Source organism: Equus quagga, chromosome 6 (genome assembly GCF_021613505.1).
Source record: "Equus quagga isolate Etosha38 chromosome 6, UCLA_HA_Equagga_1.0, whole genome shotgun sequence".
NCBI classification, from domain to species: domain Eukaryota; kingdom Metazoa; phylum Chordata; class Mammalia; order Perissodactyla; family Equidae; genus Equus; species Equus quagga.
The window spans coordinates 128637144-128709232 of NC_060272.1; positions in this window are offsets into that span (position 1 = coordinate 128637144).

Below are 72089 nucleotides of genomic sequence, written 5' to 3' on the forward strand. Positions count from 1 at the left end.
TTTAAGTACTAGGCCATAGGGCCAGCCCCCAAAGACTGAATATGCTTATTTATAAAATAGGAATAATAATAGTACCTAGTTATTCAGCTCTTATAATATGACGTACATCAAACGTATCATAGTGTCTGGCATATAGTAATTTCTCAATAAATATTTACCACCGTTTTTAGCAGGAACATTGGGTTATAGTAATGATGATGCTGTTGTTCTCCTCATGTTATGATGTGGGTGAGCACAAAAAATATATAAGACATTTAATTGTTTCTGGAAATTCATGTTTTCATGTTAGGGCACTATTATACTCAGATTGAAAATATTTTCTACTTAGATTGAGAAAACAAATTATGCGTGACTGTTTTAATATAAGCATTCATAAATAAACTTCAGCAAAAGGATGGGCAAATGAAATAGGCCTTGTTATAATATAGAGGGATTTATTGGAAATCTTTCAGCTCAACTGGGATTTGAAAGGGATGACAATTCTGAGAAAGAATCTAAGGCAGGATTGACCCTGATGAGTTTATGAGGGAAATGTAGACTCTATCATTGCTCAAAAGAGACTAATCAGTCAAAGTAATTTTCAAGGGAATGTTTTGAAGGGAGAGAACGTGAAATGAGGAAGGCGAGGTACACGATTATAATAATTTAGGCAAGATCTGGTAAGCATTAATAATGGTGTTTTGTCGAAGGCAGGCAATAGTTAAAAGAGCCATTTTTTGTGAAGTTTAGACAGGATTTCACATTTTGAACCAGTGCCATATGGTGCTAAGAAGGTTAATATCCCAAATATATCAACCAAAACACTTTATTCACATAATTGATGACTACATGCACTTGATTTAGTGCTAAAATGCCAAACTGGAACTTAAGAAAAATAACTTAATGTCAGAGTTGCAAGAGGCTTTAATTGGAAATAATGATCCTATTCAACTCATAATTATTGAAATAAAGAAAATGAAGACATAAAATATGCAATTACATGAACATATGCTCTGTCCCAGGATTCGAAAACCATAAGTTGCTGAAGGAGGGGTAGAAAATTATCTGGTGCCACATACCCAGGGAAAAATCCACTTTCAGAGGGATAGGCAGGAGAAAACACATCAGTCTTTAGAGAAGCTCAAGAAACCCCACGTTACCCTCCCTTCCTCTGGCCCAGGGCCCAGGCATAGGATCACTGCTTCTAGAGGGAGATATGGAAGCAAAATACTTCTGTACCATCTGAGGGACAGGAAATATTTGTGGGCCTGGGATCCTGATCTAATGAATGCAGAGACCTGCTACTGCTGTGCAGAGCAGAGGAATCTCCAGCCAGTGGTCTCAGGCAAAGGTATACTGCTCCTAGAAGGAGTAGAATTTTTTGCCCCATGTGTGGGGTAGAAAATGTGCAATGATGCAAAGCAGAGGCTTGTTACCACTGAGAAGGAAGGAGGGGCAAGAAATTATTCCTTGCAAAAACCCAATATAGATAATAGGCAGAGTTTGGCTCCCATGGGAGTGAAAGTTAGGAAGTGCTGAGAATGCCCCACCCCTGAGTCTGACTCTGAAGCTGGCTCAGAAGTGCCATGAATCATTCTCCTGCCTCCAACATGAGGTTTGGTGTTCATGGCTGGAGGAGGAGTAAGAATGTGGAGAGAGACCCCCTCTGTGACATAGGTGCGCCAAGACTGTTGAAAGGGAAAGGTGCAACAGGAGCACTGACACACACCCTCCAGACTTCAGGCCCCTCACTAGGCACAAGATAGTAGCAGCTTACTGTTGGAGGAATTTTAATGATGTGATTCACTGAGTGTTACAATGACCACAGCAAAACCCAACCCAAGTCAACCATGAATATATTAACTCAACCTTTGCCCCTGCCCACACTAGCAGCTAATAATAATAATAACAACAATAAAGAAAAACTCTGGGCATAAATAATTATCTCATGATCTACTATTGTTACACCTATGTTTTGCATTCTTTTAGAAATTAGGAGAATCACATAAATACAAGAAAAGATAAAAGAAAGCAAGCATTTTCAAGAAATAAATCAACAAAAGTGACTCAGAGATAACCCGGATGTTAGAATTCACATGCTAAAACTTTAAAATAATATGATTAAAATGTTAAAGAATCTAGTGAAAAAAGTAGACACCTTGTATGCATAAATGGGAAAATTCCACAGAGATGGAAAAAATAAATGTCAAAGGCAAACACTAAAAATAAACAAAAACGTGACAGCAGAGATAAAGAATTATCAGCAAGCTCATTAGAAAACTAGTCAGAGCTGAGGAAAGATTCAGTAAATTTTATACTAAGTCAATACAAATTATTGAAACTGACACATACAGCAGGGAAAAAAGCAACACAAAACAAACACCCCCAGAGAATTTAAGAAGTGAGCGATAATATAGAAGGGACTAACACACATTTAGTTGGAATCCCAGAAGGAGAAAACAGAGGGAATGGGACAAAAAAAAATATTTGAAGAGGTACCTGAGAATTTTAACATTATTGAAAGACAATAAATCACAGATCCGAAAAACTCAGGGAAACCCCATGAACGATTAATACAAAAATTAAGTTAAACACACTGAGAATGATCATAGTTAAACTGCTGAAAACCAAAGATAAAGAAAATATCTTGAATTCAGCCATAGCCAAAAAGGAACAGTACCTAGAGGGAAACAAAAACAAACATCAAAATGACCTGCTTCTCAACAACTATGCAAGCCAGAAGTCTATGATATAAAATCTTAAAAGAACTGAAAGAAAAAAAGTCAACCCAGAATTCTATACCCATGGAATATTTAGCTGAAAAATAACAATGAAATAAAGACATTTTCAGAGAAATAAATGCTGAGAGTTCATTGCCAACCAGTTTGCACTAAAATAAAGGAATTTCTTAAGGCAAAAGGAGTATGAAAACAGATGGAAACTGAAACTACATAAGGAGATAAAAAGCATAAGAAAAGATAAAAATAAGGATAGAAAGACAATTCTTTTTCATTGTTCTCAAGATAATTGATTGTAATAGTAACTCTGTAATGTAGAGGTTGTAATATTTGACAGTATAATACATCTCAAAAATAGTAGAGAATATGAGGGAAGAAATAAAAATTATGTTTGAAAGCCTTTTACACTATATAGGAGTTGGAATGATATAAATTTTAGGCCACTATAATAAGGTAAAATATACAGTGAAATCCCTAGAGAAACCACATAAACTTTTAAAAAGTGGTATATGTAATAATTTTTCTATAGAATTTCCAATTTTTGTTTTCAAAAGTAGTTGTTTGCTTTTATATATATAGTGAGACAATTTCTTAAATATCAATATTTTGAGAATTTATGACAACGACAAATTGATTTCTTTCATCTAAATAATAATTTTAATAATGTATATTAAAGTAAATATTTAAAAATCCTATCCCAACATCAAAACAGTATGTTAGAAGTAATAATTTAAGAGTGGTATAGATTGTATTAAAGTTTTATCTTATTCTATTAGGTCATTTCAATTAACTTCAGTCTTGCACATAACAAATTTGGGGTCACATGAAGATCTTATAAAACAGGGCCCAACATGGGCACTCTCAGAAGCACCCTTGAACAGAAGAGTTCCTTAGAACCTGTGCCATTAATTAAATCCTGCTGCAATCTCCGAAAAGTGTCACATTATTTTCTCCTCCAAAGATGAATTCCATGGGACTTGGAGAAAGTCCTTATATTTGGATCTTTCTCTCCTTTATAATATTCACGAGTATTTGAAACAAAGGCTGTAGATTCAGCAGCTTCAAAATTTAAGATAACTTCCTGAGTTTCTGAATGTGGTTCCTGTTCTATGTTTTTTGCCAGTCTATTTTATTTTTATTTCACATCACACCAAATTTTTCCCTTTTCAGCTTCCTGGTACAATAACTTTCCTAGAATTTTTATCATGCTGAATCCCTCAACGTGATCAGTTCTCTCACCCCTTAGAGATTCCTCCCAAATTATTATTCTTGGAAAAACAAGGTGTGATAAAGATATTGTATTAGTCAGGGTTCTCCAGAGTAACAGAACCAATAGGATATATACATAGATAGATAGATATGAGGAGATTTATTATAGGAATTGGCCCATGTAATTATGGAAGCCAAGAAGTCCCATGATCTGCCCTCTGTAAGCTGGAGAACCAAGAAAGCTGGAGGTGTAATTCAGTCTGAGTCTGAAGGCCAGAGAATCAGGTGAGCTGATGGTGTAAGTCCCAGACTGAGTCCAAAAGCCCCAAGAACCAGAAGTACAGATGTCTGAGGGCAAGATGTTTCAATGCAAGCAAGAGGCAAATTCCCTTTTCTTCAGCACTTTTGGTCTATTTAGACCCTTGACAATTGGATGATGCCCACCCTCATTGGTGAGAGTAATCTTCTTTACTCAGCCTACTGATTCAAATGCTTAACTCTTCTAGAAAACCTCTCACAGACACAGTCAGAAATAATGTTTCACTAGCTATCTGGGCATTCCTTAGCCCAGTCAAGCTGACATATAAAATTAGCCATCACAGATGTGTACACTAGAATAAAAAGAAAGTCTGGCTAGAATACTAGTCCACTCTGTAAACTGCTTTCCTACTATAGGTGTCATTTTCAAAGCTTACTGAAACTAATCGACGTGAGGCTTCTGCTTCAAATCATGGTGGAATAACAGAGACAAGATTTATCATTACACATGAAACACCTAAAATAATAGACAAAATATATGAAACAACAGTTTGCAAAATATTGGACATCAGGCAACAAAGCATAGTAATCCAGAAATATGACCAACAAACAAGGTGAGCTCTACAATTACCCTAACTCACTGCCTAGAGAGAGTTTCCAGGCTGCCATGAAGGGCTTTGGTGGTGTGGGGGCTAATGGAGCCTGGTGTTCTCTCTGAGTTAAGGAGACAAAACTGATAATCTGGTGAGACAAGTGGGTAGAGATCAGATAGCAGAGTAAAAACAGAGTACAGAGGTGCACAGGGTGAGAACTCTGAAAATCTGCACAGGGAACCCCTCAAGTATTCAACAGAATAGTGATCAACATCTACATGTGGGTTAACTAGCAGTGGCTGGGGAATCAAACATCTCAAAGGATTAGAGATATGAGATGGTTAGAGCAAACTGTCCCCAGTGCTCATGCAGTACTGGGAATAGCATCTCTCTCCACGAGCCAGAATGGAATTGTTCATAATCCACAAGACTCACAATGGTCTTGTTTTAGTAGTGGGAAATTATTAGCCCTAAACAAAACACCACTTTGTTCACACCCAACAAAGTTTAAAAGCCAGACCTGAAAACATTAAACTTTTCCTAAGTAACTTAACTGCCTTATGGAATAGAGCTCAAGAATATTTATGGGGAGAAAAAAATACGCAACACTCCGATACTGTGAAATTCACAGTATCTGAAATCCAATAAAATACTACCAAATTTGCAATGAGGTCCTTAACAAGGAGAAAAATTAATCCACCAAAACCAAATTAAAAGTAACACAGGATTTAGAAATATCAGACTAGGTCTGTGATGTCATTAGAATAGATATTATAACTGTATTCCAATTGTTCAAAAAGCTAGAGTAAAGATAGAACATATTAAGTAGAGAAAGGAACTGTATATTAAAAAATAACCAAATCAGAGCTCTAGAGATGAAAACTACAGTGTCTGGGATGAACAATACAATATTGGGAAACAGCAGATTAGACATTACAAAAGAAAATATTAGGCAACTTGACTAAATAGCAAGAAAAACGATCAAAAGTGAAATAAAGACAGAAAGAACACCCTCCTGCAAGGGATAAAAAAAGAGAAAGATTCAGTTAACTGTAGTAAAATTTCAAGTTGCAAAATATACATGTAATTGGAGTCTCCTAAGAGAATAGAGAGAGATGGGAGAGAAAAACCTCTAACCATAAGATGCATAAGTGATACTACACCAAGACACATCAGAATCAAATTGGCCAAAACCAGGGATAAAGAGACAATCTTAAAGGTAGCCAGAGAGAAATGGCATAGTATGTACAGAGGAACAAAGATAAAGATGAGAGTGGATTTCTCGTTAAAACAGTGGAAGTGAAAAGACAATAGAACAATATCTTTAAAATACTTAAAGGAAAAATCACTGTCAATTTAGTATTCCATACACAATAAAAATACATTTTTAAAATGAAGGCAAAATGAAGACTATTTCAGGTATACGAAAACTGAAAAAAATTCATCACCATTACAAGAAATACTGAAGTAGTCTTCACGCAGAAGAAACTTGATACCAGATGGATATATGGATATGAACAAAGAAACAAACATCACAAGACATAGTATATACATGGGTAAATATATGATTATTTTTCATATCATTTAAAAGTCTTTAGAATATAATTATTTCAACAAAAATAAAAGCAATGTGAGCCAGGCCTGATGATCTAGGAGTTAAACTTTGGTGTGCTCCACTTCAGCAGCCTGGGTTCAGTTCCCAGGTGCAGAACCATACCACTCATCTGTCAGTAGCCATGCTGTGGTGGCCACTCACACAGAAGAACTAGAAGGACTTACAACTAAAATATACAATTATGCACTGGGTCTTTGGGAAGAAAAAATAGAAAGATGAAGATTGGCAACAGATGTTAGTTGAGGGTGAATCTTTCCCAGCAAAAAATAAATAAATACAGGGGCCGGCCCAGTGGTGTAGTGGTTAAGTGTGCACATTCTGCTTCAGTGGCCCCGGGTTCGCCAGTTTGGATCCAGGGTGTAGACATGGCGCTGCTGGGCACGCCATGCTGTGGTAGGCATCTCACATATAAAGTAGAGGAAGATGGGCACGATGTTAGCTCAGGGCCAGTCTTCCTCAGCAAAAAAAGGAGGGTTGGCAGCAGTTAGCTCAGGTTTAATCTTCCTCAAAAAATAAATAACTAAAAATTAAAAAAAAATAAAAACAATATAATATGTGGTTTGTAATTACACATAGAAGTAAAGCATATGACAACAGTAACAAAAAGGTGAGGAGGGGAGAAACGGAAATATATTGTTGTAACGTTGTTATATTATATGTAGAATGGTTTACTATCACTTAAGGTTAAACTGTGATAAGTTAAAGCTGTATACTGAAACCCTAAAGCAACTACTAAATATTTTTAAAAAGTTATATCTAACAAGCCAACAAAGGTGGTAAAATTGAATCATAAAAAAATACTCAATCAACCAAAGAACTTATGGGATAGATAGGAAACAAATAGTAGAATAGGTAGAATTAAACCAAATCATATCAAAAGCTACATTAAAGGTAAATGATCTAAGTGCCCAATTAAAAGGAAGAGACTGTCAGATTGAATAAAAAAGCAAGAATTGACTATATGTTGCCAAAAGAAATTCACTTTAAATAGAAAAACAAAATTAGGTTACATGCAAAAATATGAAAAAACATACCATGTTAGGTGTGGTCACAAGAGAGCTGGAGTAAGTATGTTAATATCACAGTAATTTTCAGATCAAAGAATATTTCCAAAGATAAAGGTTGGCTCATAATATTTAAAAGGTCAATTCAGCAAACCGACAAAGCAATCCTAAGCATTTATGCATTCAGTAACAAATCTTCAAAATGTATGTACCAAAATGGATAGTCTTTTCAACAAACGCTTCTGGAACAATAGAATATTGCAAAAAGATGAACTTCAATCTAGACACGACATCCTATACACAAAAGAATTCAAAGTGGATGATGCAACTAAATATAAAGTCTAAAAATATAAAATTTCCGTAAGCAAAGTTAGGATACAATCTTTGTGATCTTGGGGTTACGGAAAGTTTTCTTAGATTTGATGTCAAAAACACAGTCAATAAAATACAACATGATAAAATGAAGTTCATCAAAATTAGTAGCTTCTGCTCTTTGAAAGAAAATGTTAAGAGAATTAAAGGTCAAGCCATAGACTGGAGAAGCATTTGCAAATCACATATAGATGAAGTACTTGTATCAAGGATATATAGGGAACTCTCAGAATATAGTAAAAATGGGTAAAAATATATGGATGACAAATAAGTACATGGCAAAATGCTTAATATCATTAGTCCTTAGAGAAATACAAGTTAAAACCACAATAAATAACCAGTATACCACCTCCAAAGGCCAAAATTAAAGATTGACCATATCAATTATCAGTGAGGATGTGGAGGGATTGGAACTCTTATACACTGATGGTGTGAATGTAAAATATATAAACACTTTGGAAAACAGTTTGTCAGTTTATTCATTTTTTGTTTAAACACATTCCTACCATTTATCAAGCCATTTCACTCCTAGTGAAAATGAAGGCACGAAAGTATATATCCATTCAAAGGCTTCCATATGAATGTGCAAAGCAGATTTATTTGTAGTAGCCCAAAACTGGAAACAACCCATATGTCCGTTGACAGAGGAATATGCTGTTGATAAACACACTGCAGTAAATGCATATAATGGAACAGTACTTGATATTAAGAATAGACATACTGATACATCTAGCAACATGGCTGAATCTCAAAATAATTATACTGAGTGATCAAAACCAGCCAAAAAAGCATGAACACTGTATGATTCCATTTATATGGAAATGTAAACACTTGTATAGTGACTGAAGGTGGATCAGTGGTTGCCTGATGACGGGGTGAAGCTGGGCAGAAGGAAGGTAATAGAAAGGAAAAGACGAAACTTGATAGGCTAAACATAAGCTCATCCATTGTGTATACTCTCCTTTCTGTTTCAAATAATAATACATTGTGCTAATGGCAGTTACATAGAATATTGCCACATTTGTGTTAGCTGTAATTAACCCAGATCTTACACTAACTGGACATCTTAAATCAATTGTGACTTTGTAAAAAAGCGAGGCACTGTGAAACAAGTTCAATTAGGCATCGGACTTATAAGAAATAATGTAGAAGGTTTTTGATATAAGAACTAACGGCACTTATTTTTTCTTATTACCTTTAACTATTGTGAAATCTGTTATAGTCTTTATAATTTGCCCTGTTTGAAAATAAAATAAAAAACAGTACTATTTAAAACTGAATAAATGCACTAACAGAAACTATTTTGCATAAGAGATAATGGGTATTGTTACTATGTCTTCTTAACTATTGAGATAGCATTTCTATGTTAGAAATTAGCTGTGATAGAGAATTGAATTGTTTTCAACTGCATTTTTATTATTTATTAAACGTTTCAAATTACCATTTCTTTAAAAGTAGTCTTTAAAATATTACCAATCTGTTTTAAACTGCACACGCCAAATCACTTGAAGTAAACTATTTATTTATTCTTTAAAAGAGGTTATTTATTTAATCATATAATTCCCAATTTCCTCTTCAAGCAATTAGTACTATCAAGTTGTAGTCAATAGCAATAATACAATTAATACTAGCAAGTTGTAGGTAGTACAGTTAACTACCAAGAAATACTATCAGTCCTTTAAAGAAGGCTTTACAAGCCACAAACATTGCAGGGTCTTGTGTATCACTGACTCTGCATCTTGGGTAACTGATCTTCCATGTTGTCAGTAAACCTATTTCACAAGAGCTGTGTGAATTTAATATGTACTTTTTAGAGTAACCTTTCCTTTGTGCTCCTTAGTTTAATTCAGATTGGCTGACTTCTATGTCAGCAGAAGTTGCCAAAATTACGTCACTGTGCTTTGAACCTAGTCTCAGTCTTGCAAACACTTATGTGGTATTAAGAAGTTCAGAAAGAACCTCCTGTTTTCTTTCTGGGTCATCTTTTTCATGCCCCTCTCCATCTGCATCACTATCTGCACTGAGCAAATTGCCTAGGATCTCCCACTACCTTTAAAATGTGAAAACAAAATTGACTGAGGGAGGCAAGCGAGGGAAAGTCTGCTTTGATTGACCTATGCCCATGGTCAACAACAATCACCACAGATTGCAGCTTTCTGTATTCTGGTAAAACATAGTAGCATGCACTCATTCTTCCTGGGACTAAAAACCTTTCAAAAAATTGAAGAGATCAGTTGGTATTACTAAATTGAAATAATTTGGATAAAATATTTGGTATTGATATGTTAAAATAATATGGATAAAAAATTAAAAATAAATCTTATCAGGTAATCAGAAAACAGAGCAATAAAACACCTAGATATATATTCACAATTCTCTCTCAACAGAAGTAGTATTTAGTATAAATTTTGCAAGTAAATTGCAATTATGCATATTAAGCTCGAATTTTCTATTCATATTTATGTATAAACAAAAGAGACGCTACTTTGGAAAAAGCACTTCGATTTTGGTTAATTCTGTAGATTAGGCAAAATGAGGGAAGTTGGTTTACTTCTGTCCCTTCGTGCACATGAGCAATGAGGAGTGGGTTTAATTACGTTTGGAATAAAACTGATATGTAAGAATTAGATGAATGGGTATAAAATGTGTTGGACAATTACTACTTGGGATTTGTCATTAAAACCAGACCTAGGAGGACCTATTTGTCTGCATTACGTCTTTTAATCCCTGAGCATTTCGGCATTTATGAGTTCAGTCCCAAAGAACCAACCATGCGCGTGCGCTCAGTCTCCATAGGAAGCGAAGGTTTTCCTGTCCTGGGTCACATTGTTTGAGCTGATGAGCCCCTTTGTTCTTAATGAATGTAAGAATTTTGTTCTGGATGTGGCAATGTTCTCCACGGGTTTAGCAATTCAGAAATGAAACATTTTGACCTTAAAAATTGTTCAGCAAGAAGCCTGGCAGGAGGGAGACCGCTAGAAGCCACCTGAAGCTGCTCAGGGAAAAAGCTTAGCTGTTCTTCGGGGAGAAAACTTAGCTGCTGCAATATTGGCAAAAATTCTGAATTACCACTTTACAACCTCAGTTTAATGCCCTGAGAGAGTTCCAGAAAGATTTTTGGAATAACTAGTATTTTTGGCAGCTCTTCTTATATTTAGTGTTCACTGAGTCTTAAAATGCATATATGGCAATTAAATTTATTCCAGAAATGACTGCCCTTTGCATTTAACATGAACCACTTATTTCAGACAAAATTCAACTAAAAGTAGGAAAATAAGTTACTATTACCTTGTGAGATGGTATCTGAGGACAGGAAAATGGGAGGAATCTCAAGTCTTTGAACATTCTGGGAGATGTCATGGACCATGACAGTCATTCTTGAACTTACATACAACGACCTTTGTTATTTTCACATTATCCAAAGGCTGTTTGCCTTAAAATTCCCAGGAGTCCCTCCACGAGAGCACTTCACTAATTATGTAGAAAGCATGGGCATGTATGCAGAACAAATTCTGATCCTGAGCCTGAAGTAAATTCTCACTGAGGCACTTACAAAGACAAGCAGCTTGTGGGAACGCCAACAACATTTCAATCGAGGGCAAATATTACTTACCCTGTCCGAATGCTTTGGAGAGTAATCGTGTTCAGAATATTTTATTTCTTCCATGCTGTCTCAGCTGCAAAAAGAAAATACAATTCCCAATATAGATCTCTTAAATTTATATGTGTTAAATAGCACAAAAGAAAAGAAAGGAAATACATTATTGTTGCATGAAAACAATAAAAAAAAAAAAAGAGTCAAACCCTACCTAAAGAGAAGAAATTCGTCATGCTTATTGTGGGGGAAGTTGTGCCAATTTAATGTTGACAAATATTCTAACAAAATTCCCTCTAATTTCTAAAGTCTTGTTCTTTAAGTTTGAAGACTCATTTAATAGACAAACAGTACTAGTGGAAAAGAAAAATGGATACTTTAAAAAGAGACTTTGGATGAGATGGAATTTAAAATTAAACCAACCAGATATATTTATTCCTATCCTTTACAGAAATGACTTTTAGCTACTGTATGAGAGATTTACACTAAAAATACAGTCCTAAAAATAAGGATTGTCTCAAATAGATTAGTAGGATTTTTTAGAGAAAGGCAGTAATAGGGTGATGACCTTTAAAACAATAATAAATTCTAAATTGTTATAAAATAATTAACACAGTGTTAATAATAATAAATGTAATGAGACTGCAATATCAAATAAACAATATACACATTTTCTCTTTTTTTTTTTTTTGAGGAAGATTAGCCCTGAGCTAACATCTCCTGTCAAACCTCCTCTTTTTGCTGAGGAAAACTGGCCCTGAGCTAACATCCATGCCCATCTTCCTCCACTTTATATGTGGGACGCCTGCCACAGCATGGCTTGCCAAGTGGTGCCATGTCCACACCCGGCATCTGAACCGGTGAAACCCAGGCCACCAATCGGAACGTGGGAACTTAACCACTGCGCCACTGGGCCGGCCCCACATTTTCTCCTTTTACCAGGTGATTTTTTTCCTTTTTGTGCCACTTGGCATGATGCCTTCTTTACCCCAAAAGTTAATAATTAGAGAAGAATCAGAAAAAAAAATAAGTATCAAATAGTAGATGTTAGTTTAAAAAATAATTTTCTAATTATAAAATAGATACATTAAGGAGAAAACTAAGTAATTTATCCTGATCCCCTTCCCTTCAGCTATGGAATAATGTATTTCTCTGGGCTATTGGGGAAATTAAAAACCAAAGCAGAGAAATAACAGACTTACTGGTATCAGGATTTTAAAGGAAGGACCTGCATTTTCTCCCCCGGGGAGTTAGTGTGAATGGGCATGGTGAGGGAACTCCCAACGGAGGAATGTACACAAGCCGACCTGCTTCTGAGTCCCATGTGGACCCTGGGAGATGGAAGCTTACTAGAATTGTGAGAGCCACCAGGGCTTGTGCTCAGCAGAGCATGGCATGATACAATGACCGAGTCAGAGGCAAAGAGAACCGAGGACAACACTGTCATTTTTGCTGCAGCCCCAGATTGGCAAGGGGTTAGAACTAACATGCTATACCCCAAGGGTGTAAATGTATAAGACGAGAAAGAGAGAGAGAGAATTTGAAAATAGCATGGTGGTGAAGGCAGATACAATGGGGTACGGCAGCCTGTAAATCAAGGGACCAACTGGGACTGAGAATAGCAGCCTGGAGGGATGGCGTGTCTGAGGATGATCTTACTCAGCCACGCGCCCACCTCCTCAGGATAAAGAGTGGGTAAGCAGAGTTTTAAACAGACGAAGTTTATTTTTAAGTTGACTAAGAAAATCCTGATGTTATTAAATTTATCATTATATGGAAAGGTAAAGTGTTCTATTTTTGCACAAAATATGGGCTTGACATTTTAAAAGGATGAAAGCTCTATTTCTACATAATTGAATTTGTGATCTAAGAAATCTATCAGCAAAATATAATGATAACTAACACTTATTAAATAATATAACAGAATATTTACAGAATGTGCCAAGTTCTAAAGTATTAATTTATAGGCTTTTCAAAATAAACCTTGAGACAAGTAGTGTGATTACATCCATTCTACTGATGGGGAAACATTCTCAGAGAGAGCAAGCAACCATGTCAGGCTAGTAGAAAAACACGGTTTTCAACTCAGGCAGTCTACAGACTCTGGATTCCTAAGTACCATGTGCTGTACTATTACAAATGAACTGATGTATTATGAACTAAAAATTAAATAAGATAAAATAACGAATGTAGTTGGGTAACACAGATGTAAAATAGGTAGTGTTAATATATTACATACAGGCATTTATAATAAGCCACAATATTTTGAAACTCTGTCTAATTTGGGTTTTATTCTTAATGTATCTGGAGCCTTAGAAACAGAAGAGGTGTCCTCTCCTGAATTCTCAGGCTCCTCGTTGATTCCGTTTTTGTTTCTGCAATTTCATGAAAGCAAGACCTTGAAATCACCTGGGTATGGATGAGTGATTGGGATGAGAAAGCTATGGATAAATCCTAGTTTAGTTGTTTATTTCAGATCAAGAAACTATTAAATATTAATTCTATTTACTGAGGTAACGAACTAAGAAAAAGTGATAGCTTTGGGTAAAAGATCTTGCTTCTCATTTTAGAAAACTAACATTTGAGGTAGCTATGATGTATCTAAGTGGAGTTATTCAGTCACAAAGGAATGTAAAGTTTCCAGTTCAGGAGAGCAAGGCATAGAGTTGAAAGTGGACAAGGCTGTTCAGAGAAAAACATAGAGTGTGTCAAGCTGAGGGGTTAGGGCAAAGTCCTCAGGAATCTGTACTGCAGGAGTGGTCAAGTGAGGAGAAGCTCATAAAAGAGACTTAGAAGTGGGAAACAGGGGCCCGCGTGGTGGTACAGAGGTTAAGTTCACACATTCTGCTTTGGCGGCCTGGGGTTTGCTGGTTCAGATCCCGGGTGTGGACCAACTACTGCTTGCCAAACCATGCTGTGGCAGGCATCCCACATATGAAGTAGAGGAAGTTGGGAATGGATGTTAGCTCAGGGCCAGTCTTCCTCGGCAAAAAGAGGAGGATTGGTGGCAGATGTTAGCTCAGGGCTAATCTTCCTCAAAAAAAAAAAAAAAAGAAGAAGAAGTGGGAAACAAGAGGGAGACCAGGAGAGAACGGAAGTCAAGAGATGAGAAAGTCTCAAGGACAGGGTAGTCTGTTTAGTCCACAGTCCCTGAGAATTTGATCACAGTAAGCCTAGAGTGTTGTCATTATTGACATGTAGATCGGTGGCAATTTTGTAGAATAACTTCAATTAACTTATGGGTGCTAAAGAGAATTGACTATATGGGCCATTGAGTAGGAAATTAAGAAATAAATATAGAAATTTAGACAAAAATCAAACTATTATATAAAAACTGCCACATTAACCGTTTTGTGTATTATCCTGATCCTAAAGTTTGAACTCTGACCATCAGAAAACAAATTCACTTCCCAATGCTCCATGAGATTTCTGTTATCCCTACTATTTGAAAAGAGGGTGAGGTATTGTATTTATAACATCGTGTCCAGTTTTCCTTCAAGCTTAGTGAAGAGCATGACAGACACAGGATGTGACAGCGGACTGGTTATCTGGTGAGTCTCAGAGGCACTCTTCAGCTAGAGATAACTATGGTAGTAAATCATTAGCATTAATAAAGAAAAATATTTGACTTTTTAAATTAAACCCACCATTTCTCAAAAGTTTCCAAGTCTAAATAGCTTATTATCATTTGATTAGTGTGCAGGAGTGATATTAGGTAGATTTTTAACAATTGCATTTCATCTTCTAAGCTTTGAGCCCTTCAATCGTGAGTATCTTCAACTGCCTATGAAGACTTAACAGAGATTCTTACAAAATTTGGGGGGAAATGAAATAGAAATAAATTCTGGGGATAAGACCGTTCTTGGCATATGATGCGTTCTACCATAGAAAAAAATAAATGTGATATAAAATAAAATTCACTGGACCTCTTTTCTGATCCTTGTTTTTCTTACAATTCATTGAGAAACAAATACATTCACTCCTGTGCAGCATACTTATCCCTCTTCCTACCTTCATTCTTTGGAAACCATTACATGGCTAAGGTGCCCATAATTATAAAAATAATTTTATTTTTCATCCTCTTTGGTGTTAATATACTGATAAATCTTTAATTTTAATTCAAATTTCTTCATTTTCTCTAGTAATAGTACCTCCAGAAATGGCAATGCATTCAGTTAAAATAGGATGATAACACATTTTATAAAATAGTTCTCTCTTTTCTACTTAATTTTTGTAGGTTTTTGTTTCTGTCATTTTAGGATTTTGTGGACTTGGAAAACCCCTTTTTTCTTTCACAGGCTTTGAGAACACACATTGAGGAGGTTAAAGGGTACATCTGCCCCGGAACACTGTTCCTCCAACAGAACGTTTCTTTGAGTGTTTGCAGACTTCACAGTATGTCACTTACGGCTTCAGAGACTCACTTTGTTGAACTATTTGAAGATTCACTTTCACATGTTCTTGTTTCTTTGTTCTAAAACTAATTCATTCTCTAAGAGTATGTTGGTCAGTGTGAGACCTGTAGCGAAGCTTTTCTTTTTCTGCGTGCTTTATATACATCTGCTCTCCTCCTTATATACTATTACTATCAATTCACTTTTTCTTGAGGAAATATCTTTTCCCTTTTCTAGGTGATTCTGCCTTTGGTATCAAGCATAAGGCCCCATCCCACTAACTAAGTCCACCAGAGAACCTTGACTCCAGCCTGGGTACTCATATTACCTCCTATGTTTGGTATAATGGTTGGTCCTGGGGTAGCCACATGGCTCAAGGAGGATCAACACAAACTTCTTCTTTTCACTGGGATTAATATACATTTGTTGAAAGAGAAGCTCTTTTCCCCCTACTCCCCCAACTGTAAATGCTCACTGGAATGATACAGGGTTGGAGCATTTGGTTACAATATTCCCTACATTTTGGAAAATAGTTTGCTAAAGTAGGAAAAATGAGGCAAGAACAGTCCAGAGAAAAGCAGTCCATAAATATCAAATAAAAGAGAAAGAGCTTCCATCAAATCATTAGAGTGTCTTATTACTGAGTCATTGGTCATTAAAACCAGTTTGGTGTACATAGAACACTCTCTCCCCACTTAGTCCTTCAGTGGGTTTGAGATGTATTTACTTATTTATTTTTTTGAGGAAGATTAGCCCTGAGCTAACATTTGCCACCAATCCTCCTCTTTTTGCTGAGGAAGACTGGCACTGAGCTCACATCTGTGGCCATCTTCCTCTACTTTATATGTGGGACACTTGCCACAGCACGGCTTGCTGCACCCAGCATCTGAACCGGTGGACCCCGGGCGGCCAAAGCAGAGCATGTGAACTTAACTGCTGTGCCACCAGGCCAGCCCCCAAGATGTATTTATTTTTAACTTGTAAATAGAAGGTTCTTCACCAATTTAGAACACCCAGCTCCCTTGTCTCTAAGATCAACATTTTCTGCTTTATACCTCTCACTATTAGAACAATAGTTATTTGCTATATTTGCATATACTCCCTCCTTGACCTTATTTCCCTATTCTAATATTTTGAAGTTACATTCAGGCATTCACATCTTTGTATGCAGGAGCAGCGATATGCATTTTTTTTTTTACTTTAGAAAAAGTTATCTGAGTATTTTTTGTCTCATCATTTGATTATAAACTATCTCAAGGATCATTATTTTTTCATTGTTCAAACTGCAATATTCTAACTTAAAGTTTGTGGAGTGGACATACGTCTTTTTCCTAATTCTGTGCTTCAATTTACATTTTAAATATAATTTTAAAAATTATACATATTGAACTTCTGCATCATATACCCCATGCCTAAACATCTCTTCCTATGGAAATATGTCTTTATTTTCCTAATTTTTTATAGATTTCAATTGTGAACTACACACACGAGAAGTTTTTGTCGATATATTTTAACATGCCAGAGTTTAACTACCTAGGCAAAGAATTGCCTCGTAATGATTCATGACATGAGGCTTTCAGTCTAGTCCCAATCTTTCTAAGTGATCATCATCCCTGTAGAAAAGTAATGAAATATGAAGTGAACATTTCATTTTGATTTATCTCTATAACTCAGCAGACAAATTATAGCTTGTGACACCAACGTATAAAAATAAATCAAAGTTACTTCCTTAACACATCTTTGAATATTAATACAAGTATAATCAGAAAAGCACTTATTTTTATGAAGGTCATCTACAAAATGTAGACGCTAACTTGAAAAATGGACTTACACTCTATCTGGCCAAATTAAATATCCATGTTTGAGGGGGAAGAAAACAAAATTATAAGAAACTTTACCAGTTAAAATTTTTCATTGCTTTAAAGAAAGTAAAAACAACCTAATCTATATAACCTTAAATGAAAGAATATTTATTGGCTTATGGAACTTAAAAAATCCAAGAATGTGCTGACATTAGTTTTGTCTTAACTCATGGCAAAAACGATATCATCAACTGGCTGGCCTGGTGCATAATAGTTAAGCTCCACTTAGGTGGCCCAGAGTTTGCCGGTTCATATCCTGGGTGCTGACATGGAACCGCTTGGCAAAAGCCACGCTGTGGCAGGCGTCCCACATATAAAGTAGAGGAAGATGGGCACCGATGTTAGCTCAGGGCCAGTCTTCCTCAGCAAAAAGAGGAGGATTGGTGGCAGATTTTAGCTCAGGACTAATCTCTCTAAAAAAAGATATCATCAAAGCCCTGTTTTGCTTGTTTGTTTGTTTGTTTCCATTTCTTGTTTCTCACTAACGCTGTGCCGGAGTTGGTTCAGTCTTTGTGTGCTGAAATATCGGCAGCTTCTCTACACCTCTATTCCTTCAAGGGGAAAATGTGAAATGAGTTAGAGGCTCTACACCAGCTTTACGATAAAGTCTAGTTTCCTCTTCTTGGGTGCCTATCTGTGACGCAATCACCATGGCCTGGAGAACTCAGGCTGCTTGGGTTTGATTCAAATTCTCCTCCAGACTTTGGCAGAAATCTAATTGAACAGAAAAAGTCGTTCTGAGAAGAAGAAATAGGATGGTTTCCCAGATGGATATCAGATCCTAACGACCCAAAGGACAGTGACTGTATGAACAGCCCAAAGTACATATGTCCACTACGAAAAAGCACAAGAGACTTCTGGTTAAATCCAAGGCATCTCTGTTCTCTTCTCCTCGGTTAATAGATTGCACAAAAATCCTGCCTTGGGCCTGCCCTTAGGGAAATCTTCAAAAACCACATGTATGTTCAACTGACACAGAGTTCATGGTGAAAACTATTATTTTTACTAACTCAACGCCAATACCTATGAGACAGGCATATTGTGCTACCTCTCCCCAATTCCCTAACACTAGGAGCATGTAGACATGTGGCCTCATTGCACGGGAATGTGACTCCATGTGAGAAATACTTCACAGTGTTCTTGGGCCTGAAATCACAGTACTGGATCACATATAATACAAAGGGCTGTGCATTTCAAGAAATGGTATATTCCAAGCCCTTATTTTAAAAGAAATTGACTTTGCCTATCTCAAAGTTGCTCCAAATATCTTACATATGCCTTTATATAATCTACCCTTTATAAACAAACTTGTACATAGTACCCTTAAAAATATCCCAGTATTTCTCTATTTCAGAGCGTTGATGTAATTACTAGACCATTGAACTAAATTTCTGAAATAAAAGGTATTCATACTTTCCAATTTTAGAAAAAAAAAAAAAGCATAGGCTGCAAGTCATTTTCCCAAATAGAAGCATGTGAAATCTTTATCCAGTCATAATAAAATTGTTCCCACTTGCTGTTAATACCACACAGATTTATAAGGTCAGTAAAAAGAGATCATTCCACAATAAAACCTGATGGCCAAAAGTATCTATCTTAGTTAAACTAACACAATACCTGTTAAGCACGAATTTCCTATAAAAAACAACTCACAGACTTCCCTCAGAGATTTCTTTAAACCAAGATATAATGCATAATGTTTTGCATGTTTATAATTAGACATCAACTCCATCAGTTGCAACACATCTATTGCTATTTTTCAGCTAATAAACCTGGGTTTTTATCACTGCCCTTCCTTCCTCTTAGTCTAGTTTCTTATTCAAAATAAAATAACCTAATGATGCAAATCGGATATCTTAGTATCCTTTTCATGAAACCGTCTCAAGTGCATTTAACATTGTTAATTAAACAATGTCTAAACTTTCCACATTAATCATTTTAAATTGCACTCTCTCAAAACAAACTCCATACTTTTACTAGGAAAAATGCTGTTAATTTCTGCACTATCACCGGGGCTAGCCGAGAGTCAATCAAAGATGTTATTAATGGATGCGCTTATTTATTCTTTTCTCCACAGTTTAAGAATTACAAACCTAGTAAATTTGGCAACATTATAATTGCAAAGCCTCTCCTTATCGTGAGCCACACAATGGATCCAGAGCATGATTCCTAAGCTAGTTAACATAAAGAAGACGAGTCAATATTATGAAGTAGTATTTGCAAAAAAAAATCATGATTCAAGTTAAAAAGTATACATATTTATGATTTCTATATTATATATATACTTATATAATATATATATCACACAAATGAAACATGATATTCAGGGAGGATATTATATTGTGTTATGCAGGAATAAAAGGATCAAAAGATATTTATATATGATTTAAATGATTCGAAAATGACTTTATTTGGATAGCATTGTTATAGAAATGCTAGTGCAAATGCTGACAAAATGAACATCTCATTTCCTGAAGTCAAATTAAACATCATGTATTCCCTCACAGTGTAAATACTGAAAAATGTATCACACCTGGTTCAAGAAAGAAGGCAGAAACTATTCTAAATATTTTAATTAAATAAATTTAAATTAAATTAAAATATTAATTAAATATCTAAATATTTCATTATGAGGAAACTTCATACAAACATAGGTTTCACGTGCTAGTACTTAAAGGGGACCCAGAGATTAGCAACAGCAGGGAGCTTCTATCATCCTAAGAGCTGGAGGGAGGAACAGCAAAAGTTACTAGAACATGAAAGTAGGGCCATACAATGAGAACTGGGGCCATGGCATGAGTGACTGTGACCCTGTCCTAAGAGGCCACAATGAGTGGAGACAGGTAACAGAGGACCTTGGTTTCTTCTCTCCCCTTCTCCTCTTAACTTCCACCCATGCCTTCTACTGGCCACATCTATCCAGCAAACAGAGTGCACTGGAGACCTGAAGGGGATGTTATCATGATAGGCAGCAGAGCAGGAGAGGCTCAGGTGCAGAGCAAACAAACACAATAAATGTCCTATTTTAGGGGAAAGAAAAAAAGAATGATGAGCCATTTCTAGATATTGAAGAAAATCTGAGATTTGGACAAGACAATGAATAAAGCCCATTTTGAAGTGTTTTAAGACCCAAGTAATTCACATTCCTTTTCATAGCAATTTACTACCTAGTTGACTTTGTTAGGTGGTAGCGTACTGCGGGTGAGAGGAGTACCAAACTGTCATAACAAAATTCTTGACTCGGGGGCCAGCCCAGTGGCAAAGTGGTTAAGTTCGAGTGCTCCACCTCGGTGGCCCAGGGTTCGCTGGTTTGGATCCCGGGTGCAGACATACACACTGCTTATCAAGCCATGCTGTGGCAGGCATCCCACATACAAAGTAGAGGAAGATGGCACAGATGTTAGCTCAGGGCCAATCTTCCTCAGCAAAAAGAAGAGGATTGGCAGAGGATGTTAGCCAGGGCTAATCTTTGGGTGAGCCCTGAGGCCTAGTGGTTATGTACACTCTGCTTTGGCAGCCCAGCCCAGATTCAGTTCCTGGGCACGGGGACCTATACCACTCGGTTGCGGCCACGCTGTGGCAGCATCCCACATACAAAATAGAGGAAGATTGACACAGATGTTTGCTCAGGGCAAATATTCCTCAAGCAAAAAACAAAAATCTTGATTGAATGCTCAATTCCAAAAGTATTTCCATTTTGAAAACACAATGTACTTATGACCAGATTCCAATTAAAACATTGATTTTTCCACTTTTTTTCTTAAAGAAGAGTGAAAAATTTCTCCTCTCCATTTCTATATATTACAACATAATACATAAATTATTCAATTGCAATGAAAGGGCATGTTGAGAAGGTAAGAATTATACTGTCTACTACATTGATACATTTTGAAAACTTTAGAAAATAAATTAATCTATGACAAGGAAATAGCTGTAAGTAGAAATTGGTAGAGCAAACGCCCAATAAATACTTTGGAATAAATTAATTGATAAATTTACAGGCTCTAGAGTGATTAAGTCAAACAAGACAGAACAAGAATCCTTCACTGGGAACGCAGGTGTTAACTGGCATAGGATTTTTTTCTCATTTTTTTTTTCATCTCTTAGGTATAAAAAAGTGGTACTAGAAATTCTCAACGTAATTTATTTAAATTGAATCTTGGTGAGCTAAAAATGAATTTTTCACATAATATCAGTATGAAGCAACCTACAGAGCAAAATGCAGAACTTAAATGCAATACTCTTTTCTGGCTCATCACAAAAGATATTCCAGAAGCCAAAATAAGGACTGGTTGTGAAATATTTATCAGATCAAAAAGGAATACATTAAAATTTAAATATTTAACATTATTTTTCTAAATAAATGATGCAGATAAAGTTCAACTTACCAATTGCATTTCTGTGATGAAGTATATTCCTTTATTGTATTATCAATTCACATACCGCTTTGAAAACTTTCTTTGTCAGATTGGTTTTCTTATACCCTGAAGCTCTTTAATGAAGCTCATTGTCCAGAATGATATTCAAATATAATGGGAGAACTTCCCAATCATGTCGTCTGAATGGCTAAACCCACCACAAAGGCAGTTTCTTCTGTAGATGATAGCACAGGACACAGTATTTAAGCTAATGAGGGCATTCTCATCATTTTCACATGACATACTGCTAGCAATTTCCTTTTCAGAAACATCTGATGAATTTTCACAGATTCAGTCACTATCTATGGAAGGTAGAGAAGTCTATCAAAAATCCTGCCACTTGGTAGGGGAGAATAAAATAAAGATAATTGTAAGTAGGGAATCTCATATGTAGTATATACCCCTCAAGAAGTTTGTGGCTCATTTGTGGCTTATTTGAAACTAAGGAGCCAATTACAAATCAATCAAATTCAGGTGTAAATTAATTCTTTAAGACTTTACCAGGTGATAAAATTTTTTGTCATGATAGAAATGTTCTACACATCTATGTTGAACAATAAAGTAGCTACTAGCCATATGTGGGTACTGAGCACTTGAAATGTGTTTGGTGAAACTCAACAACTGAATTTTTAATTTTATTTAATATTAACTCATTTAAGTTTAAACTTAAGCAGCCAGGTGTGGCTAGTGGCTACTATATGGAACTAAGAAAGAATATATCAAGTAGATGTCTGAGTTATCAAAAGGGTATCTCTCACTTAATGTAGGACTAGAAAATATATAACCACTCTTACTGTCACAATTATAACAGATCTTGCCAATGCATCATGCTACTCTGTCCCTTGGTTTCCATATGCCTCAGAAATCTTTTTAACACAGTGCTCAAGACAGTCACAAACAATCAATTGGCACTGGCACACTACATAAAACAAACTTTCCATTTCTGTTCTGATGTCTTTTAAAATGACATGTGTATCACAGCAGAAGTAAGGTAGTGATATTGATTCTTGGAAATGTTGAGAAACTGCTTGAAATGGCATGTCTCTGACAGACAAAGGGAACCAGTTTCTAGGCTGGAAGAAGCAAATGCACAAGTAAGATAATCAGAAAGAGTTATACCAACTGAGTACGTGAGAAAATAAAAGAAAATAGAAGTTGTGGTGGGTTTTTAATATTATATGTTGGGTTTCTGAGGAGGGAAAAGATATGAAAAATGATAACTAGATAACTTTGTAAGGAAACAGAATTCTTTGAAAAGAAGGAAACTGTCAATAACTACGTACAATATAATTTTCAGCATGGATATTTAAAGGGACTATAAAAATAATCATTAAGAAGAGAGAGAAGGCATTTCTGTCCCGGGAACTATTAAAGAACTGGTAGCAGACTCGTCTTACTACCATAAACAACTACAAAATTGGGCAAACTAGATGAGAAAATAGAACCCACCTGTTTTTAGATATTGGACAGGAGGCAACACAGGTCTGAGAGATGGAAAACAAACAATGCGAGCTAGTCTGCTTGGAGGTACTTTCTGGATCAAGGTGCAAGGTGGGGACCTGGCCCACACAGGTCACAACAGTCCCATTAATCTAAAGAGACAGAAATTAGGCATTGGAAGGATTATATATATATATATATATATACGTAATATATGTATATAACAAAACTGGGCAAAGAATGCTTCACAGGTAATGAAATATTACTGAAATGTTTAAACCAAAATGTAACAGTTCACCCAGGGCTGGCATCAGTGCAAGTTCTGACCGGTCAGAGTAGACACAACTTGAGAACAGCCAGGAATTAAGTAGAAACCACAGAAAAGTCACATCTTAAGTGATAAGCAAAACTAGGCTTAAAATAAAGGATATTTTAGTCTCAATACATGAAAAACTTTAAACATTCCAGAAAAAGATGAAGAGGATGCTGAAGCAAACTAACTGCTCGTCAGAAATGAAAAGCGCCACACTCTTTAACAAAAAGCTATGAGATATGGAATTTCAAAATTCAAAAAACCATTACCATTTGTGATAGCACTCCAAAAATGATTTTTTTATATAAATCAAAAAAATGTAGTATCTGTATGTTGAAAACTACAAAACACTAATAAAACACATCAAAGAAGATATAAAGAAATAGAAAGATAAACAGTGTTCATGGATTTGAAGACTAAATATTAAGATATCAATTTTCTACTCTTTGATTTACAGATTTGATGCAATCTCAATTAATATAGCAACAAGTATTTTTGTAGATATTGATGATCTGATTTTAAAAGTCATATGGAAAAGCAAAGAAACTAGAATAGTCAAGACAATTATGAAAAGGAGAAAACAATGCATGACAGCTCATACTACCCAATTTCATGATTTACTGTAAAGCTACAGTAGTCAAGGAAGTATGATATTCAAAAAAGGGGAGACACTTAGATCAGTGGAACAGAATAGAGAAGCCAGAAATAAAACCCACCAAAAATGTCAACTGGTTTTTCATAAAGTTGCAAAGGCAGTGCACTGAAGAGAGATGATTGTCTTTTCAACAGACTACTGGAACAATTAGATTTCCATATGTCAAAATAATGAACCGTGATGCATACCTCACACTTTACAGAAAAAATGAACTCAAAATGGATCATAGGCCTAAAAGCAAATTGTAATATGATAAAACATCTTGAAGAAAATATGAAAGTAAATATAAGTGACCTTAGGTTTTGTGAAGATAAATGGGGCCAGAATTTAAAACCTTTGCTTTGTGAAACTCACTGTTAATAGAATAAGAGATAAGCCAGCAGCTGGGGAAAAAAGTTAGTAAATCACCCAAGAAAGCACTTGTATCTAGAATATTTAAATGACTCTTAAAATGGAACGATTAATATAAACTAATAAAACTTGGACAAAAGATCAACAGACACTTCAGCAAGGGATGTATACAGATGCAAATAAGCATAAAAAGATGCTCAACATCATTTGTCATTAAAAAAATCCAATTAAAACAATGAGATGCTACTACACATCGATTAGAATACGTAATAGTAAAATAACTAGCGATACTGTGTTTTGGTGAGAATGTGGAGCAACTGAACTTTCACTAGCTGCTGATGAGAATGAAAAAATGCTATAGGCTCTTTGGAAAACAGTTTGACAGTTTCTTATAAAGTTGATCATGTACTTGCTTTATGAATCAGCAATCCAACTCCTATTTACCCAAGAGAACAAAAAATATCTATGTCCACACAAATCTGTATATGAATATTTGTAGCAGCTTAGCTTATAATAGCCCAAATTTGTAAACAGCTTAAATCTGCACTGACTTATGAATAGTTAACCAGGTCATGGTATATCCATACAATGGAACAGCGCGTATTACTAAATGTAGGAATGTACGGCTGACACATTCAGGGTGAATCCCAGTAGCATTATGCTATGTGAATAAAACTCCACTCAAAAAGTTGCATACTGTAGAATCTAATATATCTGACTTTCTGGAAAAAGCAGACAATAGGGATAGAAAATAGATGAGTCATCAGTGGCCAGGAAAGGGATGGGATTGACTTCCAGTGGCTTGAAGGAACTTTTTGGAATGACGAACATGTTCTATACCTTGACTGTGGTGGCGATTATATGACTGTATAAGTTTGTCAGAACTCAGTAAATGTCACTGTTGGTGATTATACTTCCATAAACCTTACTAAAAATGCAGTAAAAAGAAATCAAATGAAATTACCACGTGTTGCCAAGGTGTTGAACTGAACCACGAATGCACTCCTAGTGGGGATGTAAATTAGTATATTTTCTTGGTACTACTATTTGATAGTGTCTATAAAACTTGAATACCAGCATACCTATGGAACATAAATTTTATGAGTAGGTATGTAATCAACAGAAATGCATACATATGTGCACAAAAACCCGTGCACAAGTGAACCTGTGATAGTACTATTCCCAATCGCCTTAAATTGCAAACTACAGAAATGTCTATCAGGAATAGAAAGGAGCTTCTGAGATTTTGGTACTGTTCCTGGATTTGGGTGCTGCCTTGTTTTTGCTTTGGAAAATTCATCAAATTGAATTACAAGGCAATTCATGAATTCAACTGCTTTGCAAGTTCCTAATGGATTCTTACATTTTCGTCTATTTTCCTAAGAGCTAATATAGTCCTTGGTACATAATGGATACATAATACATTTTTGAATAATGAATTAATAACTCGATGAAGGAAGAAAGGAAGGAAGGGAAGGAGGAAAGCAAGAAAGAAGAAAAAAATAAGGAAGGATTTTCAGACAAAATAATCCTGTCAGAGCATTTTAAAAATTAATTTTAAAAACATATCTAAAGTATATATTTAATTCAATAAAAACTGTTTTTCTGGTCTAGACTATGCTCAGAATTAATTCTAGAGAATAACATTACTTTTCCCAAGTCAAATTGAATTATTATAAATACTAGTCATTTCAACAATAATTTACATTCCAATAAATCTTTGTATATGTTGCTGAAAACCTGAAATAGCTGGTAACCAGTTTTGTATATATCTGTATCTCTTTACATCTTTAGTGTTTATATCACCACTCGGCTTCTACTAGTATTTCATTCACAAATGATATCCAGGGATTAAAATTTAATTTATAATATGACTTTCTATATGTAAAACTCATTTTTGTCTGTATAGTTAATAATTTTTTAACACCAGCTGTGTTTTTCCCCCTCAGATGAATGCAGTGAGTTTTCTTTTCTGTAGGCAGTCCCAGTAAATAACACTGGCATGGTGAAATTGGCTTTAATAGAAATTAAGATGGCTGATTGAATTTGCTGCTTCCTAGCAATGATTCTGTTACCCTTACAAAGGTAGGAATGGAGGTAAAGGTTGTGGTATAATATTTATAAAATGGAAATGAAAGCACTATGTTTTTGTGAGCATCATTGTCCAAGGATAAGAGGACTACTCACATCTGACGTCTTGCTTGGATGTTCCCTTTAAATGGTATTACGCCAGCACTTCTCTGTGGCTCTGTATGTCCTCCTCCGTCCAAATAATTATGACAGGTTAAGAAATCCTCTATAAAGCCAACAAACCAAAAGTAGGAGTCTTAATTTTAAATTCCAAAATCCTTCAGTTATCTCTAATAATTCTTGCATTTTTTTCAGTCTTTTCAGGAATAAATCTCCATTTTCTATCTAATCATGGCTTTGTCTGTCAGGATAGTTCGAATTACCTTAATAATGGAAAAAAGGTTTTATTTAGTTTAATTTTTATTGCGTATATATTCACGTGTTCAATTTTATCTGTTGATCTGGTTGAACAAAATGAAGAGTAAAACTGAATTGGTTAGTAATATAAAGGTGACTTCTGTGAATTTAGGGTCATTTTGACTAAAGCACTAAGAATACATCTGAAAACTTCTGGTGGAATATTCAAAGTTTAAATAAACTAGCTAGATTTTTCTGAGGATTCATAGAAATCTATCTTATTGAAATTGGAAATAATTGTTACCATGATAAATACAGCCACAAGTTAAGTATTTCATGTGTTTTTCTGTACAGGTGTTTTGTAAATGAGGCCACTAATTACACGGAACTTTTTTTTGGTGAGATTCCTTTACAGGCATTAGTTAAGGTTAAGGGTGAAGATTAAGTTAAAAGTTAAGGTTAAAAACAAAGCTGCAGCAATGGAATTAAGGTAAAAATATTTTATCTTGCTAAAGAGTATCCTTAGTTCTCAATATATGACAACAGATTACACATGTATTCAGTTTAAAATGAAAAACAAATTTATAAATCTAATCTAAATCTAATATCTATACCTAAAGTGCTGCTTCTTTTCATACTTTTCACAGACTAATATACTGAAGCCAAAATGCCAGCGATTCCATAGGGAAATATTTAGTATTAATGTGAACATAAAGTTAAGATATTTTTATTGATACACAAGCATGCTACTTAGAAAAAGAGCAAAAGAGAGCTATTTTGTTATTAAGAATGTATGAACATACACACTGCACTGTTCCTCCTAAGGGCCACTTTAAAGAAGTAATTCTGTCACTAATGTGTTTAATTATTTATTTTTGTGTCCTTTAATCCTTTGTTTTCCATGCTTTTATTTCTGAAACTTCAAGTCCACGTTAACTACACAAAACACATTTGCAAACAATGCTAAATCTTGGATTTGTATCTCAAAATGAAAGTAAATAAAATGTATACAAATTTCTTATAAGATGAGAGGTATACGTTAAGGTTGATACTTTTGAATATGGACGTCCAAACAAAATTTGCTGAAAAGACAATCTTTTCTTCACGGAACTGACCTTGAACCTTTGTCAAAAATCAGTTGAATATATTCGTGTAGATCTATTTTTGAGCTCTCCATTCTATTCCATTAATATTTTTTGTCCTTTGCCAATACCATACTGCCTTGATTACTGTAACATAATTTTGAAATTGATTTGTATAAGTCCTCCAACTTTTTTCTTCATATTCAGAATCCTCCTGCTTATTCTAGTACTTTGCTTTTCTATTTAATTTTGAATTAGCTTGTCAATATCTATAAAAATGATTTCTAAGTTCTTTTGATTAGGAACTCCCAAATCTATAGCTCAAATTGGAGAGAATATCTTAGCAATACTGGGTCCTACATTTAATGTGGATACGTGACGTTTAAAATTACATAAATACTTGCCTTATATTTTCATTTTTTATCATTGATCTAGAGCCTAAAATTCCAAGCTTCATCTTTGGCTAAGGGCTACTGTTTGAGGACTCCTTTATAAAAAGAAAAGTTTAACACATAGTGTAGATTATTTTAGCCTTTCTAGTTTATGCTGTGTATGAATAGTTTTAATTTGTTCCTTTCCAAAACTTAGTAATATCTATTTCTAAAGAAAATTAATGATGAATGTGTATTTTTCCCAAAATGTGTGTTAAAATTTACCATTTGTCATTGCTACAGTGTAGCTCATAATGCAGCAAAGCATAAATCACAAATCTGCTCATGAACTATTAGCATTTATTTGAAAAGTGGTCAATTTTAATATTGACCTGGTGTTCACAGTTGCCCATTTCTTATCCGCTATTTTGTCTTGACCAAACTTTAGTTAGATTGCCCTCACACCCATAGGTCCCTGAACCCCAGGTTGCCCTGGAGCCTGAGCAGGCACTAAAAAAAGGAATACGCTCTCTTATGAGCTTATCCTCAGACCCGGCTGACCACAGTGAGACCCATTTCCTGGGAAGCCCTGCTGATCATGCCTTCTGCTTGCTCTCTCTCCTTTGCTCCACTTCTCCTTCCTTATTTCTTATCTGTGAGAGAAAAGCATTTTTTAGTTTGGTTCTGAAACACTTGCAGTTCCTGAGTTAGAGGCCTTCATTGAACTCAACAGTCTTTCTGTCTGGAGTCTCACCTTATCTGGATGTGATTTGATTTGACAGAATAGCTGTACCAATGACAAACATATACATCCAATGGTGTATTACTGTATTGCTCTCCCACACAGGACTTTTCAAAAAATGAGATTTTTAAACTGATATACTCATTTTTTATTTCATGATTTATCATGTCCATACTAAGGAGGGCTGCCCATCTTGAATGTTCTGGTTCACATTAAAAGCAGAACTTCACAAAAAATTTACCGACTGTATTTTCATATCATCATTTAGAGACTCACAAAGAATATCAGTTAATTCCACTACTGTTTTTATTCAAAACATGAAGTAAGTAGAGGATTTGGAGGGTTTTGTTTTTTTTCAGTCCAAGATATGTGTAACATTATTTGAATGGCTATTTCAAAAGTCAGTTAAAAGTTTAATTTGAAGAGAAAGTAACTTGTTTTGCAGCGATGACACAAACACAGCATTTGGTAGAGAACCATGTTGTAGTTAACGAAGATCACACTCAAGGAACATGATGGAATCAAAACAAGATGAAACATTCTGCTCTCTGAAATAGAAACTGCAGTTGTCAAAGTTTAGACACTCACACACTTTAAAGCATGGCCAGCTGACTTGTTCTGCCAAGAGCTTTAAGGGCCATGTGGTTTCTGTAACAGCTACTCACTCTGCTCTTGGGGAGTGAAAAGAGCCACGGATAATACAAAAATGCATGAGCATAGGTATATTTCAATAAAAATGGATTTATGTATACTGAAATTTGAACTTTCTATAATTGTACATGTGTTACAAAATACTGCTCTGAGTTTTTCAACCATTTAAATACTCAAACCCCATTCTTAGCTCCCGGGCTGCTCTAAGTGAGGCAGCCGTCTGCATTTGATGTGGATGCCTAGCTTCCTGACTCCTGCTTTGGAGGAAGGGAAGGACAAAATATCTGTGATGAAGTGGATGTTAAATATATTCAAAAAACAAATTAGCATAGCAGTAAGCACTATCTCTCTTTTGCATCCTTCTTCGAAGGGATTTGAAAAATGGAGCATTCCAAGGATTACTGTGTTCGGCGACGAGGCTTGCTGGAGAAAACATAGGATGCACAGTTAAATTTCAATTTTGGATAAAATTCAAATGAATTTTAGTTTACTACATATGATTCAAATGTTGCGTAGGTCATCCTTACAGTAAAATTCAAATATAACTGGGTGTCTTTTTTCCCTCCTAAATCGAGCAACCTTACTTGGATTGTATTTAACTTTTAATGTAATTGTGTTTTCTACACTTTGGTTGAATCTTGTTCAAATCAATTGGAAATCTCTCAAATTATTGAATGGATGGACAGCAAAAATCCTTCAGACAAGAAAGATTTAAATGAATTTCCAGTGTTGTAAACGAAGTTTGCAAAGAGGAGGTCATTAAAATATGTCCCCATATTAGCAAACTGGGAATGACAAACAATTAAAATATGAGTTCAAATAAATAAAAGATTTAATTTGAACATCTACAATTGAACTTGAGAAGAGTCTTCTAATGAAGTTTCTGTTTTTAATTGACATTCATATTCTGTACTGGAACAGAATGAAATTAAGAAGACCTATGATTTGATAGCATTTAATTTTGGTATGGAATCAAAATAATTATAAAGAGAGAGAACTTATTTGATGAGTTCTGACACAAATATGTATCACCAAGAAAAATTCTCAGCATAGAGGCAAAACTCAGTAACTTTTTAAATATTTAGGCTAAAATATTTATACACTTCAATACAAAAGTTAGAATTAAAGATAACCTCCATATAGTAAAATTTGTTCTGAATTTATTAATACCTGAACATCTGAGTGAAAAGGAGATATTTTCTCAAAACTATAATTTTCCACAAAGAAAATTAATTGACAATGTCAATAATTTAAAATGTATTCACTAGACAAATAAACTTTGAGAAACACTGTAGATAAGGCCACGGAAACACTAAAACTAAAAGACCCTATTGAAAGGAAAATACACTTTTTTCTGAAAATGTCAATGGAAAATACCAAGACATATATGACTGAGAAATTGAAAACAAATGCATGAATATACAAAACAATAATTATTCTGCATATATTATTTTCAATATTCAGAAAATTAATGTTAAATTATTTTAACTGTCCTTAAGTTACTGGTATATATTTTATTTTATGACTAATTTTGATAGAAATTTTTGAAAAGGATTATTTTTCCTAATAGAATCAATTCATTGGTATCTAAATAAATATTTGAAAATTAGTATAATTGTAATTATTTTAGTGTTTCTTTAACTCTAAAAATCCTACTTTTAAACAGTAAATCATATGCCCACTCTAATCTTTTGCATAAATTCACACCTCACTTAATCTTTACTTCTTCTGTGATAACATCCTTGATCAGGATGGACTTGCTGTTTCTCAGCACTGCTCCATCCAGAATGCGTACCGTGCATTTTATTTTATTTTATTTATCTGAATGCCAGTCTCTTTCACTAGATTCTTGAGAAGACAGGATATATTTTATTCATATTTTTTACTTCCAGCTCCTAAAATACCGTGTGCTGTATTTCTCAGTATGTGTGTATTGAATTCGACTTGAGTCATAGTTCTAGAAATGGAATTGTTAAGCCTTGTATTTTCATTGTAAATTTAATTTCTGTTTACATTTCAGGTTTGGAGTTACACATCTTTGGTTTTGGTGCAAAAGTGAGCATACAATGCTAGAGATATACTGCCTATAATTTTTCTTGCATTTTCCTACATAGAAGAATTAGGCGTGTGAGAAATGGTTATATACCTTGTGATCAGCTACACAGCCCTGCTCAGCCTCAGGCTATAGAAAATATCAGGTGATTTCTTATTTTTATTTTTTGGCTTATCATTTCAAGGAATGGAGAAGCCCCTGCTGTCGACATAGTATGTTATACATTAATTTATTTATTGAAATTCTCTACTTCCCAAATATATTTGAATCTACTTATTATAAAGATCCTATTTTAAAATGAAACATTGTTTCTGTATAGGCAACATATGTGGTGAGGTACCTACAAGTAAAACAGTGTTGATAGCACCTTACTTCTTTGCTTTCAGCTAGTGCCTTTTTTAGGTGTCTTCGTATTTTCTTCTGCAGTTCATACCTATTTGTAGACTTTGAAGACTTATTGTTGATAGTGAATTGATATTGGTTCAACACAAGATTGACATAAGGGAAGCCATATTGTAGAGAAGAAACCCTCTTGTAACTTTGAATGCCTTCGGATTAACTATCCCAGATTTTGTGGCCCCTTCCAGCTGCTTTAAGATGATAACTTTGTTCTTTTGAGTTCCTTAGGAATGTGATGACCCCCAGACAGACAGCCTATCCTGATAGCCATCATCAATGACAACTGAAAGATCAAGGTATAGGGCATTGTTCTGGTCTCTGATAAATATTCAGTGACACACAGGACTATCAGGAATTGGGACCACATGTTTACTCCAACCTGGAGATCAGATGGAGACCCCACCTGGAGACCAGCAGTCCTCCCCACTTTGCGACCAGCCCCGTATATAACTGGCTTATAGTCTCTGTTCTGTAAGATGGTTCTTTTGGACATTAGTAGGCCATCTTTCCTCTTGCTAGCAAGGTGTAATAAAGAAAGCCTTTCTTTCCCACCACCTCGCCTCCTGGAAATTGGCATGTCCTGCAGCGAGCAGAGGACCCCGCTTGAGTGGTAACAGTGTGAAATTAATCTTTGCTTCATAACTTTATTTTTTATGTCTGACTTAAACCTCATGCAGAAGTTCAGCTGTTTGCCATCATTTGGACGGCATGGAGTCAGGATGACATTAAGGCATATCTGCCGTTTGCTACAAGAAAAGGGAAATTTTAAAGGGAATCAACAAATCAAATTAACCAACTAGTAAGAAAATTCAAGGGAATATTAATATTAAATGTTTAATTAGACAATAGTACTAAAAGCATATAAAAATTATATATATTTAAACACACATCTTATTTCTCTGTCTATATAGTTTCCTGGAAATTATTATTTGTAATTTATGCCTATTTTAATGGAAAAGATGTTTAAAAAAAAAGTAATATCAATGGGGAAAACTATTTGCATTCATTTAAGAAACATTTATTTAGTGGCATTTACTGAAATCCACCAGACTTAATTACACAAGGTAATAATTAAAATAACAATAGCAGTCATTGAATACTTGTGTGCAAGGAATTACATTACGTTATAACACATTGCATCCAGTATTGTATTTCATTCTGAAACAACCATGTAAATAGATAATGTTTTTATCCTTATTTAGTAGATGAGAAAACTAAGGCATAAAAGTAGTTCTCAAAATCACACAGATTTTAATTTTGGATGCTCGAGCTTGATTCTAGCTTTTCACCCAAATGCATGCTATACTTTATTGTTCGAGATAGGAAGCTAAAATTTTAATTGGATATGTTGAGATTAATTGGCTGTATGATGAAGGAATCTAAATTTTCTTGATTTATTCTACATGATATAACCTAAATTAATTCCTTCTTTAAAGCACTGTGGGTTTTTTTCCTATTCACTCTTAATTTTGTACCTGGTTTCATGTCTTATTACAATTTCTTCAGTTTTTTCCTACCAATATATAGCAACACTTTTGCATGTTATCAGATTCCTACTACTTTAACAGGTAAAGCAGACTTTAAATTGAAATACATAAAATTTAGTTCCAAGTTTCTTTGTCTTCCCTTCTAAAACACTGTAATTCCTTTTAATAAAAATAGTGCCTACTAAACCTCTTGGATGGGATAGCTTCAGAGAGAAATCAGATGCGCCCTTATTATGTCGGGTCAACAGAGAAAAGCCTTTCTTTGGCATATTTAGTTCTCTTTTGCCCTGTATTTATTTATGACCCTAAGGAAATAATAAATAATATTAACAATTTCCCTCTAGATCCTGAGTTCATGTCTCAAAATTATACTTGGAAATAAATGTATTACATTTTAGGAAGAAATATATTTTCTCTATTCCATATGATTGAAAAACATAGGTCAATTTAACCACTATCAGCAGCATAGGGATCATGATAATTAGAATGTGTTTCAATTTTATTTCAAAGCTAATCTAAGACATATTTTAGATGAGAAAAAAAGTCTTTGAAACACTGTATGTTTATGGGCACTAAGCATAGCAAAACAATATACACGTAGATTATAGTCTTTCCTAATGAATAACTACTTAAATTTTAGAGAACTGTAATTCTGTCTAGGCACATACTAATAGTTTTTACAGAACGGTAGTTCTGTCTAGGCACGTACGTAGGTGGATATACTAATCCTTTGCTCCCCTCAGGGATTAGCTATGTGTATAAATGTGCGCATTGACCGTTCTATCACAAATTCATTGAGAGCATTTCATTCATTGTTGAATTTATTACCAGCCCCTCATAGAGTATGTCGTATACAATAGGAGTCAACTGTCTACAATTCTGAATTAATTTTTTTTAAGTTATTGGAATAGTCTCTTCCTTAATTTCTACTGTCTTTGTCTCTTCTTCATTTCAAACAAGATCAACACAAAACATGTCTATAAATTCACTATTCTGGAGAGAGCTAAGAAGCCATGTTCTGAACAGCCAAAGATTATACGTGCCTTCTTATGCAGAATACTGAAAAAGCATAATAGCAAATACTTTTCTGTCATTACCGTTAGTACTTTGTGATTTGTTAATTATAATTTGTACCTTATTTTAAGAGTTGTCATGAATTGTTTTGAAGAGAAGTTTATTTGTTATATTACCAGAGGCCTGCCTCAGTATTGTTCTGTCTTTAAATAATTTTAGGTACATTTTTAAGTTTCAAGTTAAATTGCAATTGTTGGAGGAAAACTAGATTCAATAAGTAACCTTGTAAACGGTGCTTTTGCTTGTTCTTGTTTTTAAATCAGATTAGTCAAGAGAAAATATTTCTGACAGAAAGAGTAGGATGATCAATAACTCCTTTAATGCTTAATTTTTGTCTTTGTTAAAGAAAATTCCAGGCTAATGTTTTGAGTAGAGTGATTTTAAAACCTTCTCCGAATTCTTCAGATATTAATTCAGTGATTCATATTTAATTCAAAAAGGTTTTACTCTCACCTATGTATTTCACAAGAGTGTCAAGATTAATATAACTTTGGAAGAGATGTACAGTATGGATACAGGATATTTAAGAAAATGATAGTATTGCATTCTCATAGAAAATTCAATAGTTTTCCTAAAATTGATCTATTATTCTAGAAGAAAATATATTTTTCTGCAATCAGATAAATCAGGTTACATTAATCACCACCATCACCACCAGCAACAAAAAACCCAGCAGATTTTGTGCCTTGATACAATTTACATATATATTAGCAAATCCAGTTGGCATTCTTCATATGCCCAAAGATCTGATGAGCAAAACTAATGAATTAAATAAGATGTCCTCGTTTATCCCTTGACAGAACTTTGCTTGAGCTATTCAATATTACAAATTAGGCTTCCGACAATAACAGTTAGATTATTATCTTCCAGCTAATTCCTTATAGGAAAAAATACGTTCCATCAGTCAGCACAAAGAATGAGTAACCAAAGAATGGTTGCTATTAAGGATTTGAGGTGAAGGTCAAGACTCAGAAACGTCTTAGGTGGAAATTACAACTGATACTATAGAAATGCAAAGCATCAGAAGAGACTGCTGTGAACAACTCTACGCCAACAAATTGTACAACCTATAAAAAGGAATAAATTCCTAGAAAGATACAAACTATCAAGATTTAATCATGAAAAAATAGAAAATCTGAACAGACAAATAAAGAGTAAGGAGATTGAATCAGCAATCAAAAGCCTCCCCAAAAGGAAAAGCCCAGGACCAGACAGTTTCACTAGTGAATTTTACTAAACCTTTAAACAAGATTAACACCAATCCTTCTTAAACTATTCCAAAAAAGAGAAGACGAGGGAATACTTTCAAACTCATTTCAGGAAGCCAGCATTACCTTGACACCAAAACCAGATGAGGATGCTACAAAAAAGAAAACTGCAGGCCAATGTCCCTGATAAATGTAGATATAAACATTCTTAGCAAAATACTAGCAAACTGAATTCAACATCATATTTAAAAGATCGTGCACCATGATCAAGCTGGACTCATTCCTAAGATGCAAAGATAGTTCAATATAAGCAAATTGATAAATGTGATACACCACATTAATAAAATGAAAGATGAAAATCATATTTCCCTATCAATAGATGCAGAAAAAGCTTTTGAAAAGATTCAACATCCTTTGATTAAAAAAAAAAAAAACTCTCAACAAACTGGATATAGAAGAAATCTACCTCAACATAATTAAGGCAATATGTGGCAAGCCCACGGCCAACATCATATTTAGTGGTAAAAGGTTGAAAGCTTTTCCTCTAAGATCAGGAACAAGACAAAAGTGTCCACTCCCACTGCTCTTATTCAACATAGTACCGAAAATCCTTGCCAAAATAATCAAGCAAGAAAAACAGATAAAAGGAATCTAAATCAGAAAGGAAGAGATAAATTTTCTCTATTTGCAGATGACAAGATTTTGTATGTAGAAAATCCTAAAGACTCCACCAAAAACTTGTTAGATCCAATCAACATATTAGTAAAGTTGCAGGATATAAACTTAACATGTAGAAATCAGCAGTGTTTCTGTACACTAAAAGCAAATTATCTGAAAAAGAAATAAAGAAAACAATTCCATTTACAATAGCACTGAAAACAATAAAATACTGAAGATAAATTTAACCAAGGAGATAAGAGACCTCTACACTGAAAACTATAATAAATTGATGAAACAAATTGAAGAACACAAATAAATCGAAAAATATCTCATGTTCATGGATTGGAAGAATTAATATTGTTAAAGTGGCCATACTACCCAAAGCTATCTATAGATTCACTCTAATCCCTATCAACATTCCAATGGTACTTTTTACAAAAAAGGAAAAAAAATCCTAAAATTCATTTTGAACCATAAAGGACCCTGAATAGCCAAAGCAATCCTGAGAAAGAAGAGCAAAGATGACGGCTCACATTTTGTGATTTCAAACTATATTGCAAGTTTATAGTAATCAAAGCAATATGTACTATCATAAAAACAGACACAAAATCAATGGAACAGATTGAGTGTCCAGAACAAACTGATGTACATATGGCCCACTAAGATTGACAGGGGATCCAAGAATACTCAATGGAGAAAAGATAGCCCTCTTCAATAAATGGTGATAGAAAAACTGGATATCTATATGTAAAAGAATGAAAGTAGACCCCACCTTATACCACTCACTAAAGATATGACATACATATGTGCATGAAAACATATGTAGACGTTTACATGTGTGTATATGTATGGACACACACACTGCTATTTATCTTTTACAGGAGAGCGAAGACAATTGAAATATAGAAATGCAGAAAGTTATACTTTGACTTCTTATCTGCATTTCTTGCAATGTAGTACTTCTTACAGATTCACCTGAAAAATGATTAAGTCACGACTAATGTCTGACACCATTCCCAAAACCATAGTGTAAATTGAAATGGAAACGTAATCTGTACAAAAATGCCACATTACAAAAATTCTAAGGTAATAATTCTCTACCACTATGCTGATTCTGTTTTCATACCTGAAAATCACACCATTGGAAAAAATAACCATCGGCCACTTTGACATTGGGGGTAAAATAACTTTACAAAAAAACAAATGTTAACGATTTCTGATCTTTGTGGCTGACTTGAAACATATATTTACTTCTTCTTTCTTCCCAAATTATACTGTCCTAGAAAATAAAGATAATAATTTTGTTTATAATAGTTATGGCAATGGGCAAAAGCTAGAAAGAAGAGTCCTTCAGAAGATGAGAATAAACAATTTCTGAAGTACAATATGCGAGTACAAACCAATTCAAAGATGAACAACAGATCAAAGGAACTGCAATCCTATTGATGGGAAAACAGGATGTACTAAATATATACTTTTAGAATTTACTCAGAAGATTCAAGGGGCTGAGACTTAGAGAAAGAGTGAGCATGGGCAGTCTGCCATTAAAGACATTAGTTATAGGAGAGACAGATCAGTCCCACACTCTCAGAACTATTGCCTTCGTAAAGACAGTTAATGCTTCCTTCTCTGAGAAAGGTGCCCAATAATATTAAATTCCATGAGAGTTGATGCCATATCTGACTTGTTTGTCATTGCAGTCACAGCTCATAAGAATGTCTGTCTGGTGTATTTCCTTGTGTCATCTTAGCTAAACTGGAACTAATTGCCCAGAATCCCCTTTCTTGCATAGTTTTGGGTTGGCATAGGCTTTAAGAAACTTTTCGCTCATGATTTGGAGGGATGACGAAGCCACAGCCATCTTTTTACGCATGGAAGCCAAATGCAGAGCGAAAGACACTACTGCAGGTCATTTTCACCTATCTGCCAGCTCTGCTTGTTGGCGCAGGAGGGCAGCTGGGTCCACAGCTCCTCCATCTTCTACCAGGTCTTCAACATAAGTTTCTTTGAGTCCTGGGCCAAGAGTTAGTAAGGCGTCAACTATCCCCTGGTCATCAAAGTTGGAGGCTTGGAAGAGGTGACATGACATTGAAATTTACAATGTGACCTGATATTTTCCATAACAGGCTGGCAGGTTCCAGTTTGTGCTTGCTTCTTCTATTGTGTCCAATTTCTCCTCCTGACAGCCTGCCCAGTACCAGACAAAGAAATATATTCTGAAATAGCCTGTTAACCAGATCCAATTAGTAAAGTCAAATTCCTATAATAAATTTATGATTATTTATAAATCTCAAGGGTTCTGGTAGAACCATCACTGGGATAGCCTAACACTATTTAAAAATTCTGATAAATATTAATTACATTAATAAATAAATCTTTTAGAGGATCTTTATATCTCTAGTGTCTAGAATAAGCACTACCACAGAGTATGATATTAGAAATTATTTTGTGAATAAATGTAAAATAAGTGATTCACTTAATCAATCAATTAATTAATCATTCAATCAATGAGAGCCTTCAAAAAAAACACATTAACGTGGGAAGCAGGGGACCTTGGGAAGATTGTTATGATTTATTTCTACCTAAACTTTCTAAAGACATTTGTGTACATGTAACAAAAGAAGAATATGAAATATTGGCTTGAGAAATGCTGATTCTTCAGGGAATGGAATTATCACTCACTATGCTATCTGTCTATGTCTGCTCATTTATTTAGGAAAGAATTAGCGAAAGAAAATACTTGAAGCTAAATATCATATCACATGGTGTTAAATACTTTAAGTGATGGACACTGTTGGATGCTTTCAAAAAATATTAATTTTTCTCAATTACTGTCAGCATATTAATTATTGTAAAAGCACAGACAGCTGTATCAAAACCCTGGGGAATGGTAACTTTATCTATACAGGAAAGAATTTATGCTTAAATGAATCAGATTAAAAATACTTGGAGCAAAGTTTCAGATCAGAATGTTTCTTTCAAAATGCATTTAAATGAATCAAGAGATAGTGCTAGAAAACAGTAATAAATGTTGTCTAGCCTGTGCTAATAAACACATCAGATTGTGGAAAGTTCTAAAATCCTCATTATAGAATTAAGTATTTTAGGTATTGTGCTAAAAAGAAATCTGGATAACATTTTTATAACTGGTAAAGTGCTGTGTTACTACGGCAATTCTGGTCTTGAAACAATCATGTAATGAACACATCTTATAGGAAAATAATCTTGTATGATAAATATCCCCATAATTCTCTTCAAGTTATCAAATTATCTTTTATTCATTCATTAATATAGGAAAAGAGTGGACACAAACAAACATATTAATTTTAATTCCAAATGAAAGAACTATTATCCATCTAAAATATTATGGATATGCAAATTATACATTCACACAGTGGAAAACTATTGAGCAATGAAAATGGGATGAACTATTACCCCTCTTGACAACATGGATGAATATAATAAACATAATATTGAATGATGGAATCCAGTCACAAAAGAGTATACACATTATGCTTTCAATTATATAAGTTTCAGAACAGGCAAACAGATCTGTATTATTAGAAGAAGGGATAGAAGTTATCCTTTCTTGGGTGTTGATCATTGGAAGGAGCCATAGGGGGGCTTTTGGTTATTCATAATATTCCCTTTCTGTGTGTATTCATTTTGTGAAAATCCATTGGAATATATACTTATAATGTACAATTTTATATGCATATTTTACTTCAATATTATATTAAAATATGTGCAAGTTGGAGAAGAATAACAATCTTGGTTCCACAATACAGCCAAAATAATTCTCAAGAGTTTTAATATATATTTCAAATTTGCTTTTCACTAAATATTCAAACTTCGAATCAAGAAAGGTTATCTTGCACTCTTGTTAAAACTATAAATATATGGAAATGATGCAAAATGAAAATGTGGGCATCTTGTTCAAACATTATTAAAGGCTTCAAGAGGGCAATGTCAGAGCATTAAACCCAGTGCAGGCCCTCCTCAGTACAGCGCATCCTGTGACTGCACAGGTCGCAAACTCATGGTCCAACTCTGCACAAGCATGTGATTCCCTATGTCCTTTTCTCCCACATCTTTTTTTTTAATTAAATACTGTAATGCTAGTTTATAAAATAAGACAAGAAAAATTGCTATGATTTGACATCATTTTAGGCCCTTAATTTTAGCCAATAATAAGATTGTAACATTTTCTTCACTTTGAACTATTCCTCAATTGTATCTTAAAATGCTGTAAGCTACAGAAATCCTTTCTCCTGCTGGGGTTTTGGGACAAGTTAAGAGCTTAAATGTGTGTCATCTATTATCAAACAAAGGCAAAAATTAAGCTTATAATAACTACATTACTGATCTTTCACTGTTAACATGTAAATTGTAGTCATCACTATGTTCCATATGCAATTAAAAGGAAATCAAGAAATATTAAGTGCCTATTCTACATTAAATGGGGCATGAAAACCCCAGAATTTTCAGTTCTCACAACGTTAAATAACCAAGAAGAAAAACTGCGTAAGAAATGTTTCCTTCTGTATCTTCCATACCTTTGTAATGCTAGTTATATTGAGCAAGTTGAATTAGTAATAGCAGCTAGACCTCTTGACTTATTACAGAATACTGCATATAGTATATTTGTGTGGGAAATATATCCATTTAAACTATTTTAATTACATCTATTTTAATTTTGAGTAACATGAATAGTTTAATCGTTTTTTGAACTATAGGATTAATATATTCTTATTTAAATAATTGAAAAGAGTAGAGTGAGGAGTAAAAAGAAACATATTGATCTACCCAAAGTTAATATTGATAAAGTTTTTAATGTGTTTCCTTCTTGCATTTTTTTTAAATTTGGAAATTATTTAATGATTAAATTCATTGCTAAAATCTCTTTGCTATCTTTCAGCAAGTATCTATAATATTTCCATATTTTGAACTCAATAAAGTTATGGAAAAGAGAAATAAGCTTGGTAAGATGTAGATAATTCAATCTTTTTGGTACTGTAATGAACTTTATTCCTTTAGGTTCTGGAACACATAATACGTAGTCATTCAAAATGTCTTAAGTGGTAATAAAATAATCTTATTAAGTAAAGTAAAAGCCAAATAACAAAAGCAACACAGTCTACTTTGCAAAGTGATAATGGGCTTAATACAACTAATTAAGTCCCCCAAAATGTGACTCAGTGGCAGAAAATCTATTATCAACTTTTAATTAGTCAAGGCATCTCTTTTCCCATCCTCAGTAAAAAAATATTAATCATAAGATGGAACACTGAATTTTCAACAACAGTGAAGATCTGCACTAACTTCATCAGAAAAGCCTCAGGAAGGAGATCTACACACTTACTGGTCCTATTTAATAACAACATGCCAGCGTTCCAGGGAAGCAGGAGAATTTGCAGCTATACAAGAGCTTTGAAAATATCATTTATTTATTTAAATCTTTCATTCAGTGCTTATTGGATCATTTAAGAATGAGCTTCAAAAGAATTCATTCAAAATTCATTCCCTACCCCCATCTTAAAACCATCCAGGAGTTTCTTATGTCTTCATAATAACAACTAAACTCTTAAATATAACCTCTCCCTAAGTCACCTTTCTTGCCATTCTCATATTTGTGTGTCTGTATATCATCATAGAATTCCTCAAAAGGCTTAAGTTGTGAAATTGCAAACCAGCTCTCAGGATTGATTTCCAAACAAAAATTTAGGTCAATGTAGGTTAACTGCATTATTAAACCAATACAGAACAGATGAGCAGACTTTACAATAAAGGAAATTGTAATATGTAGTTCTAAAAATAAACAAAGAAAAAAGAAACAAAAAAGGAGAGAAAAATAGCAGATACAATAATTGAAGAAGGAACAGATCTCGTGGTACCATTTGCCTTTTTTCCTCCGTATCTCCATGCTCAGCACTTATCTTTCTAAATAGAAATAATACAATTTACAATATGAATGGTTTATGAGAGAGCTTGAGCACCAAGAAGACCCTAATCCTGAGAAAAACGAAATATTTCAGGCTCTGTTTTATGTAACTATTTATAGATATCTCGGCCAATTGAAGGAAATCTCCTCTGAATCTTGTCTCCCAGGGGAACCAGGGCTGGCTTTGCGACCTTCTGTACTCTAATACCTTGCCACTCATTATAGCTTAATTAATTCACATTTTTATTTTCTGATGAAACAGATAGAAATATCTGCAAATAGATGGAAGTAGCTAAATGTTCAAGATAGATTTCTGTAAACTCATTATTGTTGACTATTGTTACAGCCTGGTGTTTGACAATCATTTTAAAGCAGCCCTTCTGAGTAAATATTTTTAAATTCCTAAGGTAGCACATCAAGGACTGTGTGAAGTTGAGCTTCTGAGAATGGATTCAAATATAAATTTTGAGTAAAATTATAATTTTTAAAGTATGTTGTAGACAACATATTTATAACTTACAAACTATTTGGTAGGATTATTAGATGAAATGAAATACTGCCTTTTTGGAATTTTTTTTGGTGTAACACTGCTGCCAACCTTAGTACCTCTTAGAGCAATTAGGGCGCTTTCCCTGACTCTTGTCTTCGAAAGCGCAGATATAAAGTTGGATGATATCATTGCAACCAAGAATGCCTTTTCATTGACTCCTGGTTCAAGGACATAAAGCTATTTCGAGGGCCTTAGATCAACAAAATGTGCATGGCATCTGAAGAGGATCCTGAAATGTGGTCATCTAATAAACCGTGCTCTGGACAAGGACTTACTTTCAGAGGCAATTCTGTGTTTCTAAAGTTTATTCGTATTTTTATCACCATTTTGTTTACATAACACAGAGAAAACTTGCTGGCAATCTTATACTCTGACCAAATGAAAAAGATTTTATTATACTTTGATAAATATACATCCAGCATTAGTTGATCTTAGTCAATAAGGAGTTAAGTTCCAAATTATAACCTCAGTAGATCAGTGATGTATAATGGCCTAGAATTTAAATACTGTGTAAGAACTGAGACATAATTATAAAACAAATTTCTAATATTATGTCAGGAATTGTAAGCATGTTAAATGAGTCATTAAATTAGACACAGAGAAATAGAGATATAAATATTGAAGCAATAGTTTCTACTGCAGCCTTGTCAAATCAGCGTCACTACAGAGCAGACTTCTATCACTAGTGCACGGGAATGCTCCATCCTTTTCTCCAGGCCTGTGGGTCCTGGTTAGATTTGTTTTCCAACTTAAGTCTTATTATTATTTTCACATATTACAATCAACAGAGAAATATTGAGCGAGAAAATTATAGTCTACTTGAAGACTTCCAACAATTGGATAGACAAATTATATCTAAGCCGACGGTTAACTTTTGATGTGCATCATTGTAGTGAACATGGCAACAAGAACTTATTATAAGATGTTTTGTGGCTAAAACCTGCTTGCATGTACAAAGGAATGCAATATTTTGATTTTCTAAAAAATTATCTGTTGATTTCATATATTTATTAAGTCTCACTCAGAAATTAATACTTTATGTATTTATGACATTTAGGTGGAGTAGATGAGGATCACTTTTTAAGAAAAAAATGCAATCTCTTGAAAGGTGTTTTGTAATAGTAATTATTAATAATATGCTCTGCCACATAATCCTCTCATTTTTTATGATTGCAGTAAAAAGACACACCATGTATTTAGAGTATATAGTGCAGTACAATATACTACAAGAGTTCTATAACTCATAATTCGGTGACTTCATAAATAAGATGTCACTCATTACAAGATTACTTTCACTGGCTAGATGGTCCTTAGCACCAGCTTCAGAGCATTACTATGATACGATGATAACAAACATTCATATACTTTAAAGTTTACGAAGCACTCTTTTATACATTATACTCAACAATCCATGGCACTTAACTACTATTATCTGAATTTTATAGCTCGGGAAATTCAGGCTCAGAGCGGTTGAGACTCACCCAAGATCACACGGCTAATAGTTGGCAGAATGAATATTTTAACCCAGCACTTCTGACAGTAAAATCACACCCTATACACTACAGTAAGTTGCCTCCAAAATAAATATAATAGGACATATATTATGTAATTTAAATTATACTTAATATTCATATAAAACCATACATTAATAGGAAAGGGCTTTGAAATGTAGTAGTTGAGAAAATAGAAACAGGCTAAGTCTGAATGATTTGCTAAGGGCCCTTGCAAAGTTGCACTGGAGTGTTCACCATAAGACCCTCATTCTATTTTCCTGTTTATTTGCTTTTGCTCCCTAATACCACATATAGAGAATAAAAGACATTATCGTCGATAGTTACTAGATAAAGAAAGGGTTATTAAATTGCTTTTCAAATACATTCATTAATGATACTATATCATTTCATAGATATGTCTGCTTTTTCAGTTAAAATTAAATTCTATAAGAATATTTAAATTCCAAACTGGTAGACTTTTTTTAATTGAAAGCCTGAGGCATTAAAAAGTAAATTTTAAATAAAGGAGAAGGGAGAGGTGGAGGAGAAAAGAAGAATAACTACCATGCGACCGCTTGGAGGAGTAAACATTTCGCTTGTGTGAACACAATGTGTGTGTGGTTAGGAACACAGCATCTGGTGTGAGACTGTGTGTGCCACTTACTAGCGATGTAAGCTTCAGCCCTTCTCTTACACTCTGTTTAACTTAATTTCCTCATGTATAAAATAGGCATGCCAATATACATAGCTCATTGATTTGTGGTGAAAAGCATATTGGTTGATCTAGGCGAAGAATTCGGAACAGGATCTGGTGTATTGTAACCATTCTCTAGGTGTCAGCTCTTAATTGTATGTGTTTTGCTTTGTATGTTCATAGGAGATAAAAGCATGAAATGTCTAAATTTTGTTGTTTTATCTGGCTAATGTTATCATCATATTGATATAAACAAATTTTATTTCACAAATTGCAAAATTATGCATACATTGTCTTGGATAGGATTAAACTCCAGGGTAGACCCATGATATTTGACTATCATTTAGTCACTAGCATAGTTTAGGTTTAGTGCTTGTTTTTCAATAAGCATTAATATAATATATATTTTTTTAAATTGGCACCTGAGCTAACAATGCTTGCCAATCTTCTTTCTTTTTTTTTTTCTGCTTTTTTCTCCCCAGTATATATAGTTGTATATCTTAGTTGTGGGTCCCTCCAGTTGTGGCATGTGGGACGCCACCTCAGCACGGCCTGATGAGCAGTGCCATGTCTGCACCCAGGATCCAAATCAGTGAAACCCTGGGCCACCGAAGCAGAGCACGCGAACTTAATCACTCAGCCATGGGGCTGCCCCCAATATAATATTTTTGATTGATTAATTAGTGTATTCATAGATGAACCATTGGAAAATTTACTTACTCTCATGATTCAACTCTTTTTCATCTTGTTTCATAACAAGATAAACTTTAACAGATGAAGAATATCTTTCACTAGTCCTAAATTCTGAACAATAACAATTGCAAATTGTTGGATTTTATCTCTGAATTAAAATGTGTTATACACATGTGTAAATGTAACATATCAAAAAGTAACTTTAAAATTAATAGTAGGCACAATTAATTGAATGCTTGTCATGCAACAAATCCCTTACATGTATTACCTTTATAAAGCTCTCCAAAGGATATATTATTATCTAAATTCTTTTCATGAGCTGTGAAAAATGAGTTTCAGAAAGATGAAAGGATTTCCCTAGAGAAAGAGCTAGAAAACTGAGGATTTGAACTATGCCACCTTCATTTCTTGAATAGTCTTTGGCTATTGGGATAATATGGGGTGAGACTCTGGAGCAACTGTAGAAAACCATAAGCAAACTGGAGGAAAATAAATTGTCAGCATGAATTTTCCGAGGGATATAAAGCCATAATATGAAGATCTTTAGAATATATCTTAGGTTTCTGGTGATATTTTAGAATTCCATCTTAAAATTTTAAAATATGTTTTTTATCTGTTACATTTTGGAGTAGCACCACTTGTTTATGATATCTATTCATTAAATTTAATACTCATATAAATATAGCTATTTTTGAACTATATTTTAGGCTTTTGCTTTCAATAGGCTAATAACATTGTTAAAACTTTTGTGTATTTGCCCATTCTAAAAAAGATATTATAGTTTTAAATGTATATTATATAAATATGCATAGACACATTATTTGACAGAACCTTAATCTAGAGTACATATTAATATTTATAGATAATATAAATAAATACAAATTATCTATATGTATATATTTTTCTGAATTTTTTTTATTTCAAGGATTAGACATGATGACAATCACCTTAAAATATACAAAGTTGGCTATTTTGGGAGGAATTTTACATAGTTGATGACTTCAGTAATATCTTTATTCATAAGTGAGTATCTTCACATTTAAAAAAATAGATTTGGTACTTAAAATTGGATACCTGTTTATTACAAACAATTATTTTGCAAATGACTTTGCAAGAAACACCTTTCTTTCTTCTCCAAACTTGTAAATAAGAAGAATCCTATCACCACACTGCTATGCGTCTATCACTACACTCACATCCTATATTTTGTGCATTTGTTTCCTTATTTGTATTATACATTTGTACACAGAATTTTTGTTGATAGGAAGAGAGTGTAAAAGTTAACATGTAAATATTTGATAAATTGTTACTTTGGAGTTATACTTTGGAGTCTATTTTTTAAAGTATCAATATTATAAAAGTAGGCCTCTTCCACATAAATTTCTATACATATATACATCTTCTATATATATCCATATTTACATATGGATATACTCATATACATGCAAATGCATATATATATTCCATGTAGTCATACATAAATTGTTTTTTTCTGCTTGGATTTTTGCCAATTACGTGATGTGCTTGTTGATTTTTTTCCCCAGGAATAAACAAATGATCGCAAACTCATGAAAACCAACAAAGATAGCAGGCAAGGTTTAGATGTTCTTCAAAACAATATATGATAATTTATATATATATGTAATCAACTGAGATTATTCATAAAATAAATTATCTTATTGACTTAATGGTCAATTCAATTAACACAAACGAAGAACCTCAAGTGGACAGTGTCAAACAGTGTTGAAGCCATTCTGCAACACTAGCGAGTTATTAGAAGACATGAAGTATCTCAACAGAGATCTGCCAGCTTAACCCCTGTCTTCAAGGGCAATCTGGCGGAATTCGAGTTTATATCGGTGTTCTTCCTTCCTTCACTCACATTTCAGTCTCAGCAATTCTCCACCATCCAGTGAGCCATGGTCACGTCTGCAGCAAGTTCTTCAACTCAGTTCCAGGATTGGGGGGCAATCTTCATTGCCTGATTTTATCTCAGACCTAGGAGTAGAGGCTGCTCTTTATATCTGCTATTTCTTGGCAGAATTATCTGTATTTCTTATTTAGCAATTCTTCATCACTATGATTTTCTAACGTAGATAATAATTCTTCACATTAAACTTTTTCTGTTTAAATTACTGTGTGGTTCCTGTCTCCTAAATGGGCTCTGGATTATGCAAATAACAGTTCCCTTAATCATTACATTTAAATAATTAAAATGTAACGTATCTCTCTGGTTGCAATTTTAAGTATAGAGTAACAGAGAACCAAAACAAAAGTAGATAGTCCAGTTAATAAGCTACAACAAGTAATCAGAAATTAATGATAGTTTGGTTCACCCTGGTCTGCTAGTAGATAGTGGTCAGATTCTGTATATAATTTGAAATTAGAAAAAAACAGGATTCACCGAAGGATCAAATATGAAAAGAAGATCTCAAGGTTGACTCTAGATCTTTGGCCTGAGCAGCTGAAGAAATAATGTTACCTTATGCCACAATGATGAAGCCTATGAAAGGAGTAGGTTTGGGGGAAAATATCTGGAGTTTATTTTTTAACTAGTTAAGTTTTACATTTCTATTAAATATGCAAGGAAAATATTGAATAGACAGTTGGATTTATGATCGAGGTAGACATAAGTGCATAAGTAAATTTGAGATTCATCATCATATTCACAACCATAAGACAAAAAAGAGTTCAGAAGACTGAGCTCTGGAACATTCCAACATTCAAAAGTAAGGAAGACATAGGAAACCAGAGGAGTTGGGGAAAATTGAACAAAATCTTGACCTAGAAGCACAGGTTAAGCATGTATGTCAAGAAAAAAAATGTCGTTGCCACTAACAAATGCTATTTATAGGTCAAGTGATACGAGGGTTAAGAAAATGTTATTGAATTTAGCAATTTGAAGTCATTGGTAAGTTGATAGGAGTGATTTTAGTAGAATAGTAAGGGCAAAGCCTAATTGAAATGATTTTAAGAGAATAAGAGGAGAGATATTTGACACTGGATAACAAACACAACCTCTTTTAAGGAGTTTTGCTGAAAAGAGAAGAGAAAAGTAGTGGTGGTTCTAGAGCGAGGAGGGATGAAGGCACAGTTTCTTTTTTCTTTTTTTTTTTAGTGGGATAGAATTATACACTTCGGAGAATATTTCATTGGAGAAAAGAAAAGTGAATGGTACTTCAGAGACAGGAGAATTGCTCTAGTGATATTCTTGAGTTATCAGGGGATATCCCCTCCACTGAATAAGACTTGCACTGTCCCCAGCTAAAGGCAGTGAGTATTTATCCATAGCAGCAAAAGTGAAGGCAGTAAGTGGACATAGGTAGAAGCAGTCGATGAAAACCTGGACAAGCCCCCTTCTGATTACATTTATTTCACTGGTAAAAGAGAAAATAAGGCCACCATCTGAGAATGAGGAAAGTGTATTGGATGTTGGAGTTTCGAAGAGATGAAAGTATGCAATATTTTAGCAGGAGAGCGGGAGAGTACACAGACAAGGAACTATAGCATGAAGCATTGTGGGCCCACTTGAGGTTTGCAAATCATGAATTGAAAGTGGGACCAGTCAGCAGCGTTGTGAGTATGCGGTGTCAGTGTTAGCTTCCAGCCACTTCCACTTGCACTCCTGCAGGCAAGTCATGCGTGGAGAGTTGCATTTACCTAGGGTTGTATTTTTAAGAACCTAAAATTAAGTGACTGAAGAACACGAGGTTTGAGTTAGTACAATAAGTGATGATAATGACTGAGCATGAAGTTCCCACTGAGGAAGGAGAGAAGGGAAGGCTTGACTGGGTGAAAGATAGTGAAAAGTGGTTGGATCTAGGGGTCAATGTCCCTGAAGGTTGGAGGTATCGTTGGAGTTGCGCAATTACAGAGAGTGATCTGGAAAGCTAGGGGGTGGTATTAGGAAAATGCAGTGTTTGAATTTGATTATAGAGAGGTTGCAGTTTAAAGGGAATGAAAAAGCCTAGATCATGTTGGCAAAAATGAGAAGAAGACAAAAGGTAGGAAAAAAGAACTTCAGGGAAGTGGAGTTCCGGGTTATTGAAATGATCATTTACATGGTGATCCCTGAATACATAGAGACTGATTTCCTGTGAAAATTAAATAAAAATAATGTATGCAAAATCCCACTTTTCTATTTACTGAGCTAGTTGAGGGTTTCAGTTGCATATTGATTTGACCAATTTACCTTAACACATTTATAGGCTATAGAAAAACCAGCTGGAAATAAGTCTTTTAGAATGCACATAAAAAAGGCAATTCTTTCTTTTCTGCTCACAGAAAATAATCAAATATTACTGATGAGAGTCAGGTAAAGTCTCTCCAGTACAGAGATAAATATATAATACTATTTGGCAAATGCTATTATTTCATCATATAAGATCAGTCAATTTCAATAAATGGTTTTTTTCAATCTCACAAATTTATTTAAATAAATATGGAATGTATAGGAGACCAAGGATGTGCCATAAAGAGAAAAAGCCAAAATAAGATGTTTGCTAATATTAGGATTCATAACTCACTCTTAACCTGGTTATTAGAATTTTTGATGTTTTCTATATCTTAGTTCTATATTCACAATATTTAGTTATTGCCATTTTTAATCAAGAAAGTGAAATGATTGATTTTTTACACTGTGTAACTACATGTGTTTTAGGTAATATTTTATAAATAGTCACTGGTCAAAAAAATCCTGGTTGAAGCCAACGTCCTTAGTAATTTGCTATGAAGTAGATAATTTTCTAACATTAAATTTCTTTTTTTGTTTATTTTGCTGGTGGGAAAGTGTTCTTTTTAATCACATTTATTAGAAAATGTAAGAAATTGTAAGATTATTATACAGTGGTATGCTTATCATTAAACCTTTTAAATTGGGAAGCATCTTGAATATTCTGTTTCATTTAATTTTTAGTGTTATATTTAACCTATACACTGAAAGAATGCCACCATGAGCCAAATTTACTATAAGAACAGTCTATATTTACCATTGATAAAAACAATTGCATGTTGTTATTCAGTTCTAGCTACTTTTAATAGCAAGCCAAATTAAATCAAAAGCAAAGAATTTTATAAAGCATTTACTGTGTTTATAGTAATTTGCTGGATATAGGGAAATCCTTAAATGATGTAAAAGGAGGGACACAATTCACTGGGGACAGGTGTTATTGCATATACGAAGTAAAAAGTAGAAAAATATTTAATCTTTGTGAAAGGATTTTAAGTCTTAAAATTAATGCAAAAATATAAATAAATGTATGTTATGACCTAAACATTTAAAATGATTTGTGTTAGTAGTTTTAGGGAAAGCAAAATTACTTTAAACAGAAAAAAAATCCAACAAAATTTGAAAATTTTTGCAAATGACGGGTGAAAAATTGTTAATATCTCTGATACGTAGTATCCACAAAATTCAGCAAAATGACCATGAAGATTTCCTAACATAAACATTAGGAAGGGATAGTAAGGAAGATCACTGGGTCCCAAGGGTTAACAGGAGCCTTCTCTTGGACTCATAAGTTAGACAAGTGAGAAATGTTGCCCTTCAGCTTCTAAGAGAAATGCAAGAAGTAGTATTCTCTTTAAATTTATTGAAGCAACTGTGAAGCCAAAAATATTAAAGACATGAGTGCTTTGTCAATAAAATGTATTACAAATAACAAAGTAGAAGACTTCGGTATGTTTGCCCCGTGATAGCAAATCCCAAGGTCATATACCTGTTTGGATTTGGATAATAGAGGGGGTTACTGGTAAAGTTAAGTTTTCATTTATGAAGCTTTGGTTAAATTAGAAAACAGGAGGCTGAAGAAATTGTCACTTATGGTGATGTCTGGGCATAATACTATGCACAAATTATAAGTGATTATATTAGTCAGGGCTCTTCAGAGAATAAACCAATATGATATATATAGATATGTAGAGAGAAACTTATTACAAGGGATTAGCTCACGCAGTGATGAAGAGTAAGCCCCACTCATCTGCTCTCTGCAAGCTGGAGACCCAGGAAGTCAGGGGGGTAGCTCCAGTCCAATCTTGGAGGCCTGCGAACTAGTGGAAGAATAGCTTAAGACCCAGTTCAAGTCTGAAGGTCTGAGAACCAGGAGTGCTGATGTCTGATGGCAGAAGATGGATGTCCCAGTTCAGACCAAGACAGCAAATTCACACTTCCATCACCTACAATTCTATTCAGGTCCTCGAGGGTTTAGATGATGCCCACCTACATATGTGAGGCCAATATTCTTTACTCAGTCTACATAGTAAGATGTTAATCTCTTCTGGGAATGTTCTCACAGACACACTCATAAGTAATGTTTACCAGCTACTGGGGCATCCCTTTTGCCTAGCCAAGTTGACACATAAAATTAACCATCACAGTGATATAATAAATATGGTGTGAGGGGGATTTTAAGATTACTAAACAGGCCTAGTTTGGAAATTAGACTCACGGTCTCAATTTTAACTTCAGTAAAATTTTACTGCCTCTTACATCTTGCTGATCCAAGGTGCTTGGCATTAATCACACGTGCCATCTTCTAGTAGACACATGGGGTGCTGGTACTGTTGAGCATGACAGCTCACTAGCTGTGTCTTCACACTTGAAACGCATTTATGAAACACTTTATTTTCTTACTATCTAAGTTATTAATTGAACACTGGATACCATAATCCACTATTCATGCATTTTTAATAATTTTATTGTTGGCTAATTTACAAACATTTTCAACTGGATTTAATCAAGTGCAGTTCTATAGTCTTTTGCTACTCTGTATTATTTGGAATACTGTAATGTAAATTATTGCTGTTTAATTTAAATGGTCCTTAATCATCTAGAACTATGATTTTCAGATATATTTTAGGTAAGGGATTAAGCTTGGGATATATTTTTCATTTTCTTTGTCTGGAAGCTATGTTTAAATTTTAACAGAGCAGAGAGAAACTTGCCTCCAATAACTTTAGAAAAGTAATTTCACAGTATGACGCATTGGTATTTTCAGAATTGATTTAGATTCAATAATTCAGTTACTAAGACCTTCAGTCTTGAATCAGTCCTACTAGGGCTGCCTTTGACCATCATAGATTCCAGGTAGTCTATTTGCCTGCCAACTTTAATGTTTCATCATAAATCTTTACTTTGTTAATTCACATGGCTGACCTTGCTCTTTCTCAAAATATTATGGGTTATCCTCACTCCTGTTTTGCCTCAGACTTCAGCACACTAATTTTCATCTTTTAAAATGTGCCTACTCATCTAGAAAAACAAAAATTTTAGGCTAGTGTTTTAGTTTAAATTCTTGCTGCAACTTATTACAGTTCCAAGCAATTCCTTGAATCATTCATGCTAAAGAGGATTAGTGTCAGACTGACAGCAGGATTTGCAATGTCAATAGAGGTAAACTATCAGAAATATGCCATTAGCTTCTCCTCAATCTCTTTTAAATGAAAATATAGAAATAAAGTGGACTTTTAATGCACAAAAATAAGCAAAGTATATCTTAAATGGTTTGTAATAGTTTTGTTAACCACTGATTACCAAAATCCAATTGCAATCTTCACAGTGATTATGAGGACCTAGATGCTCCAGAACTCTATTTGCTAAAAATGCCACAGGGAAATGGTTACATGAATGAGCAGGAACATAAAACAGCTGACAGCTATTTCGTGATTGAATTGACTGTGATGTCAATCAAAATATTATGCATCCAAGTAGGAAAACTAGCCGTAAGTGCCAGTAGATATTGTAAGGTTGATTTATCTTGTCTGTGCTTCCCTTAGCCAAGAAACTCTGTAAGTAGACATTAACTCTTTTAGTTCAAGTAACAACATACTCATGTGTCCCTATTCAATGGTTAACGTTATAATCAGTCATCCTAACCTTAGATTCAATCTATCACCTGGACAGTCTCTAAGTCAGAAATGGAAAACAGCCTAGTTCAATTTTATGCAGATTTCATAGGAAGAATAGAGAACTCTAGCACATGGGTGGGGTTTCTCTGGTGAGTCTGCAGGTGTTTGAGATGTGATTCTGATCAAAGCAGAGAAAGAAAAGGGCACTAAATATTCGCATGGGATCTTTGGTACAACACTCTCCCTTTTAACCTCAACCTTACTGTCTTTGTGTCCTAATGTTCAGACGGGGTCTTTGAAGTCATAGTGGACTTGAGGACCCTTCTTGACTCTACCGCATTGACACTGAATGCTTCCCAATTATTTCAGCTTTAAGTCAATCTTGGTTTCTTTGAGTAAATCCACTGAATTCAATCACGCTCCTGAGATCCAACAATGACCAACCTAGTCAGGTCCACCAGGAGCAAAGTACTTCTAACTGACAAAATTATAGGTAATCATAGCCTAAGACATAGACATGTTTCTGTTTTTTATTTATATGAAATAAATACATAAATAAATTAATATATATAAATAACCCACATTTAATATTTGGTTAAATAAAGCATGATATATCCATACATAGGTAAATGATGCAAACTTGAAAGCAATATATGCATAAAATGCTTTTGAAAAATGAAAACTGTTCATGAAATCATGGGTAAAGAAAACTCTCTGTTATAAAACTACATATACAGCTTAGTTTGAATTATTTCCAACAATGCCAAGTGCATGGTATCTACTCAATACATATTTTTTGAATCGATAAACATTTTAAAAGAAAGATTAATAAAAGTAAAACTTGCCATTTATCTAACTATCTTCATCACTTCATAAAATAGGCAAGGATGGAATAACAGAATAACAATAAATTTTCTCTGAATAGTGAGATTATAGGTGAATCTAAGGTTTATTGTCCCTAGAATTCTTTGTTATTGTCCTTATTTTCTATAAACTTCCTTCATTACTCTTATTCTCTCACACTCTCTCTCTCTCACACACACACAGACACACACACATATAATCAAAAGCTATCGAATGGGGGGTATCCCACAGAAACAGATATAAATAAAGCTTTCTAGGGAAAACTTTAAAAGCAGAGGAGCAGCATAAAGCTCCCACAGTTCTCAATGTCTCAGACTTTAGGGTAGGTTTAGATAGCCTGTGGGCACAAGGGTCAACACTGCAATTGGGAGATAACTCGTACGTATGATAATCTGTACGTAACATTGCAAGAAAGCTCCCATCCCAGTCGCTTAAAATGATATGCTTTTGTTTAGCTCATAAAGCTGTAGGTAGACAATTTACCTAGGTCTGGGTGGGTAACTTTTCTGGTCGTGTTTGTGATCACTCACATGTCTGGTACTTGAGTGGCTGTCATCTGGGAAAACAGAGGTAATTGGGCCATGAATTTCTCTTCTTCTAGTAGCCTAGTTTGGACATCATCTTCTATTAGAGATGGAAAAGTTCAAGAACAGCAAATGGACATGTGAAAAAGCTTCCATGCTTCTTATGGTATCACATTTACAATGATTCCTTTGAGCAAAGAGAGCCACACTGCTGAGTACAAAGTTAGAGAATCAGGACTCTATAAAGTTACCTGGCAAAAGGCATTCATACAAGGAGGAATGAATAATTGGGGCCATTAACACTGATCTACCACAGAATATCTGCGTAGCAACACAAATTTCTTAATCTTGGAACTGGTCTTATTAAAACACGCCAGACTTCAGAACCCAGTGATTATTGTCACCCTCCGCTTCTCTTGAGCTAACTCAGATTTACTGAGTCAGATCTGTGCAGTTACTAACAGGGTATAGTAAATGAGCCTCCAGCCTTATAAATTTGTGTCTCCTTTGTCCCCTTTTGTCCATGGTCACTGATTAAATATCTCTATTGGCTCAATACTTGTAATAGAATAATACAAAGCTCTTCAAAGTCTTTTGGCCCTACACACGTCTTCTGGGGTTATATATGTGTGTTCATTCACATCCAATCAAGCTCTGCCACTTTACACCCTGAGTTGAGATGAACCATAGTATTGCTTGTTTTCCCAGAGCAATCAGTTCCACAGGGTTACCAGGATTTCCATTTTGTAATCATAAGAAACCTCTGAGGGCAGAGAAGTATGGCCAAGTAACTACTAAAGGCAAGGTAAATGTCCAATTTCATATAAGTCTACTATCGTTGATCTAAATAGTATGAATTGTCAATCCATCATTGAGGTCACTTACATTATCTGTAAATATACTGAAGTCAAAGCAAGCAAAAAATGAACTTCCCATCCATCAGCCGAGATTTAAAAGAGAGAAGTTTCTTCTTCCCTTTTGGGAAAAAAATAAACGCACAACGTTCTTCTCTGAATTTCCTTCATTGCACTCCTAATTCCCATGCCTAGGATCTCACTCAAAACAGAGGGACGTATGACTGTGCTGACTAGAAGTGCAATGTGTTGATTCCTTGAATTTTTGTAACTTGTCTCTTCCCTACATTTCTTTTTGTTGACTATAGCTAGGGCTTTCACATCTCATGCAAATATTTTTTTATTTTTCAAAATATATCAATTTTCTTCAAGGTGTTCTTTTTGACCCATTTCCTAAGCCATTTATGTTTGTCCACCATTATGGTGCTGCACAGATGCTAGAAGAAACTCTAAATATACTTTTGTTTAAAATTGTCATTCTTTCTTTTGAAATAAATTCCATCAAGACTATCAAGCAGAACTGGATAAAATGTTCATTGCATTTGCTTGTGCATGAGTGGGTGGGGTGGGCACTTGCTCCACTTGGCCAGGATACTGGGGGGGCCTCTGAGATGTCAGCTTTAGATACTAAGATGATGTTAGCAAAGGTGTATGTCCACCACCAAAGATCTAAAATAAATATGTAATTTTAAAGTGGTAGATTTACCACACACGGAATTTCCAGCTTCACAGGCTGCTAGCAACTAGAGAAAAGGAGGCTATAGTTCAAACCCTGAAGGAAAAAACAAGCAAACAAGCGAACAGCACAAGAATTCATATGCTTACTGGTCAAAAGGTGAAGGACTGATAAAATTAAAGGGGCAAAGGGGGCTGGCCTTGTTGGTACATGCTGTGGCTGTTCGAAACAGCAGCCAAACAGATGGGCTAATTAAACACACACACACACATACACACACAGTTAGATTTGGCAGCTCCATTGGAACACAGATTTAGACAAGTCAAAGTGCACTAATTTAAGCGTATCGTTGAAATACTAATTAAGGAGAAGAAATAGAATCATATAAAATGCTCAATTAAAACTAGAGAAGACAGAAAAAGAGAGGAAGACAAAAAAAGATGCAAAGGGCACTTGCAATGGATTAATGCTGTAAGTGAACTGCAACGTAAACAATTACACACGTGGTAGAGTAATTAGGATATCTTGGACGAGGGTGAATTAGCCTGAAGTAAAGTTCTTTGGCTTCTCCTATCCAAAATGACCAAAGCAAAATAGTACAGACTGTGCAATGTAAGTTTAAATGTATTAAGGAGGTGTAGTTGGAGTTGAAATCTATAACCGAGTGGTCCTGACATCTAGGATGATAACATCACTCAGGTGAATCTCAAATGATCATCTTTAGTACCTCTCATATTGGCAATTAGAACATTTTGGGGTTGTTAAGGGCATAAATTGAATACCAAGTGTGGTTTGAGGTGGGAAGAATAAGAATGAAGCTGAAAATTTCTTAACCCTCATCATTCAACATTTTGTATGAAAATAGGGATGACGATCATAAGAAAAATTAAAGTTATGTTGTATTCCTTTCTTGGTAAGTTCCTGTGATCTTGAAATTGTGATGTTTTACAAGTTAATTTGAGTTTAATGAGATTCAGAGAGTATTATCTCAAGAATAATTTTCTATTTTGAAAAGGTTACATTTAATTAGAAATATGAAAATAACTAATTGAAATAACATACTAATCACTTAAAGATGTGAAATGCTAACATCCTATGCACCAAACATGACTTCGTTTACAAAGTGACCTTGTAGATTTGGAGCCATTTGAAGGAAAAGGGGTCTGACAATATGGCTGCAAAATGGTTAGTACAAATTCTTCTCAAATAGTATCTTCAAGAAATAGAGGGGCGAGACCTGTGGCCAAGTGGTTAAGTCTGCACGCTCCGCTGCGGCGGCCCAGGTTTTCGCCAGTTCAGATCCTGGGCGCGGACATGGCGCTGCTCAACAGGCCACGTTGAGGCAGCGTCCCACAAGCCACAACAAGAAGGACGTGCAACTAAGATATACAACTATGTACTGAGGGGATTTGGGGTGATAAAGCAGAAAACAAAAAAAGATTGGCAACAGTTGTTAGCTCAGGTGCCAATCTCTAAAAAAAAAGAAATAGGAGCATAATTTTGTAGACAGGACACAAGAATACACAAAAAAATAAATGAATAAATTAAAACTTTTCTTCTTCAAAGGCATCATTAAGTGAATGAAAATGTAAGCTGCCTGTTGGTCATATGACTGACCACGACCTTTTTTCTAGAATATATAAAGATATAAATAACTCAAACAAATAAAATACACACAACCCAACTAAGAGTGGGCATCCAGCTTGTTGATAGATATCAGTTCTGTGCGGCTATAGGACAGAACTTCCTCCCAGCCCCAGTTGCATTGCTGGATGTTATCTGGGGATTTCATTCAGCTCCTATAAGTTGGTTACTCTTCGGTCTTTGCATGTAGTTCTTTCCATCTTCAAGCCTCAACAGTGTGTCACGTCCTTCTAGTGCTTTGACTCTCTCTGACTTTCCCTTCTGCTACCAGATGGAGAAATCTCTCTTCTTTAAAAGGATCATGTGATTCTGTTAGGCCCACTAAAATACTCTCCCTTTTAGTTAAGGTCGGCTGATTAGCAACTTAATTACATCCGCAAAATTCCTTTTATCATGTAATCTTATGTAACCAAGGCCATGATATCTCATCATATTCACAATCCCTGGGGTTAGGGTAGAAAAACTGGGGGTGGGGGACATATTAGAATCTTATCTATTATATATCTTTATTTATAATAACCCCAAACTGGAAACAGACAAATGGCCTGAAGCCAATGTTTTAGAATTTTGTTCTAGTTGCATAACAATTGTAAGTACCAAATTCTGTTTCTGTTATCAATTGTTTCATAACAAAGAAACCCAACATGTCGTGGCTCAAAAACAATAGCAAACATTTATTTTGGCCATGACTCTGTTATTAGGAGTATAGACTGGACACCGTGGGGACACTTGGGTCACTTTTAAGGTCTTAACTGGGATGATGCAAATGGCTGGGTGTTGGACAAGCATCTCTCCATACGGCTTGTCCAAGCAGCTAACATAGGTTTCCTCACAGGATGACACCCCAAGACGAGTAAGAATTCTTAAATTGTGACTAATAGTTCCAGGAGTTAATGGACCTAGATCCTGGAAATGGAGGATGCCCAGAAGTTGAAACAGCATCATTTCTGCCACGTTCTATTGACTTGTAGTCACAGAGACAGGCCCAGAATCAAGAGAGAGACATATATCCCAACTGTCAATGGGAAGAGCGTCAGAGGATTTTCAGAACTTTTCTTTTTTCACCTTGAAATATTTGATATATCAGACTTTTAAAAAAATAACAAAATTAAAGAACAAAAATTCAAATTTGCACAGGTGGTTAGAGTCAAATTTAAACATGTCTAATTTGTCATTGGCATAATTTATATGGAAATACTTGGACTAAAGGAATCATAGCCATAAAAATTTCATAGAAATAATCAACTCCAAATTTTTAATGTTATTAAATGAAAAAAAAAAAACCCACAAACTTTCTGAGAGAGAAACTCACCCTAATCATTAATATTCTTCGTGTTGATGATATTGTTGAATTAATTCATAAAATTTTAATCTACATTATTTTTTTCTGACTGAATTGACTAATGATTCAATGTCTTGCTGCTATACTCATTTATCCTTTGCAAGTATAGTTTAATGCATAGTATGATTAAGTCAAAACTAGGATAATGAATATGATGACATATCACACCTGTGATTATGTATCTTACATGGCAAAAGGGATTTTGTGATGTAATTAAGGCTACTAGTTAATGGCAAGCGTGTAGTTGTTTCCATGCACATGTTAGAAATGAAATTGCAGGGTTTCCACTATGTAGCTGTGTGAACCATTTTTAAAGCGTAGGTGATCATACATGGACTCTGACTCCATTTTTTTTATTTTTATTTTTTATTTGTTTCCTTTTTCTTCCCAAAGCCCCCCGGTACATAGTTGTATATTCTTTGTTGTGGATCCTTCTAGTTGTGGCATGTGGGACGCTGCCTCAGCATGGTTTGATGAGCAGTGCCATGTCTGCGCCCAGGATTCGAACCAACGAAACACTGGGCCGCCTGCAGCGGAGCGCGCAAACTTAACCACTGGGCCACGGGGTAGCCCCTCTAACTCCATTTTTGATGTTTGACTGAGACATCTTTCAAGCTCCATCATGCCCCTACGCCCTTTTGTAAAACCCAAGTGAGCCTGTGAGAAAGCCTCAATGCTCCCTCCCTTGGTGCCAATTGGGAAATTAAAATCACACAACCCCGAGCCTGCAGAGGGTAACGCTATGCTGCCCCCAACCTCTAAATGTAATAAAAAAACAAAGCCACTCACACTTTCCAAGACTCCCAATTTCCAAGACATTTTCACATCACCTCAGGTTTCTGTCCACTCTTCCTAGAAAGCTTCAATATGTGAGTAGTAAATCTCTTCATACCCTCTTGGTGCGTGTGTAGTATTATCCGTCTCAGCATCTGAACTGAGTTTGGTGGAGAAGGGTTGATCTTGCCCTCAATGGGGCGACCACAAAGCAGTTGGCATAGCAAGCAGGGAGTCTTTCTTTTCTTGCTTTGGCTTGCTCCATGGCTCAACTGCCTGCTGCGTGCTTGAGCTTTGAGCTGCTGCCTATTAGCCATCATTTGCTTTTAGCTCTGTTATTGCCTGTTTGCAGGCACGCACTTTGACTTGTGCTTCTTGTGCTGCATTTTCTCAGCCCACTAACCTTCTTTTATAGATTTAACCAACTTAAGTTGGATGTCTTGGTAATTGGCATTTAGGTACAGGAATATGATTTTAGCGCCCTCCTTAAAGGGGCTATGGGCATGTGCATTGGACTGAACTTTGTGTCTCAATTTTAGCATCAGGCATAGCTGACAATTTTAACATAAGCCATGGGAAGGACTCTGACCCTATGACCATTGGTCGTGTGCCTCACCTAGTCATCGCACCCTATTCTAAAGAGTGTTCAGGGAAAAGAATGATTTTCTGCACAATATGTGAGGCTATTGGGTCATTGCTCATGTGTGAAGGAACAGGTAATGTGTGGCTTGCTGAGGTCTATACTCCTAAAATCAGATGGCTTACTGGGAGCCTACAAAAAGCTTTTGCTGCAGCCTCTGCTTCTGTTGCCAAAATAGAACCTGAGCTTCAGCATTATAGAGGAACTCAAGGTACCTCCACAGCATAGACTCTAAAAAGTGGCCCCAAAAGTTTTACTTTTGCCACTCTTAAATGGACAGAGGACACGTTACCTATTTAATAACTGTAGAACCTACTGACAAAGACTCTGGGTTCCACTGAGTGCCATGTCTCATAAAACATTCCACTTCCACTGGGTTAATTCAAACCCAATCTATAAAGCCAGTAAAGCAAAAATTTCCATCGGGGAGGTCTGTAACTATGACGGTACTGATTTGGAAATCTGTGAAGGAAGAATCTTACAAATATAAGATGCGTTTTCATACTTACTCAAGACATAAAAATATGAAATTATCACAAAAAGAAAAGAAAAAACATTGCTCCATACAAAGTAAAAGTCCCCACCAATTTAGTAAATATTTCTGGGCATTATTTGGGCAGTCGGGGGCTGTTCAATCACTGGCACTGTCAAGAAACAATTATTGACCCCCTCGGTACCCACAACATTAAAACAAGTCCAACTTCATGCAGGCAATTTTGTGCTCTGAAGGTAACACGTTTCTCATTTAGAAATTATACTTAAACTCATTTATGCTGATATTCTTAAATTGGCCCAGTTAGAACACAACAACTACAACAAAAGACCCTAGAATCTGCCCAAATTGCAATACAACAGGAACTCCTATTCATGACCCCATGGACTCCTTCTTTGTAGAGGCTGTAGCAATCTCTTCTCATGTGTCCTGCAGTCTCTGAATCAACTAGGGACTTCTGTTGCAAAATCTGCCATTCTTGACTCTAAACTGCACACCATTAGAACATCAACTGCTAGCTGCTCACTGGGTTCTTCTGGAGACAGAGACTATCACATGCCCTGAGCCTATGACTTTCTGTGTCTTGCTGCCCATTAAGGAAGGAGCACCGGGAGTCTTGGCAAGGCCATTGAAGCCTCATTATGAAAAAGAAAATTCAACTTACAAGATACACTAGAATCTTGGCTCTCTGGCATATCTATCCCAACTAGAGTAGAAAACGACTCCTCTTCTCCTCAGTCTCTTGCCAGTTGTAATAAAACTGTTGAAGGTCATTCCTCTCCCCGATCCTTCGCCCACCGAGGAAATACCTTGAGATCAACTAAGTGGACAGAAAAGGGCTTCTGTTGACTTTACAGATGGTAATGGCACCACCACACATGATGAAACCTCTTTGAGAACTGCTGCCATCCATCCTTTAACCAGGGCATCCCTGATTAAGAGTAGTACCCAAGAGTCAGCAAAATTGGTTGGTTTGGCAGTCAGTTACCTTAGCACTAGAGGATCCCCTGGCCAACAATGTGGCTTATCTGCACATTTTCACAGAATCTTGGGCCACTGCTACTGGTCTGCTCTCTGGTCTAGCCAATGGCAGAAATTCCCTATCCAAGTTGCTCCTTTGATGTAAAGAATTCTGGTAATATCTTGCCCTACAGATAGCCAAAAATATAAATCAAGGTCAAACGTGTTTGTGCACATTCTAAAGCAATAACAATACAAGGCATCAACAGGATACTCCTTATCCCCTTATTGTTCAAGGTGGCGATGATAGTGACCAAGGCACACATTTCACCTCAAAAAGTGCACGGTACTCAACTCTTGCACAAGGCACTCAATAGGACTTTAACCTTCCTTACTGGTCTCCGGCTGTGAGCCTCATATTATACTCAAACAAGTTCAAATTTAATTATCAAGTGTCTGACTTAATTCTGACTTGTCTGACTGATTTAATCATCAAGAGAGTCTGACTCCATTTTGCTGTTTGACCACTGACAACTTTAAAATTCCCTCCTTTGCTCTTTGCCACACAGCTGGGAAAGCTGATAAGAAAGTCCAGGTGCTCATTCCCTTGGCACCAACAGGGAAGTTCAAACCAGACAAACCTGACCAGTGCACAGAAACCTTGACCTTGGCTGCACCCTTTGTCACAAAAGAAAAAAAAGCCACTTGCATCTTTTCTACACTAGCTTGGGTGAATTCCTTACTCTACCAGGAAGCCTTAATATAAGAGTAAGAAAGCTCTTCATAACCTCTTCGTGCATGTGTTACATCATCCATCATCCATCATCCATTTCAACTTCCAACTTTGGCACAACATGTGGTCAATACTACCCTCTGTGGCACAAGCACAAAGCAGAAGTCATCAAGAGAATACATAGGTAGATGTCACTGAGCTGGTTCCTATACAGCTGCCAAAAATACTTCACCGTAAGTGTTGCGTTGTACAGAGAAATCTACGTATTGTTGTAAGACTATGAGGTTGTTAATAGAGAATATTCATTTTCTATGTTTCATTGAAGTGAACTCCACAAAGCCATAGTTTGTGGCATAGTATAAAATTAATAATTGATTAAATGAATATTTATTTAATATGTACAGTGTTATGTAATGCAGAAGATAAACTAATTAAAATAAGTGAATTGCATGTCTGTCATAAAATATTTATAACTCTAAAGGGAAAAGAAAACTGTAAACTTAAACCTATTATATGCAAAGGCATGAAATCTTTTCAATGTGAACTTCAAAATTAAGATATTCTGAGATAGCCCTGGTGGCCTAGTGGTTGAGGTTCAGCACTCTTACGGCCCCGGCTCGGGTTCATGTCCCCATTGTAGAACCGCACCACTCATCTGTCAGTTGTCGTACTGTGGCGGTGGTTCACACAGAGAACTGAACTAACAACTAGGATATGCAATCACACACTGAAGCTTTAAAAAAAAAGATATTCAAATCCTGAAAACACATCTCACAGGAGAACTTGAACATCCTAATTCAGTGTTTATAGACTGCAATTTTCTGTATTCAAAATAGCTACTGGCCTTTCTTTGTGGAAGTTAGTCTGGTATGAGAATTATTTGGAGAAATTAAACAATGTTTGAGAAAATATATAAGCAGAGAAGATAGAAACGGGAAAGGTGAGGATTGGAATTACACATTTTGAAGTAGCAAAGATTCTACATTGCATCTGAAAAACATATTAACTATAAAAGTTATCACTGAAAATACTAGGAAAAAAGCTGAAATAGATGGCTACGCACTGAAGAGGACTCCAATCTAGAATGAGTACACTATAGAACAGATATGACCATTGCCAAGTTTAAAATAGCGTTAAAGATAAGCAGATGAGGGCATCGTCTACAGGTTGGATACTAAGAATCTAGATGCGGAGATCTCTACTATAAGATTATTGCAGTGTTTCAGACAAGAGAAACCTAGGAAGGAACAGTGACTGTGAAAAGGAAGGAGTCTAGAGGGGAGATATTACAAATAAATGAACTAGGTAATCTTCATTTATTCAGTACTTAAGGTGCTATCAACGTGTCCACAAATAATCTCATTTAATTATGAAATCATCACTATGTGTCCAATTCTGTAATTAATAATATAAATAAGGAAAAATGAGAGCCCTAAATCCATTTTTCATCAAGTCAACTGTCATGTCAAGTAATTTAAAGATATATATTAAGAATCTTACAAATTTTATCATCAGAGACTTTTTACTCTACTTTCTAAATGAAAAATCCAGTTCCAAAGCTGTGTTTTGCAGATGATGTGAGATTAGGGGTCAAACTCTTGGAGGATCTGACACTTAATATTCATCAGAATAAAGCTCAAGAAAGGAAATCAGTAAATGTGCACCTTGAGACCATAAAAAGTAAATAGGAAAGCATAGATCATGTTATTCTCTACTGTCAAAACCTAGCCAGGTAGAAAGAAATATGATCTGATAGATACATAAATAGACAGAAACCTTTTCTATTTTATTTCTCATGATTCAGATGCTTTATAGTACCAATTAAAAAGCATGTAAAATAATATGTATAATATTACAAACCTCAAAATATTGCACATAAATCCTATATATTATACCCTTATGTTGTTTTATTAGTCTCATGTTCTTATGTGTGCATGCACAAACTCTTCATTCTATTCTTTAAATTAGTTGATGTTCAGTATTATTACAAATTAAAATTCGTACTGTTATCAGTGTCAAAGAAAAATGCATGGCAGTACCTCGTCAAAGTGCCTAGCCGATAAAAAGAACTAAACAAAAAGGAACTTTGTATTATTTTGCTCTACCGTGGACTGCTAGCTCTATGAGAGCCAAGCCCTGAGCCTCTTTTACTCACCACTGTAAGGCTGGTGCTTGACGCAAGACATAAAGCATAATAGATGCAATCATGTTTGCTAAACGAACACCAACAAATAAATAGGTAAATTAATTAAATATTTAAACTACATATTTATTAGCTTTTAAAATTTGCCTATTTTAATGTAATTTTTAAAGAGCATATTGAAACATCAAAATTTAGCATTTCCTCAACCAGTCTTTTCTATTAGGCATAGCCCTGTATGTTTAACTTCAAATCCATTTCCTTCAATATCTGGTGTTCTTAGGCACATTTATAATTATTTAGATATAATGTCAAAGAAAATGGGAAGCATCATTTTAACAAATGCACCAAGACTCTTCTGTAAATTACAGTATCTTGTTCAGTGAGATCTTGAGATAGTTCTGTGAAAAGTAAAACATACTGGACAGAAATTGGGCATCTTTGCTGCAAATCATGTTCTTTCACATAGTATTTGAACACAATTCAATTTTTAGGCTTCCATTTCTATATTTTAAACAAAAAGAGAGCCAAGTAGCTTATTTCTATTTGAAACATTTTGTATTCCACTTCAATGCAATTCCATTGCATCCAATTTAATCCGTATCATTTTAATTAAACCCATACACAGCTGAAGAGAGGAAAGACAAGTAAGACAGGGTTCCAACAAACCTGGCCACACTGCCCATTCCTTCATGTGCTGTCCAAGGAGGCTGTTGTGCTGTGACTGCAGAGTTGAGCGATTGCAGCAGAGACCGTATGTCCCTCACAGACTAGAATATTTACTATGTGGCCCTTGATAGAAATGTTTGCTGTTCCCTACTCTAGACCATGACATTAAGCTCCTTCTCTTAATCCATCCTCATGATATATCCACATACCTGGAGATTCAGATTTAGCATGTCTGGGGCCCTGGCAAATGGATTTTAAAGAACAGGTATCAAAGTGATTCTGGTATTTCTCTTCCCTGTTTCCCTCCCTGACTCCCCACCACTCCATGCTTCCAACCGAAGATCCCTGACTTAAATGTACAGTGTTTCGAGGATGTGTATTAACATACTATGGAAGATGTAAAAGTGGCGGTGGAATTTCACTCTAAAGGGGCCAGGCATAGACATTTAGCTACATCTAGTCCACAAGTGGAAAATGAAGGAAAAACCCATAAAGCTCTCTAATGACTACAGCAAAACTCTCAGTGCGTAAGAAAAGAAAACAAAGAATAACTTTCAAAAACATTAGCTATACCTCTAAATATTTATCAACAGAAATCCCTATATTAAAAATTTGTTGCAAAAAGTTTGTCTGAAAACACAAAATTAGCCTCTGAAGTGAATAGAATCCCTTCCTAAGACCTTAGGAGCACAAGATTTACAGACTTTCAGGGTTCACATTACTAAACACAAATAATGCTACAAGCCACACTTTACCACACATCATAAATTATATAAATAAGAGTTGGTTGTTATTTGACTGTTCATCTTCCGATCTTTGGAAATGTTTCTTAGGTGCATTTAGATAGCACATGTTAAGGTATTGAAATTGGGAGGCAGAATTGGAATTACTGATACTAATCCCAAAACTCTAAATTTTGCCTTTTATTACACTTTATAGCTCATCTGTCTATGAAATGGAGGAAAAAACTCTTACCACCTTGTGTTAATTATACATTGACAGTACGACATTTTCTACTGCCCCATTCCCATATCAATGCAAATTACTGTAATATATTCATGTTTGAAAATTAAAGTACTATACCCAAAATAATTTGTGGGCCTGTGCGTGTGTATTGGTGATGGTGTTGTTTGCTTCATTTTAGGTCTTTATTATATCTCCATTCGTCCTTTGTTTAATAATTAAATTGACATGTTTTTAATAGGATCATTAAAAAGAAGGAAATTGGGTACTAAATAAGTAATCATATTTCTAGGAAAGTTGACCTTTTCCCAAAAGCAGGAAGTAAGCAAAACGGATGTTATTTTGTTAACATTTCTCAAAATGATAGAGTTAACCTTTTATGGAAGATGGCAAAAATCTGAGCAGTTTTCATCTTCTCACAATGTAGCTCCAAAGCTTCTCATGTCACAGAACTGAGGCAGAGCAAGGCTCTTATCAAATACCTGCCACCACATGTTCCTTTCCTCCAGGGACCAGGTGGGGGTGGGGCTGAATCAAATTATTACAATCTCTTTACCATTCTTTCTTTTTCTGCACTGAAACTTTAATCTCACTCTCCTTCATTCAGATTTTCTTTAGTACCTGCTGTTAACAAGCCTTTCAACCAAAGATGTAGATTTATTTCTAAAAATGTATAAATTTAAAAAAGGAGAAAAACATGTAAATTGCTCTGTAAAAGTAGGAAATGGATCAGATGTTTTTAAGTAAATTTATACAGTTATACACATAGGTCCATTCACATCTACAAATGCGTGCTTTTATGTATATTTATTTCTATGATCTTTGTTATAATATTAATTTCAGGAAGATTATCATAAAACCACTATGAGAGAAGACCAAGAAATAATTTACTGAGAACAAAGAAAGTAGGACAAAAGGGATGCAATAAATGAGGAAGAAAAAACCTTAGTTTTTGGCACAGGCTGAAATTTTCAAGTGTCCTACACTGACAGAGAAATGTAATGAATTCTATAACTCTCCATTTTCAGTGGAAAGGAAAGAAACCTTGTTCACCAGAAGCTATTAACTGTTTTTTTTTTTCCTGACACTTATCTTTCAAGAAAATTCATCTTTAGTCTCTCTACTCTGTATAAAAACATCGCTGAGCAAAATAATGGAAGCTATCCTAAAGAACTCTTCCACAACACTTAGAGACGTGCTGTTGGAGAGCTGTTTCTTATATCAGCACTTGGTCATAGCTGTGGGGTTGAGCACAATCGCAGTTTTCTACTTACTACGTTAGGGGAGGACAGGAAATATGATCTAGATTTTAAAATTCAGGGATTCTGCTTTAACACCTAAATAAAGTTTTAAGGCACTGATTTATGTGTTGAACGTTAGTTCCAAATCTCATCGCTATTTCAGATATGCAAAGTATTTTAGATCTTTAGATGAGACAATTTGGGGATGAAATGTAGCTATTTATGTAATTTAGCATATCTATGGACACAGATGTCATATATTCCCAGGAATCTTTCTTAAAATCCATCTCCAATGGCTAGGGATTTTAATCCTCCTTACTGCTTAGCAAAAGTACCCTAGTGTGTGTCTAAGTAGTTTGAAAGGGCCTGAACCATGATGGGTACAACAAAATGTTTGTTAACCAAATCTTATTATCATATTATTTAATAAACATAATCTCATTAAAATTTGTAAATACATCAGTTCGAATGTTAAAGTGCATGACTTTTACCAAAATGCAATTTAGATATTCTAAATGATGGCAAATGAACAAAAGTTTTAACAGTGTCTCAAGATCTTTGAAAAATAATATTAAAGATATTATTAAAGATGTGTATATTCCTAGTGTTCATAGGAAAGAATGTCTCATTTTCAGCTACAAATTATACCAAATTATTTAGGTAAAATTAAATAGGAATAAATTAATTTCAGACAAAGGTTAAATATTTTCCTAAGGAAAAACATTATTTTAGCCCATTTGAAATGAAAATTTTCTGCTGATGACAATCTATGTCCATTTAATTTTTATGGTTTGATTATTAAAAAGGTTTTCACTGTGCATTAAAAGCCTTATTCACTCACATACAAGTTCCCATTATGAAGAATAACAAAGGAAGATCAACTTTACAGATTCTGAAGAATTTCCCTGTTAGATTAGACAAAATGTAAGAACAGTAAAGTCATGGATATACTTTGATGCTGTGAAGGGTATTCGGATAGGAAATCTTACGGTTACTGACTTGAGGGAAGCATTCCCCCAATCTAGCTGCCATTGTATTGTGATAAGGTCTGGCAATGGAAGGAGAATCATGCAAGGCACTTCTCCAGGGAACATAATTCTTTAAGCAGAATCCTTTGTCCTCGTTTCTAAAGCCTATTACTGATTAACGTCTTCCCTCTGTCCTGGAAGCCTTGTAAAAACAGGCAGAACTAGCAATAAACACATCTCAAAGAACAAACAGCAGCCCCCAAGGATGACGGGGTCTATATTCCGTTAATTATATGCTCGCTGCCCTCCTAACTTCTTTGAAGACCCTGAAACTATGTAACCTCTTCCTAAACAATCGCTATGTATGCTGCACATCTGGTATGTAGATAACCACCTTTGATTATTACCTTTAGTCACGCACTGCCCCTCACCTATTGTTCCCATGACGACAATAGTTAGACCACCTCGTGTGATTTTTCCCTATATAAGTGTACCCTGTCCCCGAAATAAATTGGACTTGCTTGCAACTGCGTCGAGTCTCACGTCTAGCACTTAACACTTTCGCCGAGGCTGTCTCTCCCGCGAGAACCTGGACTCTGCCGAGGCTGGACCCCGGTACTGACTCCAGAAGAGAAACCTGGTGGGTTTTGCTCCAGGAGCAGCTGGGAAGTAGGACAGAATCCAGTTGACTGAAGATGCCGTGCTTTGGAGTTACTAGTGAATAAAGTATGCTGCAGGTAGGATTACTGTTTTTTTATATTTTTTAGACTATATCTGAGGATAACCATTTTGAGGATCTTTTTGTGAAGTTTAAACCATTGCAAATAAACACATGGAGCAAGAACTTAAAGAGTCCGAAAGGAACTTTTTTAAACTCAATGCAAGTAATCACATTTTCCACAGTTGGAGATGTTTAGCTATATATAGTCAGGGAAATGCTCATTTACATAAAAAACTGATGAGCAGAAATTGGGTAGAAAGTACTCACCTGACATCAACAGATGTGTATGTATGTACATGTGAGAAAGAGATGAGAGAGACACACACACAGAGGGACACAGAGAACAGTACAGAGAATTTGTCAGGTACTCACATTTTTACAGTAAGATATACATGATTTATAAAATCCAGGTTTGTCCATGTTGACATCTTTCACTGCTGTTTGGGTATTCTCAAGGGGTTTCCTCATCTACATCTAATATATGATATTGCATTTATTTAAACCGTCTTTTATGTTTTTTGGTAAAGTTTTCTATAATGCCATTTTTAATCACTTAAACCAAAATAGGAAAAGCTAAGACTACTTTTAGGAAACTAAAAGTGAAGAGAAGCTTATATATGTAACCAATCAAGGCATCCTTTAATCTGTTATCCATTTACATGAACGCTCATCAGTTGTGACAAAATCATGCCTAGTCAGAGGACAGAGATAATTTAATGAGACTAATAATATTCTTAGCAAAGAACTGTAATAATATAGCAACTACACACAGACTTTACTGTTTCTTGTTCTTATAGATATTTGCAAAATTTGCCTACATATGTAGAGTTTTATAAATAGTTAGACATAGATGGTGCAACTTTGAAACCCAGATCATCATCATTTAGTGACATTTTAGGTAAGCAGCTTCTGCTCACTATTTTTCTGACATCAGTAATGGTACAAAAGTAATGTCCCCCACCCCACTCCTGGTTAAAGACATGAGACTCCTCTTCAAAGGTAATAATGCCTTATTAGTTATGGATGGTTATGCTTAGGATACAAATAGACCTAAAATGTCATTTTCTTAGGACTTGAGCATAGATTCAGTTTGTCATTGACAAACTTTCCTCATTCAGGCATTAAGGGTTCATTCGCCTTGTGGCTACGTCATCCTCAAGAGCCCTGTCCTTTTCTATATCCAGTCATCCAAGAAGGAAAAAGTATGAAAGCCCAAACATGGGAAGCTCCAATGTTACAAGCCATGGGGAACACATCTCTTCCACTCTCTTTCCGTTACTTAAAAGTCAAGCAGATGGTCATACCCAAGACCAAAAGAGGCTGGAAAATATTATCTAGCTGCATGCCCCATAAAAATGGGAGAGTGATTTTAGTGGACAGCTAATAGTATCACCCACAAGTTCGGAATTAAATCCTATAAAAATTACCCAAAATAAAGGATATTTTTGCTATGAATCTTAATAAATGTGAATTTCTCATATTTTAACCTTACAATGTTAACAAAGTACTTTTTTTTGCATCTTAATCATAACTTACCCAATCCCTGAAAAATATAGTAAGGTAGCTAGGTACATCCAGTGTTATGTCCATTGTTTAATCTAGCGGGACTAGGAATAGAATTCAAATTTTGTCACTCTAGATATTCAAACACCATTTTGGGGGGTAGTCCATTCCTGGAGACACTTCCCTAGAAAATGTAGAATAATTGGCTTGTCCC